A 65,110-nucleotide genomic window follows, 5' to 3' on the forward strand; every position below is an offset into this window, starting at 1 on the left:
CCACATGCAGAATCGCCCAACAACTGTGCCGACTCTCAATGCGAAACGCACAGAATTTCTGCTAAGACAAGATAAGCACAGTCTTAGCATACTCATTTCAGTTATAAAGGGGCATTTCTAATCTGCAGGCACGCCCAGCGGATGAGTGTGTAAACACATGACTTCTGCAGAAATTGTCTAGATGAGGAAGAGACGATCCCACACCACTTGTGCCACTGTCCTGCTCTATCAAGACGTATACTCACAATTTTAGGTAGACAATCCTTTAATGAATTGGACGATCTTAGTTCTGTCGAAATCAAGGATCGCCTAAAATTTTTAGAGAGATAAGGACAAGTTCCAAACGCGGCATCACAATGGCCTATGAGCTTGAGTGTGTCCCATAGTGGACAACCGCTTCAATCTTATCTAACCTAACCTTATATACTGCAGCTGTCTGGTTCCCAAGTGTGAAATATGATTGACGTATGACGCCATTTGAAAAATTATAATATCGTCCAATAAACTCCGCAATAAACTTCTACGTGGATAGCCAAGCGTTTAAAAAGCGATAAAATCGTAGTGTATATTATCCAAAAATGTCCATGAATGCAAGGAAATAATTAGCAAGCTGGATCGTAAACGCAGGCTTCGTGTATGTTGAGTTCCGGGCATAAAGATATAGAGGGAAATGAGATAGCGGACGGTATAGCTAAAGAAGGTGCGAGACTTGCAGGGGGTCAAATAAGTCAGGCAATTAAACCCATACAATTCAAAAAGAACTAGAGGAGCACATGTTAAGAAAGCCGAAAGGCAGACATCTTTATCCAATTGCAAAGTTATCATGAACACGCATATGATGATAGGTATACCAAATCGGTTATATCGTTCGATAGAAGGAACTGTAGAACTCTCCCGCCTAGTTGCAGCGCATGCTTACGAGTACCAGCTATCGAAATTGTTTTCCAATAACAGGTCTTACAGATGAATGGATTGCGCTATCGAGAGATGACTAACGATTTTTTATGGCCGGAATTGGATGGTATTAATATGGATATGATATGGAGCCTCGAAGAGGTGATCACAATTGACCACCGAGAACTTGTGATTTAACACCTTGTGACTTATTTCTTTGGGGCCACGTGAAAGAGAAGGTCTATGCCAACAGCCCAGGCTCATTTCAAGACCTCAAAGATGGAGTTCGTGAGGCTATTGAAGACATAAGACAGCCACGCTGCAATTCGGTTATTGAAAATTTCATGAAAGGGATATTGCCCTATTGCCCACTACGACGGTCATTTACCTGATGTTATTTTCCACTATTAACGGTATACCTTCCTCCTAATAATGAAATAAACATCCGATCATTTATATTAAAAAATATCATTTTTCTTTGAATATCAAAATAACACCTCTAAACCAACTAAATCTAACTCTTAACGACGCTTGCAGGAATTGTAATTAGCCGCGTATATGAGAAACCCTGAAATATCTTCTATGCGACTGTCAGGCTCTTTCGAAAACTAGATTATGCTACCTGGCTACGCTCAGTTTTGAAAGAACTGGAGCTTGAGCGACCCCTAATCGCTGAACCGGAGGTTGAGCGACTCTTGGATCTTGAGTGATCCAAGGAGTTGATCTGGGATCGCTATCAACCAAAATGGTCTCTGCTTGGCTTCAGCTAGCCAGTATAGCCTCACCTAACTTAATCGACCCTTCCTTTAAGATGGTTAATTACCAATCGCATTTCCTTTATGCTTTTACATACAACCGTTATATGAACAAAATTATAATACCCTTGTGCAAAAGTGTGCGGATATAAAAAGATGATATGCGTATGCATGAGCCCCAAAAATGTATTTTCTGCTTCCTGTGATAAAGAATGTATAAATAAAAACAATAAATAAAAATATTTTTTTGAAAATTTTCCACTCATATGCACGTCACACATATATTCTTTTTCTGTAGAATTGTTTTTCTGTGCACACTGTGAAAAATGAATGTACTAAATAAGAACTTAAAAAGGAGTAAAAAAAGTATAGAATGATCTAAGTTCAGGGCAACTAGAATATTTGTTTCGTTTTCAACGTTTTAATTCTAAGGACAGCGAACGCCAATACAGTCCACGCAAGTAACGGAAGCATCATCGGTAGGGAAAGTGTACGCGGTTTATATGCAATACCCTCGAATAACACAGTCCATACTGGGTTAGGTGGACTGCGAAATCGTTGTATTATTCTTTTTAATTTGCGAAATATCATTTCAAAAAAATGGCGCTGAAAAGACGTGTCTGCACTCAAATTTTTAGCCAAGTCAAATGTAGTTGTGAAATACATATATCGATGTCGGCTTGTAAATTTTTACCTTTCACCTCTTTGAGTAGCCTTCTTCCAAATAAAACAGTATTCTCTCGCATAAATTTTCAGATTTTTGTTTTGTGTAAACGAAAATTGTAAACAGAATTTTTAAACTTTATAGGTCCACAATTCATAATCAAAAAAAATATACAGCAATAATATAAAAAAACTATATTTTTAATCAAAAAAAACGGAGGATGAAGAGGGCTTTCTCCAGAAAGGCGGGTGAAGGTTTGGCTGCTTTACTTAACTAGAAAATAAAACAAACAAAAAAATGTTGAGTCATCATCCTACACCGCCAAAAACGCGTCTTCTTTACTTGGAGGTCTGTCAATTTGAGAAGCTAGATGACCTATCAAAAGGAAAACTGAAGACCTTGCCGCAACCCATTTTTGATGTCTCAAATGATATATAAAAATTGAAGTTAACTCATAAAGGATCGGTCTTCGGCCGGAATTACTGTAAGCTAAACGGTATATAACCGGCTTGGTTTCTGAAAATTTCTTTTAGTAGTATGTACTACGGTGTAGCCAGCCAAAATACGAGCCACACGAATAAAATCGTATTCCATAAATAAGCATTCCCGCTCTATTGAACGCACCAAGAAAATTTATTTTTGAAAATTTTTTTAAGGGGTTAGCGGTAGTCAGAGGCCCGGGAAAATGATGATTTTCAATAATTTTTTGTTTTCTAGTCAAGTGCTTTATTTTACAAAAATAAAAACATAGCATTAATACATCATTTTTCGACTTGACTTTAGCATAATTTCAAAAAAGTTAATAATTGTAAAAGTTTTCGCTGTTTGGTGGAGTCCGTTTCTCCATAAGTCGCTTGCAGTGATCTTCACAAGTCCTTGGAGATTCATCTAAAATCAATCGGACAAGAGAAATTAGTTTTATTAATTGATAATCTTGTGCCTGATTGAAGCTTTTTGCAAACTTAACAATATGGCGGCCTCAAGAAATATTTTACAGATTTTGGAGAAAAAACAGACAATTCACTGTTTCAAAAAAATCGAAATTTTGAAAAAAAATCGATATTTTGAAAAACAAAAGTTTTTTATATTTTTCAAAAGCAGTATAAATTTTATTGAAATCTTCCAAGCGGTTTTTAAGTTACAGTGATCATCAGTTCAAAACACATAGTTTTGAGAAAAACGCATTTGAAATTAGCTTTTTGCTCTCGAACGCTCCGCAGCGCCCGAGCGCCCTTTGTTAATTGTTGAATAACTCAAAAAGTATTTATCGGATTCACTTCAAATTTTCACACAATATTTCTAAGATATGACACTTTAAGAAAATTAAAAACAAATCCAATTTTTTGAAAATTCTGACTACCCCTGTTTAAAAAGAAACAATTATGTGGATGCCCCTATATACATTTACACATGGCACGCGCACCCTTTGTGTGTTTCACTGAGCTCCTTCTCCAATTTGTGGTGTACGTCTTGATGTGGTTCCACAAATGGAGGGACCTACAGTTTTCTACACTCAGAGGTTTGCCGTTGTTATCCGAGAGTCGACAAAAATTAATTAATTAAATATTTATTATTACAAGAAATTTGTCTATCATCAAGTGTGCCGGATTTCGAGCCCGAGTGGTAGTAAATGGTAATCACGCATCAACCCTTTCATTAGTATGTAAGAGCAACACAGTTAAGGGAATGAAAAAACAAAAATTTAGTAGGCCCGGCCCTAGCCATGGGTGTAGTTAAAAACATATGATTCGGATATGAAGTTTTCAAGAAGTATTTGTGTGAGTGTCTTTTACCTTTCCCACAAAAACCGACAAGAGAGGCGCATCTATGGAGGATATAGAGGGTTAAAATATTCGCCGTTATATTTTACATAGAACTTCTGAACACAGTATATATCTAACCTCTAAGAGTATCATAGTTCCCATATGCCGATTAACCTTAACAGTGTACAAAAGATATGAACTTTGAACACACCCTAAAAGAAAATTGGGAAGTGAACCTTTGAATTGCCAGTACACGTAAATTTTTTTGAACTCTTTACGAAAATCAACTCACAGAATCTTATTCTTATTCAGCAGAGTAAGCAGTTGTTGTTTTGTATTTTCTCAGTTAATCTTTTAAACCAAATGTAATTTTTTTGTGGGTATAGAGTTCCTAAGAACGGCACATCATTTTTGGAACTCTTTATGCACACTCCATGAATTATTCACAGAAAACCTCTGGAAAGTGCATTTAGTAATTATACTCGTGCTTGAAAAATACGCCACCTAATTCCTAGAAATAAATTAATGCAAAAATTTATACAAAACAAAACTTCAATCTTCCTTGTTTCACTCCTCTTGGGAGCATAAGCCATGCACAAAAATAAACCTCGCGACAAAACGACAGCACATCAACATTCTGACCAGTTTAATCTGTTAGTTTTTCATTAATTTGTTCATTGTCTAATAAAAACTTTATAAATTAAGTGTTGAAATTTTATGCAAAAATTAAGACAATTTCACAAACTTTTCTTCCATTGCAACTGTTTTTAATTCAAAGTTGTAGAAATATTTTTGGAATGCAGTTTTATAGTTTACTAAATCTTAGTGCAATAAAGGGCAAGCTTGAAGTTACAAAAAAGTCGCGTAAAAAATAAAAAATATATATTGTATAAAAAAATTTCGTACACTCATGCCGGGAATTTTTCTAATTTTTGTTTAAAGTTTGAAACTTTGATTAATATAATTTTTGTTAGACAACGAGCCTTTCGCCACTTTTAATGCATATATGGTATACAAACTAGATTTTTTCAGTGTCGCATTTCAAGTGTGAAAATTCACATATATAGGGTTATCCTATAGGTGGGCTCGAATTAAAAGCGCATACATATAGCGGTCATCTTGGTAAAACACAGCTCTTAAACTTGGCAGCCATACTTGCTCTGCCATGACAAGTAACAATCGCCACCACAAAATAGGCTTACGACACTGGTTCGTAACCACCCACTACGGGCATGAAAAGGAAGTAACGAACGGCTCGTGTCAGACAATGGCAAACCTTTGAGCGTATTTCTGCCATGAAAACTTATGAGAAACAATCTGCCATTCGGTGACGGCATAAAACTGTAGGAACTGTAACAACATTTAGACGCACGCCCCACATTGGTGGTGAAGCTCGGCCAATCACCCCGAAAGCTGTACGCAACAATTACATACATATACATATCCCAACATCTTATAGAATAAAATCCTAAAATATGCACTATATATGGATGCACGCTAATAATAATGCACAGAATACTTCACTTTGTACAGCATTTTCTTTATTTTGGAGTTAATCTCTTCTAAAAGGATTTTTTTTTTATTTTCACAAAAATTGCTTAAACTTACTAAAGAGGTTTGTCTAAACAAAATGCGTTAAAAACCATACAGTTAATACATTTTTAAATATAAAACTTCGAATTTTTTACTATCACTGCTTTAAACAAATCTATCAATTATTTCTTACTATTTACTTGTAAAATTTTAAAACCAAAATAAATATTTTTTTTCTTGTTCACTCTTCTTGTGCCAAACTCCAATACGCCGGATAAGCAAATATGTAAAATGTTTCTAGATCTACTTGTTTGCTCTTGTGTTGCTCACTACTTTTTGTATTGTATGTTTATAAGTAGATACTTTTTATAAATACTTTGTCTAACGGCAAAGCGGCACATGCAGTTTATTTGCTAGCATAAAAATCAACAAGGCATTGAAATTGTCAAAATTTGTTAGCCATTTGCCCAAATTTATTTATTGCACATAAAATCATCCAATACATATGAAAATAAAGTAAAGAACAAACAATTGCTGAAATATTATTTATTTATTGAATTAAAATTATAATAAATTATAAAATTTAATTGTTAGCTTACAGCGCTAGCTACAAAGGGCGCTATTGACTATTATTACTTTAGCTATTTGTTTCATTTAGTTTCGAAATTCGAGCGTCCCTATTGAAAACCCCTATTATATGAAGGTAAATAAATAAATTTGGATATGTAAATACCATGACTTTTCATTGCATAACGTGTGCATGACTTATTTTTGGAGAAGCTTTACTTTCGAAAATCATAAGTAAATGAATAAATTTCAAACACACACACCATTAGGTCAAAAATCTGCTGCTGCCTAATTGAAAGTGTCAGTCTCCCCTGATTTCATATGTATTTAACAGCGAAATCTTGACTTGGTTATCTTAAAATATTTTATTTGCACTAAAAATGCTAACTACACAGGTTTACAAATAACCAAAGATTTTTTATCCAAGAGTATGAAAATCCATATAATTGGTTTTCAGTCATATAGTTTTCGAGATAACACCGAATTGCAATTTTGGGTTAAAGAAAAAAATTCTACGTACCAAAAAATTGTTAAGGGATATGTCTACACGGTTCGGTACTCGAAGTGTAACTAACTTCAGGCCGCTCGCTCAGCTGAAATCACCGACGAAGAGCCAATCAAATCGCGAAAGAACTGAAAATATCTGACCGTAGCATCCGCCGCATACTGAAAAATGATCTCAAAGTCAAGCCTTACAAGATCCAAAAGGCGCATGATCTCACACTGAAGCAGCAACAAGTCAGGCTTGAGAGAGCGAAGGAGTTGCTTAGCTTGACCGAAAGCGGTCAATTTCGGAACATTGTGTTTTCTGACGAGAAAATTTAGCATATATTTGACCGACCGTATATATGACAATTTGAGTCAATTGACTGACCACCAGGAGGCAGCCACAGGTAATGGTTTAGGCCGTTGTAACCGTAGATGGGCGCTCTCCAATCGTTTTGATCGAGCCTGGCGTCAAGGTAAATGCGAAATATTATTGGGAAAGTATTCTGGAGGGTGCTTTGAATCCATGAGTAAATAAACATTTCGGTGGCAGACCATGGACGTTTCAACAGGACTCGGCACCGTCTCACAAAGCTCGAGTGAACCAACAATGGCTAAAAAACAACGTTCCGAACTTTATAACGTTCACACAATGGCTCTCAAATTCACCAGACTAGAATCCGATGGTTTATTCTCTTTGCGCCATTTTGGAGAGCAAAGTCCGAACTAAGAGATTTTCCAGTCTTGAGGCGTTGAAAAAAACCATTGTCCGTGAGTGCACCAAGTATGAATATTTTGAATTTATATTGTAAGACACGTTTAGGCGAACGTTATTCGAAAAATTCCGTTTTACTCATGTCTTTAGCCTGACATATCTAGAAAAACTTTAAGATTTAAATGCGATTATTTCTAACATAATGAGAAGGGCCGCAAAATTAATCATCCCATCGAAAGACTTAATATTTTTGTAAATGGTGTCGTCAATCTTATTTGACATTTGTAAGTGAGCAGACAAACAATGAAACGTGTTAAGGTCAAAATAAAGATTTCCGTCACTCAAAATCTTTTTTTTTTTAGTTACATAAAAAGTTATTCCAAAACAAAATTAGATGATTAATTTTGCGCCACCTTGTAAAAATGAAAAATAAATAATTCAGTTTGGCCGAGCCCCTCTTCTTATTTGTAGTGCGTTCTGATGTTGTTCCACAAATACCACCTTGTTGAAAGTGATCTGATTGGCGGCACCTTTCCAATAGATGTTTTTTTGTCAGATCATGTGTGATTACTGTCAACCTAAATACACAATTTTTTCAGTATTCATTGACATTCCACATCATGGAAAAACGTACGCCTCAACAACATTTACAAATCGTACAATTGTATTACGAAAATTGACGCTCTGTGTCGTATGGTGTTCAGCTATGAGACCCAGTTTTGACTTAATAGCTAAGTCAATAAGTAAAATTGTTGTATTTGAGCTCAAGAGCAACCTGAAGCCATTCAAGAACAGCCATTACATCTATTGGAAACGTCCGTTTGGTGCGGTCTATGGTCTGGAGGTTTTTTCTTCTCCCATATTTCTTCAAAGTCGAGATTGACGCCAATGTAACAGTGAATAGCAAACGCCATCGTGCCATGACGATGTTTTGATGCTGTACATTGAATCATGAGCTCCACAACATTTGGTTCCAACAAGGCAGCGCTACTTGTCATACCGCCCATGAAGCAATGGATTTACTGCGTCGTCGTTCGGTGAGCAATTTTTGTCTCGTCTCGGATCAGTGGATTGGCCACCGAGACCGTGTGATATCACACCTTTGGATTTTTATTTGTGCGGGTATGTAAAGCCTAAGTGCCGTGTAGATAAACCAGCTTCGATTAAGGCATTGGAAACCAACATTACTAAAGTTATTCTCGAGATACCGACCGAAGTCGCCCAGCGAGTCATTCAAAAGTGGTGTTTACGGATGGCCGAATTACGGCGCAGTTGCAGCTAACAGCTTTAAAAAATCAATGCCACGAATGGCTCTACACAAAAATAATAAAGATTGTCCAATAAATTTGAATTTTATTTATTTTATTTCAATTTAAATACATTTATATACATAAAACCTATTCGCATGAAAAGATATAATTCATTACATTTAATTTTTATTTTTTTATTTCTAATTTTTTTTATATCACTTGCTTTGGTCGGTTAGCAGATTCTCCAGATATTTGAAATTTTTATTCTTATTCCCAAACGTTATTTGGCGAGATCTCGAAAACTTTATGACAGAAAAAAATGCAAATTTGCATACTCAGCAAAAACTTTTACATAGAAATTGCTTGATCTCTTTCTTGGGGTTTTTTGTCTGCAACCTAGTGCTATTTGTATCTTATCATTTACACTCACACATACATAAATATTGCCCACAAACGAAGTTTTTCTTATAAAATAGAGTTACTTTAACTTTAAGGAACATTTGCGCGCACAGCCATCAAATGCGCTACTAACTAGTAATATTACCGCAGCTGAAGCATTTAGTAGTTACCCGCATAGATATGGTGACAAATCGAAAATTATCACTTGAGCCAAGCCAAATAAAATTCAAGGGCAAAACTATAGGATATCGGCATCTGCAATGTCTACTGATATCCTTGACATTTGGACTACTTTTCGCCATGCGCGTCAACCTCTCGGTTGCCATTGTGGCTATGATGGATAATAAGGGCGCGAATCCAAATTTTCCTGTGAGTATTTATTCACATTTATGTTATGTAGTACTATAGTATATCTGTGAGTTACGTAATTAATAAAAAAATGTTAATTAATCTTCGTGTTCTTTTCTTCCACCCACACTACAGGAGTATGCCTGGACGCAGAAAACCAAATCTCATATACTCAGCAGCTTCTTTTGCGGTTACATTTTGGTGCAAATTCCCGCTGGTGGCTGGGCGCGACGTTTAGGTGGTCACTTATTACTCCTCATGAGTATAACGATGAGCAGCATTATGGCGCTACTAACCCCGTTTAGTGTCAATTTAGGTGGTTGGCCACTGCTATGTGCATTGCGCTTTTGTCAGGGCTTATTTCAAGGCGTAACCCTTCCAACAATTGCAACATTAATGTCGAAATGGTCACCGATTGAGGAACGTAGTGCCTTGCAAACATATTGCTATTCAGGTGCACAATTGGGCATAGTGATGATGTTGGCTACCAGTGGTGTACTTTGCTCTTCCAGCTGGGGTTGGCCAAGCACATTCTATCTACCCGGTGTACTAGGCTTACTTGTGGCTATACTTTGGTTTATATTCGGTGCGAGTACGCCGCGTGACTGTAAGCACATTTCTGTCGAAGAACGTACTATGATTGAGGAGTCATTGGGGCATAGTAAGAAAAGCGATGAAATTGCACCGCAACATGCAGTGCCGTGGAAGAAAATATTCACATCGAAGCCATTTTTGGTACTCTTATTTACTCATTGCACCAACAATTGGTGCTTTTGGACGTTGCTTACCCAAATACCATCCTACATTAATAGTGTGCTCGGCAAGGATATCAAGAGCAATGCAATGCTTTCGTCGTTACCCTATATAACTATGTTGGCGCTATCGCTTGCACTCTGTCCCATGGCGAGCTGGTTAGAGAAATCAAAATTATTAAATGCCACTGTCAGTCGTAAGATTTTCAATACGATCGGTCATTGGACACCGGTCATATCACTCGTATCATTGGGCTATTTAAGGCCCGATCAAGGTGATTTGGCAGTCGCTTTGCTAACAATAACCGTTACCATCAACACATTAGCGCATTTTGGCTATGCTGTGAATCATCTCGACTTGGCACCCAACTTTGCTGGTACCTTGATGGGCATCGCCAATTGCTCATCCAATGTTATGGGTATCTTAGCGCCACTAGTGGTTGGCTTCATCGTCACAGATACGGTGAGTTGATATTCGTAGAAGTATTTATTGTGATTTTGAATGCTAAATTTTTTGCATACGACTGATTGCAGACAAACATCTATCAATGGCGCATAATCTTCTCATTAGCTGGTGCCATAAGTTTTTCAGGCAATCTTATGTTCCTGATATTCGGTACAGCTAAGGTGCAACATTGGAACGAGCCTCCTCGTATAGTTCAAGAAACAGAACCACTAAAAGGATTGGTCATTGATGTGAAGAAGACCGATGATGAAGCTGAGGAAGGCGATGTTCGAGTTTAAGTGCGATGTAATATGACAAAATATTTCTTTCGAATTAAGTTGGTTTTCCTCAGTTTCATATAGTCTATATCGTGCATGTAGCTAAACGGAGTTTTACACGCACAACCTATTCCAGTAGGCGTCGAGGGGTGATTTCTTACATATAGGGGTGTAGATAGTTTTGAAAAATCATTTCGAAATAGAGAAAACAAACATTTGGTGATAGAAAGCACTTTTTTGTTTTCTCAAAACAATCGAAGAAAAAAAAAATGTTTGACATAAGTAAAACTTATTTGGATTACAAGCTGACTGACTACGTGGAAATTTAAATGGTGCGGAACGAGTTTATTAGAATCCATTATTCGGGAAACTCCCACGGTAGATATTCAGTGTTTTTTACTATTTTAGAAGCCAGCAAATTGTGAGTTTTAATCTAATAAGAGATGCAGAATCTTACATCATTGAAGAATTGAAAGTTATATAGACTCCATGGGAATTGCGCAGTCACGCTAAGCGAATTAAGCTTTAAACGCCTGATACCATATACTGATAACTAGAAGAAGCAGATATTAATTTTACGAATGCCTAAAATTCTGACATCGACCGTTTTTTTATAAAAATATAAAGTACAATGCACTCATTATATGAAAAAAGCCTGTAAACACTTACTTATTTCCCAACTTTGTACAAAATTCACAAAAATTTAACAAATTTCAAAGAAGTAGCATCGAAATATTCAACTTTTTAATCAGAGTCTCTACTAGGTTCCACTCGACTTTGGTGTGGGTAGTTTTAAAGCGCATTCATTTCTAAAATTGCATTGGCGTAAATTTTTCTAAATATTTTAATTGTAAGTTTGAATAAAAAAAATATGTAAATTTATTTTTTTTTTATTTTATAATTTTTTATTGAAGTTAAAAATTTGAGTATAGAGTTTTAAAAAAAAATTTGTAATTTTTTCTGAAAAGATTTTTTTGCCGTTTTTGAAAACCATTTCCGCTTTTTTCTGTAAAAAACCGGCACGTGATCGTCGAGAAACCAATGCAGACTCAGAGAATGAGAGTTTGTTGCAAATTTTGCAGCGGTGGCTATTTTCCTTTTTTATGGACAGAAATTGAAAAAATGTACTTGGTTCCAGCAAGATGGAGCGCCATTTCACAATAAATGTTAGTTAATTATTAATTGGCGCCACTAGACTTTTTTCCCCAGTCAAATATCGTGCAAGTTATTCGCGTGATAGAGCTAGAAGTTGTCACCACGTTGTCTTATAAAACTTGGATAACAAAATGTGCTACTGTGGAGCCAGTCCAAGTACGAGCCACATGAATGAAATCATATTCCGTAAAAAATGGGAACGTTTATTCTCGAACAAACCAATAATACATCAAAATGACTTAATTTTTGTTCACCTTTTTGAATTTTCAAAAAGAAACCAATATATGTACCACCCTGTATATGTCATTGCCACGTACATCCTTTGTTGGGTGTTTAACGAGCTCCACCTCTAATTTGTGGTGTGCGTTTGTTTTCCCGCAAATGCAGGGAGTTTTATGTGTATAGAAGCTGCCCAGCAATGGAACTACCCGAATAGCGAGAGCAGAGAGGCCTATAAGCTCGTCTACTCGTGCGACGTTACGAGAGAATTGCACCGATGAGTGGCAAACAAGATGAAATAACTCTGCAAAAGGGCGCTTTACCAACCTAAAGCTTTGCTTAACGATGCTACATGGTGGACATGGTGAAGCGGACTTTTACCTGATCCAATTTTTGAGTGGACATGGATGCTTCACAGCATATTTATACAGGTTTAACCAGGACGACAATCCCTGTTGCGACTACTGAGACGGAAGCGTTTTAGAGGACGTGTACCACATTTTAACTTGTGAAAGTTCGCACTTGTCTTCTGCAAAGGAAAAACTTCATAGAACATAGAGATGGAGAATCTCCTATGTCGAAAACATTTATGCATGATATGCTGCGCTCAAAGGAAAAGTCGAATGTGACATGCGACTTAATGGCCGAGATTATGAAAGAGATGAGCCGTCTGGAAAGACTGCGACACAGCAATGGCGGCTAATCTTCGCGAAGTAATACTTGACAATAGTCCCGCGGCGAGAGGTGATGAGGCTAGCGCGCTAACACAACGAACATGAAAAAAGAACAGTTTTCTGTCGCCTCTGCACGGCGGATGGTTTTTATGAGGAGCTTTTTCATGACAGAAATACACTCGGAGGTTTGTCATTGCCCATTGAATGACGGTTTTTTTATGTGTAGCTTCTTCATGACAGAAATACATACGGAGGTTTATCATTGACAACCGAGTGACGGCCGTTTTTGAAAAAAAAACAACCTTTTCTGTCAGTTGGTGTTTCATGCCCATAGTGGGTTTCAAACCCGGTTCCTACTTTACTCTCTATTTAATTGAATAATACATTACTCACATCCTCTTAATATGTATCTATGCATGTGCTGTGCAGACATACACTATTCGTGTATTCTACATACAATGCACACATATACAATACGAGTAACATGTATAGGTATGTATGAAAACATAAATTTTTCTTAACGTGTTTATCTCAACATTTTAAGCGCTTAATATCTATGTGTTATCAACGAATGTGGAATTTATTTATAAATTACTCTGCGTTTATTAAATCTAATGGCAAGAGGCAGTGCGACTACAATTTTCTTTGTATAAAATTCCAGCGTTTCACAGCGCACCAAATCATTTGCGCTTGCGAGAGACAAAGGAAATGCAGGTACGAGTCTGTAGGCATCAGCATCACACACACCACTACATCAAACATTATCAGCACTCACAAAAATATATATGGCGACAAATCCAGGATATGCCATTGAACCGAATAGCAAATTCAAGGCTAAGATCATCGGCTATCGTCACCTGCAATGCCTGCTGCTTTTCCTGGGATTCTGCTTGATTTGTGCAATGCGCGTCAACCTCTCAATCGCCATTGTGGCTATGATGGATAAGCAAGCTGCAAATCCAGATTTTCCTGTAAGTAAAATTCGCGCATAATATGTTACCCAAAGTAAAAATGTTAACTCTTTTGTCACTTAGGAATACGACTGGTCAGAACAAACAAAATCGCATGTGCTCAGCAGTTTCTTCTGTGGCTATATTTTGCTGCAGATTCCCGCTGGCGCTTGGGCGCGACGGTATGGCGGTCGCTTGCTGCTATTATTGAGTATCAGCCTTACCAGCCTATTGGCGCTGCTAACACCGCTTAGTGTTAGTCTTGGTAACTGGCCTTTGCTATGCGCGTTACGATTTGGCCAAGGCCTTTTACAAGGTGTCATGCTACCAACTGTTGCAACTATAATGTCCAAATGGGCGCCTGTTGAGGAGCGTAGCGCAATGCAGACTTTTACCTATGCTGGTGCTCAGTTGGGTATAGTGCTGATGTTGGCCACAAGCGGCGGTCTGTGCTCCTCGCGTTGGGGTTGGCCAAGCACATTCTATCTACCCGGTGTACTGGGCTTACTATGGACTGCGCTTTGGTTTGTATTTGGTGCGAGTACGCCGCGTGATTGTAAGCACATTTCAGCGGAAGAACGTGCCATGATTGAGGAATCATTGGGTTGTGATAAGGATAAGCAATTGGAGAAAAGCGAAACAAGCCACCCCGTACCATGGAAATGCATTTTTACATCGAAACGGTTTTTAGTGACTTTATTAAATCATTGCGCCAACGATTGGTGCTTTTGGACATTGCTCACTCAAATACCATCCTACATCAAAAGTGTGCTTGGCAAGGATATCAATAGCAATGCATTGCTTTCATCACTGCCATACCTGTCAATGTTCGGTCTATCGCTTGTGCTTTGCCCCATAGCGAGTTGGTTAGAAAAGTCTAAACTTTTGAATACAACAGTTAGTCGAAAGCTATTCAATACGTTCGGTCTATGGATACAGGCCGTAACACTTGTGACTTTGGGTTATTTGCGCCAAGATCAAGGTGATTTAGCAATTGCTTTATTAATAACAACTGTTGCTAGTAGCACTAGCGTGCACTTTGGCTATGCAGTAAATCATCTGGACTTAGCGCCGAATCTAGCTGGCACTATACTGGGCATTGCCAACTGTGGCGCCAGCATGATGGGAATCATAGCGCCACTAGTTGTGGGTTATGTTGTCACAGATGCGGTTAGTAAAATATTATTATATGGAAAAATTTTAAGTCTTTCACTAATTTTCACCAACAGGAAAACGTCCACCAATGGCGCATAATTTTCTCTCTCGCTGGGGGCATCAGTTTTGTTGGTAATCTGTTTTTTTTGATTTTTGGTACAGCTAAGGTGCAACATTGGAACGAACGACCTCGCGCACTTAATGAAGCTGAACAATTAGAGGAGCTGGTTGGCGAAATCAGCCAGCCGACTAAGTCTGTTGAAGAGGATAGCGGTATTGATGCTGAGAAAACACATGTTGACCAAAGTGTGTGACTTGTTTAGTTTTATGAAGTAATTATGTACATACATATATGTTTTTGCTAAGACTTGAAAGTAGTTATGGAAACAGCAAAAAATGAATGTTTTTTCAAACTCTCAAAGTGGCGAACGAGCGTCCAGGTTGGCGTAATTTAACGGAAAACATGGAATTTTTCATTTCATTGCAATCAAATTTAAGGCGAGTGTTGCTGAATGAACTAGTTTAAGCGGATAAGGCATAGCGGATAAGCCGTAGTAGAAATTGGTATTTTTTCAGCTTAAAAATGTAATAAATGAAAATTCTAAAAAAGATGCTTTATTTCAGATGTCATAAGCAGTATAATTTTTATTAATATTTTTGTTTAAGCTTTGAGTATTTTTTTAATACTTTTTTTTGGTTTTTTTTTTTTTTTTTTGGTTTTGTTTATACAATTTATTTCTTTATCAGATCTACTTTTAATAGTCTAATGACTAATTTGAACTAGATTTGACTCAACCCCTACTGTTGAGCCCCACATTCTCCAGTGGCTCTTCAGAAGAATTGTAAATACTTCCTTCGCATACAGCAACGATTTATTGTACTAAATCAACCGATTGCAATTGGGCTTTGTGGTGGTTTGCAGTTTTATTAAGTACTTTCATCTACTATTTTTCACTTTAGTCTTAAGCGCAGGTGTTTCAAACTAACGGAGAAGGTACTGCTAAATTAGTTAATAGGACTATGAATAAGTTCGTGCGGTTTTTTTTCGAAATTTGAAACTTTATTGACGTAAAATGGTTACAAATTTAATATTCAAAATATTGTCCATCGCTTACTACTACTTTTTCCCATCTTTCTGGCAATTCACGGATTCCCTTTGTGAAAAATTCGGTCGGTTTTGCCGCAATCCACGAATCGATCCATTTTTTGACTTCATCGTAATTACGGAAGTGCTGGTCAGCCAGGCCATGTTGCATCGATTGGAAGAGATAGTAATCGGATGGCGCAAGGTCTGGACTATACGGCGGGTGGGGTAGGACATCCCATTTGAGCGTTTCTAAGTATGTTTTGACCACTTGTGCAACATGTGGCCGAGCATTGTCATGTTGCAAAATAACTTTGTCGTGTCTATCGGCGTATTGCGGCCGTTTTTCTCGCAGTGCTCGGCTCAAACGCATCAATTGTCGTCGGTAGACATCCCCCGTAATCGTTTCATTCGGTTTCAGTAGCTCATAATACACAACACCCAGCTGGTCCCACCAGATACACAGCATAACCTTCAGGCCATGAATATTCTGCGCCGACGTCGATGTTGAAGCATGGCCAGGGTATCCATACGTTGCCCGACGTTTTGGATTGTCGTAATGGACCCACTTTTCATCGCCAGTCACAATTCGATGCAAAAAACCCTTTCTTTTGTGCCGTTGAAGCAGTTGTTCGCATGCCATAAAACGCCGTTCAACGTCTCTTGGCTTCAATTCATACGGCACCCAATGGCCTACCTTTCGGATCATTCCCATGGCTTTTAAACGTTTGGAAATGGTTGATTGATCAACTCCCAAAGTTTTTGCAACCTCTTCTTGCGTTTGAGCCGGATCTTGATCGAGCAATTCCTCCAATTCGGTATCCATGAACTTTGGCGGCGCACCCTCGCGTTCTTCGTCTTCCAAGCCAAAATCACCACTTTTAAAGCGTGCAAACCACTTCTGGCACGTTCGCTCAGATAGAGCATGCTCACCATAAACTTCCACCAAGATACGATGACTTTCGGCTGCTTTTTTCTTCATATTAAAATAATGAAGAAGAATTCCCCGCAAAAACACATTATTTGGCACGAAATTCGACATTTTCAAGTGTGGTAAAAATATTGTTGTTTACGCTTCAAATAAAAAACTTATACTGACGTTTGTGCCTTACGACAGTAGCTCTCCAATGAATGTTTGGAAATGTGGATCGATGGAATAATAATCAAGTTACGCCATCTGTTGTAAAACCGCACGAACTTAAAAATAGTCCTATTAATATCAGGGGATAGCCAATACAGGTGGTGCACAATTCAATAAAGTACTTTATTGCTGTGTAAATTTTCAAATTTTTTTAAATATTTTTTAAGCAATGTTTTTGTCGAAGCCTTATTTACTTATTTTTTTTTTTAAGGCTGGCTAACACGAACCAACTGCACATGCAATTTTTAATTTCTGGGGCCCAAAAAAAAAAACTGTTTCGATTATACTTAGAAGTACAGCAAATTTTGTTGATATATCGACTTTTATTGTATAAAAACGTTGCGTTTAACAAACAAAATAATTCACAATTTAATAAAACATGATTCGAAAATGTTTTCTTAAAAATTGCTTTCGTATATTCAAAACAATTATAATCAACCATACTTCCAAGCATAATAACTTGTCGAACGGAATGCAATTATGGGTGCTCGGAAATTTTCCTAGCACTCAGCCAATATTGACAATTGTAATTAAGGCCTAGCGGGAGATACATGTTGGGATAGCAGTTCATTGCCCCTCTGCAAATTTTCCAGATTTCTTGAGGAATCTTAATAGTTTTTCGAAGGAAATAGAGTGCAGCTGGTCCCTTCTCAATACATCTAACCAAAAAACTTACAATCTAAGTCTGGTGAAAGCCATACAGCGGCTGAGAAAATCATCCGTGCTTTCTTCATCCTCCCAAAAAAATATTAAGTTGGGGAATAGGTTTTGCGTTTTTGCGAAGACTTTTATTTAAACAAGAAACAATAATTATATCAACAAGTTAATCAATTATGTATTCGCCGTTGCTGTTTACAACCTCTTCCCACCACTTGACCAATTTGTCGATGCCATTCCACGAAAAATCACCTGGACTGGTGTCAGAGAAGTTGTATAGCCAGTTTTGAAGGAGCTCTTTGATATCGAAAGTAAAGCCTTCATATCGCACTTGTTACGTTAAAGCGTAACAACTCAAAATTTCCAAATTTAAGTTTTTTGCAAGAAAACAATGTACAGTGGTCATCTCTACCCACTGTAAAAATCGTTCAGTGGTTTGTCTAGTCTTTCATTAAAAAAACTGTTATGACTCTCTCTTTGTTTTCAGAATTGCTTCTTTTGTCTCAACTAAAGAGTTACATTTTTAGTTGTCTCCAAGTGTTTGAACAAATTTGCGTTACATAAAGTGTAACATTTTGAATTGTGCCTGTTTACAACCAAACGGTTTGTTTAAAATATACCACTAAGTGTATAAAAAAATTTCAGGAAAAGAGTAACAACTCAAAAATTTTTTATTTTAGTGCAACTACTAAAAAAATAAGAATGAAACAACCGATATATTGTTTTTAATGATATTTTCGTGCAGATACATATTTTTTTCCTTGTAATATATTATTAATATTTACCGAAACAGTTTTTCGTCTCTACTGAAAATGTTCAGATTTTGAGTTGTTACACTTTAACGTAACAAGTGCGATATGGTTCACAGGGAGCGGAGAAGATAGTAATCGATCGGTGTGAAGTCCGGATGCTGAAGGACCTCCCATTTGAGATCTTGGAGTGCGGCTTGGACGACTTGTGCAGGGTCTGGCGTTGTCATGAAAGAGTATGGTTTGACCATGTCGATTAGGCCTTTTCAGTCGAATAGCCTTATTCACACGGTGTAGCTGGGCAATGTCGAACTCCTTATTGGCCGTGGTATCCGAGCATTTCCCAGTGCACCATGCCCTCCCAGTCTCACCAAACACATATCATGATCTTCTTTGGAAGAAGACTCGGCTTTACTCTCGGCTACGGGTATCTCCTAGGGCCACCCACTCCTTTCTTTGCTTCATATAGCCATCACTTCTTATCTCCCGTAACGATTGTTTATGACCGCGTGTTGCACGATGGCGGGCGAGATGCTGAGAAGCAATTTGAAGGCGACTTCCGTTTTTTTCGTCCTCGTGAGGCACCCATTTTTCGAAAAATCCCATTGAATGAAGGTAACTGAGAATCGTTTTATGATCGCAGTTAATTTTTTCCACCAATTCACGACTGGTTTGGCGACCATTCTCCTTCAAAAGTGATTTGAGACGTTCTTCAACGAATACAGCAGGTCTACCGCTGCGGGACGTGTCATGGACGTCAAAGCCGCCATTTTTGAACTTTTCAAACCATTTCCGTGCTGTTGACTTGCCTATGACACTTTCTCCATGCACGTGGCAAATATCCCGGGCTACTTCAGCAGCTTTTGACGTGATAACGTCTTATAATTCGATTTAGCCGGTTGCACGCACGAAAAAATGTGTCGTTACCTTGCTCATTTGTCGTTACCTTGCTCATTGCCGTTACCTTCAATGAACTGGAAGCGAAAGCGCGGAACGAACAAAGCAAACGAACGGCAACGTTCGACATCTTGCTCTCTCCTACTTAAGTGAGCGTATATGTGTATGTATATGCGCATAGGTACATATATAAATTCACGTATTTGTATTTGCATATGCCTTCTTATTGATTATTATTAATTTGATTTACTTGAAGAATTTAATATAAAACCAAGTTTGTTAATAATACCTGTTGTTTTAATGTTATTATTATTAATTTTGTTATTATATATGAAAGCAAAAATGTATGGTAATATTTACCATATACCTTATAAGATATGTTGTATACTAATACATGTATATAAACATGCATATACATATACAATTTCGCGCAATTTTCAAAAAGAACAAATCTATATGTAAAGATGCATACAAGTCATATGGACATATCAAATATACGAATCTATTCCGTACGCAAGCAAATGTAAGCTAATGTGCTTGAACTGCAAGCGAGAGCGCGGAACGAACGACAAAGAGCACAATCGGCCCCCGCGTTCGGCAACGTTCGACATCTGGCTCTGTCCTACTTGAGTGAGCATATATATGTATGTATATGTATGTATATGCGCATTTGTATATAAATTCTCATACTTGTATTTTCATATGCCTTCTTCCTGTGTGCATGGTAATGAACCAATTCTCTGTTGAGAATAAACGATGATAGAAAAAGTAGGGAATGAAAGGGAGTGTTTCGAGTGTAAAGTGTCTTGAAAAAGGCAAATCGATGATAATGCCTCTAAATGTTGTTGACTTATTAACGTCTGATGCACAATCGAAATTGAAGATATCTTTCATGAATTTGATAAATGTTTCGTCATTTTTCACGTTTGTGTAAATGTAACTTGACCTATTCCAATGCGATTCCATTTACCTCCTCCTCTATATCCATACAAAAATCTATCAATCAAATAAAATTAAAATTTTGTTTTGAAAATTGCAACCATTACATCAGTATTTTCTTATGACGTTGTCACGTTAAACTATCGTCAGTAAACCGACTTTACAGGCAACCTCTTTTTGACATTGATGAAAAACAAAGAAGAGCTGGTGTCGAAAATGCTGATTTTTACCTCCTGGGTATTCAATTTCGAAGCCATCAAACTAATAAAAAATTTAATATGTCAAAAATGCTATTAACAAAATTTGGTAGAGCAGAAAGAGTTATATCGAATGAATACTTACCCTTTGCCAAACAGCAAACATTATGCATATGGCGGTTATATGTCATCCTCATGTATTATTCCACTCAATTAGTACTTTCTCTGGCTGAGCAGGAATTTCGCTACCACCCGGTCTCAATTTTTCAGGAAGCATTTGTTTTTCTTGCAGCTGTCAGTACTGCACAGACGGCTGTGATGAGTTTTGTTAATGAAAACCTAATTATGTACCTAACTGTATCCGCTATGCTAGGCTCTGAAATTAGGTAAAAACTGCACAGAACTAAATTTTGTGATATCATAGAAGCGAAGGAGACGAGGAGAATTGAAAGAATATTTTAAGAATGTTTTTTACCTAGCAATGTTTGGTGACTCAATAAAAGTAAATATATTTCATATGAGTAAAATTGGTTAATTAACCTTCAAGATATTACCGGCTAAGCAAATTAACTAAGATGAAAACATCAGCTGTGAAGAAAATCAATTGTATTTCCTGCAGCGATTAAGTTCCTATTCAGACGACGTTTTCAGGCATTATTCCAAAATTACGAAAGACTTCTTCGGGAATGTTCACCATGTGCTTCCAAAGATGGTATCTTAACCAAGTATGCATAAGTCGGAAGGAAACCGATAAGTGTTCTTATTCACTGTTGGTTGAGCTCAAGGATTTATCCAAGCATGAAAGAATTAGTTATGAATCTTTTTAATGCACCTTTCCTCCTCGACTTACGCCAGTTTATAGTAAACTGAGATTTCTCCAAGCTTCTAATTAGTGCGCCAGTGTAATAGATACTTTGCTGCTCCACAAAATGGCTCTAGTCTGAGAAGATGCTATTTAAACTTATATTTTAGACTCAGGTTTTTCTCGCTTTTAAAATTTTCATGCGCCAAACGTTACCTTGTAATGGGTTTTCAGTAGGGTTAGAAGCTTGAGACGTCCACAAGCCTGAGTTCAAACTATTACTATGACTTATGACTTAGTATTTTTATGACTTACTATTATCGGCGGCCGCCGTAGCCGAATGGGTTTGTACGTGATTACCATTCGGAATTCACAGAGAGAACGTTGGTTCGAATCTCCGTGAAACACCAAATTAAGAAAAACATTTTTCTAATAGCGGTCACCTCTAGGCAGGCAATGGCAAACCTTCGAGTGTATTTCTGCCTTGAAAAAGCTCCTCATAAAAATATCTACAGTTCGGAGTCGGCTTGAAACAGTAGGTCCCTCCATTTATGGAACAACATCAAGACTCACATCACAAATAGGAGGAGGAGCTCGGCCAAACACCCAAAAATGGTGTACGCGCCAATTATATATATACATATATTATCTCATGCCTCCGAATACTGTCAGCAAAATTATGTTTCTTCAGAGGATTTAGCAGACTCATAAGCACAACAGTTGCCCTCCTTTCGCTTAATCGACGCGAAGGACTCATTCGCATGACGTACGGTTCAGTTTTGTTTCGGCAGAACTTTTTTAATCCTAAAATGTGCGCCTATGGAAAAAATCATTGGATATTAACTTTTATTTATCGAGAAAGGATAGTATCGTTCTCTTGATGGTAAAAAGTTAAGGAGAGTTAAAATTTTGGCATAAGGATGAAAGAGGTTCATTAAAATTTCTTTGATACTCACAAAGTAACATGGAAGATAGCTTCAAAAACTATTGATATCAAGCTTCCTAAAAATCCAGCAGTTTTTTGTACATGTCCGCCATATTTGGATTCGCCATTTTAAATTTGTAAAATCTCTTTTCATATTTGTAATCAGTGGTTCAAGGAATTGTTGATGAAGCTATGGTCCACCACGGATTGTGAAGCTAAGAAGAAGAAGAAGGTTCAAAGAATTTCGAGTAAAAAATGTTCAGAAAATCCCCAGAAAACTTTCACATTCATACAGAGATATCCTCCATGTGAAATTCTCCATATTTTCTGATTTAAAACCAAAACTGTGCCGTATAGACACAAAACTTACCTCAGATGTAGTTTCAGTAAACCCAAAAACGTACAGTGTGCCTAGTTTAGTCAGGGTGATCTCTTCGATTTCTTGGTTTTTGCAGTCCTGTGTAAACAATTCCACCAGCTAAGCTGTATTTTCTTTCACCCAGACAAGATAAATACAGTATACCTCTCAAAATGAATCCATGAGAAGATATGTGCTCGACTGCCATCTCAACAGTTCAGTTTGTCTTCAGTAAGAGTCGAATAGAGAAAGCCAAAGTTATAACAAAACACTATTTTTCGTGTGACTTCCTTCATAGTGTAAAGTTTAGATGTACTTATACATAGAAATATAAATACTGTGCGTTCTATATACTAGTCACTACGATTTTTATCATTCCAAAAACCAGTAGCAGCTACCGCTTATTACTAGTTCAATTACTGATTATGTAAGTCTCGAGCGAACCTTCCTCTAAAAAAAGTAATTAAAATATGTACTATAGTTTCATTATCAAATGAGTTGTCAACACAACAAAATTTACTCTCCATAGCAGTTGGTGTGAATCGCATGGCAGCTACATACAATTGTTGTTGACCCTTCACATGGGGAATTTATGAGGTATTCTTTGTTTATAAAACGTCATATGCACACGTATTTTATGATACTCGAGAGATTAGCTAATTGTATTTATACAGATGAATAGATGTACGTGTATAAATATGTAACTATAACTTTTTTTATCTCCTATGAGAAGAGGCGCCGTACACATTGCTCTACAAATGCTACCATCTTTTAGACAGAGTACTGCAGTCTGATTGTTTGTCTACTAAAATGTTTAGATGTTGACACCAACCGATAAAGGGACTGATATATGTACATATAAGGTTTCAGTGTGATGAATTCAGAACATGCTTTCTTTGTCATACTTTACATGTGCTTTAGCGTCAAGAGTGTGAAATTCTGCTAAGGTCGGTGTATAAGAATTACTTTGAAATCAACAAAACCAAATATGAATTCCGGGCTCATTACTCTTCACCACCGTTATTGAAGATATATTTTATTGTAAATTTAAAATTTACATTAATTTCATTAAAACTTGAATTCAAATTTCTAAATCAATTTCAATATTTATGATGCAATTAAGCTCTAGTCAGATCTCAATAACGTCGCGGCATGGTGTGATAAAATCGCCTTCTTCTAGGATATATTTTCACATATCGTTTTCTAAGTCTCCACAGTTATTCGCTACCACATATTTCGTTAAGGAATCACGTCTCACCGCTGTGTATGAAGCTTCTGTTCTGGATGTAATTTTTGATTCAAAGTTTCTCTTTCTGAGTAATTTAAATTATAAATTAAATATCTGCGATATATTCTGCACTAGCCTTTATCCGACGCTTTGGTTCAGACTTTACTGGTCCACATGCGCTAAAGTTACTATTTATCTCACGATCTAAGTTGGAATATGCCGTATTTCTCACATTTGCCTCATTAGTAAGTTAGCTTAGGATAAGTGGGTGCCTGTGATGGATAATGCCATCAGAGGAAAAACAGAGAGGGGAAATTAAAACAAAAACCGAAAGGGGGGGAAGAAGGAGGGCGATGACCAAATGGTGACTAACTAAATACATTGCGTTAACCACTTCAGACTGCTGGCGAAATTCACTGTGTGCGTAATGCTTTTACCCGCCATATCCGCAGGTTTAGCAAAAAATTGAAATCGCAGATATGTGAATTTTAGCCCGGCGAAAGCAAGACAGCTGAGAAGAATATGCTGAGATGATTCCACCTTGTTCTCCAAACAGATTTTGCAGAAAGGACTTGAGGTAATCCCAAGTCTCACCTCATGGACACCTAACTGACAATGCCCGGTAAGAATACCCACCAAATTTGAAAGCTGTGGCTTTGTTAACATCAGAAGCTCCCTTGAGTAACCCCGATCTAAGCGTAGGCAGAAGGATCTCGGATCTTGTACGTCTGCGCACTAACCCAGCCCGTACTAAGTTGCTGCATCTTTCCAGCAGCGGATCACAAGTTCTGAGGGCTCCTGAGAACTCTCATTTTGCGGTGGAATCAGCTCAAGGTCTCCTCTTTGGTCTGCCCATCAGCCCAGCAGTTTTCCGCTATGCCACTATGACCGCGGACCCAAATAAGGCTATTATCGAAGTACTCGGATGCAGTTGCGAGAGAGGTCAGGCATTCCCTTCAATAATATACTGGAATGAATTCTCAAGAAATTTCTTCGTTTCACTCTCAGATCGCTTAATTTTGCTGATTCGATGCCCTCATGTGATGCAAGCTGTGTCTTTATTAACTTGAAGTCTTTACAAAAAAGTTGTTTCACTCTGCTTTATCTGTCCTCTTCGTTTAGAGCGCTTTTATTTTTACGTTCCATAAATGCAGCTGAGGTCCTATATTTCATACAGGAGTAAAAGGATCAAATATATACAAACACATGTGCGGAGTAATGATTGCTTTCTAAAACGAGGTTGAGTGGTCTCTTATGTCTCTTACGCTCCGATAGAATATTGACGGAATTTAATAGATCCTAAAATTCATAGAATTCTGACACATCGTCCTATAAGCAACTTTCTAATTTATCACTAAATAAATAAGTTTGATAAATATGTGGAAGTCTGTATGAGATAATTTATGTATTTCTGGATATACTAAAAATAAATATGTAATTAAACTTGTAAATAAATAACATTGAGTTGGTCTTAGGTTATTTCAACCTAGAGCAAATGACCCAAATCGGTCAATAACTACGCTTAAGGGTAATTTTCGAAATTAAAAAAGAAAAAAAAGCTCGATATCGATACAAGTAAATGAGACACAATTATTCAAAGTTGCTAAAGGTGATAAGCCAAAAAACAAAAACGAAGCAAAAAAAAAATACCATGAAGGTGTGAAGGAAATTTTTTTAATAATAGCGGGGTTACACTCAATATTGGAACAATTCGTGTAACCAAACAATGATGTAATAAAATTCGTTCTTCCTCAGTTAGATCGGACTTCATCTTCTTCTCTATGGGCGCGATAATCACTTAAAAGATTTTGGCCAAGTTTAACAATGCGCGCCAGTCATTTCTATTTCATGCTATCCGGCCCTATTTGGAAACTCCAAGTGAAGCCAAGTGTTTCTCCACCTAATCTTTCCAACGCCGAGGAGGCCTTCCTCTTTCAGAGCCACAGCGTTTGTTTCCATTCAGATGATATGACCCAGCCAACGTAGCCACTATGTCATAGTAAAACTCATGCTGCTCCTCGTTCCATCTCTTGCTATATTTGCCCTCTCCAAACTACAGAGGCTCAAAAATCTTTCGCAGAGTCTTACTCTCTAACACTTCAAGAAATACTCCATCGGATATTGTCGTCGTTCATACAATAGGAACAGGCATGATGAGTGTCTTATATTATAAAGTGTTAGTTTTCTTCTTCGAGAGAGGACTTTACTACTCAGTTGCCTACTTAGTCCAATGTACCATTTGTTTTTTCAACATGAAAACACCCTTTCAAATCGAAGCTTTCTGTGCATAGTTATTGACGTGCATACATACGAGTATTTTGGGACTTTATCTTAGAAGATGTAGATATTGTGTTTGCATTTGAATTGTTTAAAATTCATAAAAAAAAGCATTTTTATGTATGATAAAAGTTTTTAGCTAATCTTTTTAGTCTGACGATAAATTGTTTGGCTATTTTTAGCCACCTTTACAATGCGATCTGTCTACCACTCAGCAAGCATCCTGCGGAAAAATTTTAATGAAAAATGTATGCACACAGGTTTGTAGGTGATACGCGTCAAAACAAATGTTAACCTAGGCAATTTCCATTTAAATTTGTTTTAATTTTAAATATACCGACACTGCTACTGTTATTTACGCATAAAATTATTTATTTAACAAACGCAATAACAATTATACAGTTATTACGCATATTTGCTCTCAGATTATTACGCTCTGCTAAGATATAATACGTAGAGTTTGCTCTTACATACTTTTTTTAAATTGTTGCATTCATAGTTTTATCATTTTCGTACTAACGTCATCGAGTGATTTAGTGTTTACATGAATTTGCGTCTTAATTTCTACATCCTTCATTATTCCCATTTTCTTTTCATGAGTTACTCACGCATGGCCAGATTTGAAATAATCTTAAAAAAACCCCAGTTCTATACCGTTTCAGGATAAAGTTAGGGCCCTCCACATAAAAATTACTTGACTTGAAAATCTATTGAAATTTGGATTTGGCGGACTGTATGTCTCAAAAGTTCGCACGAAAACACGTCTAGAGCTCTAAGTGTGCGTCGAGATAAAAGCTCTGACCACTTTGAGCTTGATGGCTTCAATGAGCTACATATATCCCAGGATGTATGTATATATCAAGTCGGGTTGTACTATATGGTTGTGTAAAGGTAAAATTATGGAAAAAGTTCGTTGGCAGTTTTGTGATGGCTGGAACCGGTTGTGTTATAGCATGCCAAGCTCATCGTAAAAGAAGAGAGAATTCGATACATTCTATGTATGTAAAGTCCAACTACGACGAAGGTGATAAGGTGATCCATATTTGAAGCATATGGCAGGTAGCTATGAAAAACAGATCGAACGATAACAACAGTCTAACACGATTATGGTCAAGTCGTGGTGTGCTGACCGAAACGATCAGCAAACCTTAAAGAGTGATGAAAAAACTTTTAGAAGGGAATCTTCCAGCAGGAAATAGAGCTTCTATGGAGGCCAAAACTCAATGCGGACATCTACAGCCAACAACTGAACGGATCAGATTGAAGCAGAGGATCGATTATAAGCGGAATAAATTGACAAATAAAAAGAGTGTTGTATTCTAGGACGCCCACACCTTTAACAACATGCCAAAACCTATATCTTTCGTTACATCAGAGTTTGAGTCGCATTCGAGGAATGGCCCAGATCTCACACCAAAGGGTGATATTTTCAAGTATATGCAAATTCTTCGCGACGGGACAAAGTTGGCCTCTAGTGAGGCCTCTGATGAAGTCTTTTGTACATAGGGAAGAGAACCTTTCAATCTTCAGTCGTTGAAATATGTATGTATGTACCTTTAAAATGAACAGAAATTATCGATCAAAGCGGCGAATATTTGATCTAAGCCAATCCATATTTATTTCAATATCGAAAGAAATAAAAAAAAACTTAATTTAGAACTTTTTACATGATTAATATCTACGAGGAGTTGCTATTAAATAACGAGAATGGCGCTATAAAAAATTTTGTTTTGATTTCATATATATTACCACCTTCATTAGACATTTCTCCTTCATTCCTATCCTCTATCCCTATACAATTATTTCCTTCTTCGAAACAAGGCCGGAAGTCTTCAGATATTTTTCGCTGATTCACTGTGTTTGAATATAACTCGAAAAGTTAAGGGAATCCCACTACGAAACTTTCAGAGATTACTAAGCATAGTCTCCGCTATTAATGAAAATAATGAAAACAAATCTGAAGAGGAGTGTTTTTCAAAGCTGATAATATTTTTTTTTTAACTTTCTAGAAACATTTTAGAATTTTTTTTGCAATAAATTTTTTTTCACAATTCTATTCACAAACCTTTTCACCAATTTTTTTCACAAAAACTTCTTACAATACATCCCAAAACCTCAAGAGGATTTTTCTTTTCAAAGATGACTCAAGAATTATGAATCATGCAAATAATGAGAAAAAATATGAAGATGAATGTTTTTCAAAGATGGCAAAAACAGATTTTTATTTCCCAAATTGTCGAGAAAAAAAACTTAAGAGGCGTGTTTTTCAAGATTGACAAACAAATTTTTTTTTTCACAAATAAATTTTTTTCCCAATTTTTTTTTTACAAACTTTTTCGCCAATTTTTTTTTCAAAAATATTTTTTGCAACACATCTTAAAAGGAGATTTTTTCAAAGATGACAAAAAACATTTTTATTCTACAATTTTTTTTTTAAATTTTTTTGTCATATTTTCAAAAATTTTGATTTATGTAATTTTTTATCCCTCAAAAATTTTGTAGAAAACATTTACAATTATGATTTTTTGTGTTTAAAAAAAGGAGTTATTTCTTTTTGGAAAACTATAAATCAAATTTTTTAATATTGCATAAATTTCAAGTAGTTAAATTTTTTTTTTTTAATTATTTAAACATTGAATTAATTTTTTCTAAATTTTTTTCAGTTTGCTTCTTATCATATTCAAGCGCAAAAACAAACCAGTGTTTCAGAAAAATCACATTCCATAGCATGGAATCGCTCATTATCTGCATAGAAAGTAAAAAAGAATCGCAGTGATAAAACGTAAAAACTTTCTAGAAGCTTTGATAATATACTTTTTTGGACTGAGCCTTGGTTCATATGCTGCCTTTGTACATCAAATTATTTTTTATGAGAATCCTCTTCATGGCTCTTCACAATACAGGAACTTTGCCATTACCACTATTATAAAAAAAATGCATTTTATGTTTCCGCTTCTAAGAGGTCAAGTTTGGAGAGAGAAATAAATGCAAAACACGGTCATATACTTTTTATTTTATTTATTTTATTTTCCGAAACCATTTCATCGAATTTCACACTTTTATCTTATTAATTATAACGTAATGAGCTAATTTTGGCTCAAGTGAAAAAAAACTGGGAGAATGGAGTAATTATCTTTAAATTTCGTGATTTGTCCGAAAGATAAAACAGATATAGTAGTTCACCATCGTGCTCTTCTTTTTAAATAAATTTACTATGCATATTGCTCTTATTTCCTTTACATGTGTGTTTGTGCAGATATATAATACATACGCACGTACATACTTACATATATATATAATTGGCACGTTTTTTACCTATCACATTGTTGTATGTATAACCGCGTTCACAACAATAGCAGCACGACATATTGCAAAGTTTTATATATTTATTTAATTTTTATTAAAATTCTTTTTTTTTAATTCCTTTTTTTAATCTTTTTTTTAATTTTATTTTTATAAAAATGTAGTTCCTACCACAAAAAACACCTATAGCTTAAATTTTTACCTCTAGTGCAAGCACAAAAAATTTAAATATTAAATATTATTATTATTATTATTATTAAATTTGTATAATAACAAGTTATACAAATATAAGAAGGCAGCAGCACTAGCAGCATGGGCCATCGGCTTACAATATATTAAATAAAAAATAAACAAATAGTTAAAACTTTACAATATATCACGCTGCTATTATTACGAGCACCAGTGTACATATGTATGTAGCGCTTACCATATGGGTTTATCTAAGGACTTAATCCGATTTGCCTGTTCATTAAGCATTTATCACTAGAAGATGAGTGTGTATATAAAAGTCATACCTGTTGGATTGTTATCATTTTAGGCTTCGAGTTAAGCGCTAATCATTTCAATTAGCGTTCAGAAGTTTAATAAGCACAGAGCTGTTAGGAAGTGTCCACGCTCGTGCCATACGAACGTTGACTAGGTACTACGCATTTGCAATTTGAATTTAAGTTACTTCTTTTTGCCAACCATTATTTAGCGTATCAATATGGTGACAAGTAGACGCACCTCCAGTGTGTCAAAGTGTAAGTATAGTAAATTTATATGGCCGCCAGTTTAAATGACTAATTTATATGTACTTACAAACATATCTACAGTGCTACCACCCACCTTTGGTCGGCGACATTTGCAGTGCCTTCTAATGTTTTTGGGCTTCTCAGCAGCATTTGCCATGCGTGTTAATCTTTCGGTAGCCATTGTGGCAATGATGGATAGCAAAGCAGCAAACCCTGATTTTCCAGTGAGTATTGAAATAAAATCTTTAGCACGCTTATGACTCATTTCGCACATTTCCAGGAGTACCACTGGTCGGAGCAGATCAAATCGCGCATACTCAGCAGTTTCTTTTGCGGCTATATATGCACACAAATTCCTGGCGGTTTGTTAGCGAGTCGCTTTGGTGGCAAGGTGATGTTGCTCAGCAGTATCTCTATCAGCAGTGTAATGGCGCTGCTTACACCGATCGGCGTTGACTTTGGTGGCTGGAAGTTACTCTGTTTCATGCGTTTTCTACAAGGAATCGGACAAGGTGTAACGGTGCCGACGATGCATACTTTGCTCGCCAAATGGTCACCGGTGAATGAGCGTGGCTCATTGGCCACTTATAGCTATTCGGGCTCACAATTCGGTACTGTGGCTATGTTGGCTACGAGCGGTTTACTCGCTTCATCATCCATGGGTTGGCCGAGCATTTTCTACATACCCGGCGGTTTGGGTCTATTATGGGTAGTAGCTTGGATTTTATGGGGTGCAAATTCGCCAAGCGAATGTACAAAGATTGGTGATGCAGAGCGGGAACTAATCGAAACATCTTTGCGTGATAGCGTTAAACAGAGTGATCGCAAATCGAACTTGCCCGTACCTTGGAAGAAAATATTAACATCGCGTCCATTCTTCGTATTACTTGTAACACATTGTGCATCGACTTGGTGCTTCTGGACGTTGCTCACACAAATTCCTACATATATGAAAAGTGTACTTGGCATGGATATCAAAAGTAATGCCCTACTATCGGCGCTGCCTTACTTCACTATGCTCGTTTTGGGATTGATGTTATGCCCGCTTAGTGATTACTTGGAGAAGGGCAATCGTTTGAGTGCAACAACTAGTCGAAAACTTTTCAACTCCATTGGCCAATGGGTGCCGATGATAACTCTAATTTGCTTGGGTTATGTTACACGTGAACAGGCAAATATGGCTGTAGCCTTGCTAACGTTCACAGTGGGTATTAGTTCAACTTTACATCTGGGCTTCCAAGTGAATCACATCGATTTGGCGCCGAACTTTGCTGGCACTTTGGTTAGCCTAACCAATTGTGCGGCCAATGTGTCCAGCATCATAGCGCCTTTAGTGGTGGGATTTATTGTCACCGATACGGTATGTTTCACGAAGAGTGCTAAATTTGTATACAAACATATAACTGTTATAAATATATATATATTAGGGCGGGTCGATTTAAAAATCGCTCATTGCTCTGTGAAAATCGTATTCTAGGGATCAAAATAAGAAACTTTGCCGAAGGAACCATACCTCTAAAACGAATTCTGATGTCCCCCAATTTGGGTCGAACGAAAAATCCCACTTTGACCCATTTAGAGTGCTCCAATCGAGTCCAAATGTATGACCGACCCGCACTAACTTTGGACGACCATCCACCCATGCCAGTGGCACACCCTTTTTAACTCCCCTGGGGGGTTCCCCATACAATCATTTCAAAATATCACCATTTTTGGCCTTTACATGAGAAAAGAAACTAAAAAGTTCGACCCAAATTGGGGGACATCAGAATTCGTTTTAGAGGTATGGTTCCTTCGGCAAAGTTTCTTATTTGGATCCCTAGAATATGATTTTCACAGAGCAATGGGCAATTTTTTTGCCTCCCCTCAAATCGACCCGGCCTAATATATATATCCTCAAATTAGATTCTTTTAAACATTTTATAATTTTTTCAACTTACATTCTTTTCTCCCTCCAGAGTAATCCCTTTCAGTGGCGTATAATCTTCTTTATTGCTGGTGGTATTAGCTTTTTTGGCAATCTACTATTCGTTTTATTCGGCACTGCTAAAAAACAACCATGGAATGATGAGCAAAGCGCAAAGAGTCATGAAATTAAACCACTTAATGAAGAATTGGACGATGCTCCAATCACCAAAGCGGAATCTCAGTTAGCGGTTTAATTAGATTTGACCCATGTCCTTTTAGTTTCTAGCAGAGCTTATGAAATTATAACATTTAGATGCTTGCACACCTATGTATATACATGTATAAATTAGTATTTAACACAAGTCGTTGTTGTAATCTTACCAAATAGTTGTAATTCATATTAAGTTACCATTTAAGGACGCAAAATCTAGTTAAGCTTCAAGTTTCATTTGTAAAAAGTACGGAAGATGAGTTTGGCGATAGGTGTATAAAAAAACAAAGAACATTACGCTTTATTGCAAATAATTGAATAAATAAATTTTTATTAAAGCATTTTAATATTTGATACCGATAACACCGTGCGACAAAAATTTAATTTCTTTGTTATGCAGGAAAAAATTGCATATGCTTGTGGGAGCTGTAGATCAATGCTGGGTATTATTATTATTGTTCATTTTCTCATCAATTTAATTTTTAAAAGGCTTTAAAGCTTCAAAGAGGAAAACGTATCAAGAGGTATCCACTGCGTATACTTTATTTCATAGGGTAAAAGTACAACTATCTCTTTCACATGTTTATAAAATAGCATGAACAACGAAATTGAATTGTGTCTGACTACAAGTACTATATAGCTTCAATATACATACTTATATATACAAATTTGTGCGGAATATTGCATCAGCAAATTTCCCGATTATTTAAGAGTACTTTCAAGTACACACAAAAGGCATTATTAATTTATTATATTCTTTTACTTATTCATTCATTCATCAAGTAAAGCACATATCAAATAGATTACTATTATAATATTAAAGCTTACATATAGGCTATAGAAAACAATATGGAGGCAGTTGTACTAAGATCAAAGGTCGTTCAGTACTGCCACGCAGCTCTTAATCGTACTAACACCGTCTTCAAGGCCAGTCTTATATGGGTTCCTGGACATAGAGATATTGAAGGAAAGTCCAAGCCTAAATGTGTACTAATCTTCCACTGCTTGAAAAAAGCCGCAATATTGGAATTCCTATAGCAACTTCAGGCCGCGGTAGCCGAATGGCTTCGTGCGTGACTACCATTCGGAATTCAGAGAGAAAGTAGGTTCGAACCTTGGTGAAAGATCAAAATAAAGAAAAAATTTTTTTCTAATAGCGGTCGCCCCTCGGCTGGCAATGGCAAACCTCCGAGTATATTGTCAGGCGCCATCTGACGTTTCGATTGGAGAATTTGACATAATTTTCCATAAACGCCTTGAGGAAGTGTTGATGTGTATGCCATATTAGAGTTGTTTACAATGACTTCAAAAATTATTCTCAGCAAAAACATGGAATTCAAGCGTAAGCATTTTCGTGATGACTGCCAACCGCTTCACGAACTTCACCAAGTGACTAATATAAAGGCCCGCTATATCAGGCGTAGCTAAGAAATCAAAGTCGAAATGCCTAAATCCTAGCCCGACAAAAGCAGGACAGCTAAGAAAAGGTCACCTGATCCTCACTACAGCTGATGCAAAACTGACTCAAATCATACATTCCTCACGGACGGTGTCCTTTAAAGGTGAAATTCGATAGCTAAAGCTTTGCTAATCTTGGAAGTTCGCCTCCGATCCACACGTGACCAGAAAGATCTCGCGACTTTACTAGTTTGTGTACTTGCCCAGCGCTCGCTGGGTAGCCGTGAAGCCCACCTTTAGCCGATCTCTAGTATGATACTTAAGGTGGGATCTCCTCTCATTTTGCGTGAGAGCTAACTCAACTGCCTCCTGTCCAGCCAGCTCATCTATCTCGCAGTTTCCTGCAATACCACTGTGGCCAGGTACCCAGTTGGGTCTTATATCAAAGAATTCGGATGTGATCGAAGGTGACAAATTTCAAGGGTAACATCATCGAGCCTAGAACTAAAATTGCCGCTTGGCTGTCGGAGTATGCATTTATGCCCCTAGTAAACAACTAATTGACTGCTTCTTTGAGTGCGGCTTCCTCCGCTTGAAATACTCGACTCTTTATTTTAACTAAGCAAAAAAACTTTCCATGCTCGAAATACGTCAAAAGTGCGACACGATATCAGTGAGTATTTGCTTAGAATTAAGCAGGTAGCAAAAAGCTCATACAGCTAAATTAACTGAATCAAAAAATTCTGGAGATTTGCTTGTTTTGGCATGGATAAGATACATAAACATTGTACGTGTAAATATATGCTAACTACAGGGCCGTCGAGGTAAATCCGGAATGTTGAACTTAAAAACAAAACTATTGGATATTTACTCAAAAATAATTTTATTTGCACTTAACTTTGTATAATGTGAGTACACATATCATAGTTGAAAATTATTCAATGTAACCTCCATCTCGTGCAATTACCTGCTCCAGCCGGGACCTGAAGCGCCCACATGCGCGAGCTACCTCCTCTTTGTCCATTGTGGTCATCACTTCCTCGATGGTTGTCTTCAGAGCGTCCTTAGTGTTATGAGGCTTCGCATTAACTTTTGCTTCAACTTTGCCCCACACGGAATAATCAAGAGGATTGCAGTTTGGGCTTGAAGGTGGCCAAAAATCTGGTGACCAGTGGTAGGATAGGTTGTCAAACTCTCCAATGGTCAGATGGTGTCTGACAACAGTGTCTAACTGTCCAAATACCCAAGATTATAAGTGTAAGTAGCAACCCTCGTTTACGAGTTTTGACTGTACTTATGTTTTTGGCTGTACATATGTAAATTGCTTGAATACGAGGTGTGTTCAAAAACTATAGCGAATTTTGAATTTTCGAAGGTTAACTTCACCTAACAGAAACAAATTATTTTATAGCGGTCATAAGTGAGACGATTACCTTGTTTATTTTCAACTTTTATTGGAGGTTGAATTAGTTTTAAAGGTTTTTTTCGAAGATTTGGGGCTTTATTGTGAGAAAACGGTACAAAATATTTTATTCTAAGTATTGGCCATCGCTAGCTACAGCTTTCGCCCATCTTTCGGGCAATTTCCGAATGCCGTTTCTCCAAAATTCTGGCCGCTGCTTGGCTATCCATGACTCAACCCATATTTTGGTAGCCTCGTACGAGGAGAACCGCTTGTCCGCCAAATCGAGACTCATATGCCGGAACAAATGATAATCGGAGGGAGCTATGTCTGGACTATACGGCGGGTGGGGTAACACTTCCCAGCCAAGCGTTCCAAGGTATTTTTTGACAGGTTGAGCAACATGCGGCCAAGCGTTGTCATGTTGCAAAATAACCTTGTCGTGCCTTTTTACCGTTTCCGGCCGTTTTTCTTTCAATGCTCGGCTTAAACGCATCAATTGCAGTCGGTAACGATCCCCCGTGATTGTTTCGCCCGGTTGGAGCAGCTCAAAATATACGACGCCGACCTGATCCCACCAAATGCAGAGCATGATTTTCTTGCCGTAAATATTCTGCTTGGCCGTCGACGTTGATGCGTGGCCGGGCAAACCCCATGATTTTTTGCGTTTTGGGTTATCGTAGTGGATCCATTTTTCGTCGCCAGTCACCACCCGATGCAAAAAACCCTTCCGATTTTGTCGCTCGATCAGCAATTCGCACGTAAAAAATCGCCGTTCGACGTCGCGCAGCTTCAACTCGTACGGGACCCAATGTCCTTGCTTTTGGATCATTCCCATCGCTTTTAGACGCTTGCAAACGGTTGATTTATCAACGCCCAATGATTCAGCAAGCTCTTCTTGGGTTTGGCACGAGTCCTCGTTTACCAATTCCCCCAATTCCGCGTCCTCGAACTTGTTGGGCTGGCCAAGACGCTCCTTGTCTTCGGTGTGAAAATCACCACTTTTGAATCGTCGAAACCAGTACTCACATGTTGAAATCGACGGAGTATGGTCTGGGTAGGCCTCCTGCAGCAATTCACGGGCTTGGGCTGTATTTTTTTTCAAATTGAAGCAGAAAAGCAAAGCTTCCCGCAAATTGCGTTTCGACGGCACGAAAGTTGACATACTCGGAGCACGAAAACACTGCGTTGTTTATACTTCAGCGAAATGACAGATACTGATAAACAAAGCCTAGGGATGAGGCTTTGTCATGAATATATATTCAGTATTGCCAACGCGATAAAGTGATAAATAGCGCCATCTGTGTGTCACCTTTAAAACTAATTCAACCTCCATGGTTGTTTTTTTATACGAATTTGTTCCGAAAACAAGATACTCCAATCAGTGCCAGGCTTCAAATATAGTCGGTAAATTTTGCATTGCTTACAATTATTGGTTTTCTTGTCAGGCACTGTCTCAACAATAAATTTCCAGAGACAAGAAAATTCAGCAAAAACTCGGTGTTTTCGACACAATTCCATAGCTGTCAAATAGATGCTTCCACCTTCAAGGCTTTATTACGAGTCTGGTCGCACTCTGTGAGTCGCATTGTCAGTGCAGCTGTTGTTGGTGTACAATTCCGTGACGTCGGCCCGCTCATTTCTTGCTACCGTCACTATAACATAAACAAATAGCACCTTGTTATTTCTCATGGTGGAAAGAATAATGAGGTGGCGCCTATCGTGGTCCCGTTACTTTGCGCTCAGCGAATTTGACAACCAGTTACGTGATTTTAGCTCCAGTATGGCCAGATTACCATTTTCGTAACTTGATTTATCATTTTCTTTTTTTTGGTATTTTTATTATTTTGTGTCTCGGAGTTTTAGTTCTTTCTTCATGACATTTTTTAGTTGTTCTAATTAAAATGTCATGTTTATAATTTTGTAAAATATACATTTTTTAATAATTATTTAAACAATTCACTCAGTTTTATTTAGCTTTACTTGTTTTTAACATCTGGTGGCATTGCCCGCGAGTGCAGGTGTTGTTGGTGTTCTTCTGCTTTCGGCAGTCAAATCTCTCTCTCGCTACTGCAGTGTTGCCTAGCTTTGGATATAAAAACGCATTAAAATGCCCATTCAAAGAAAATAACCCAACAAATTTTTATTGAATCACTTAAAGAACTTTGTATGCGTGACAAATTGTCTTTAAAATGTGCGTTTTTTTAAATAAATGTATCATGCTTATGTACAATTTAATTTATGAGGTTTTTTTTAAGCGAGACTCTTTTGTTAAGGGAACGACTTTTTTGCTATATTTGAAGTTATGTGACTAGATAAGGTACTCTTTTTGTAAAAATGGCAATATGGTTTCTTAAGTATTTTCTGGTAGTTTGTGGCTTATTTTTACAATGAATGCACCTCTTGATGCCCTATGTCCCACTAAGGATTGATGGCCGGAAGAAACGATTACACCTCTATGGTTTTAATCCGCATTCAGTAAGTTCAAAGGCTTTTTAAAATGTGTAAACAGGTTTTCAATCTTAAGAAGAGTTGAAAGAGGGGCATTTAATATTTTTGCATAACCTTAAATGAAGCCAAAAATTAAATTTGCACTTTCAAATTATCAAATTTTATAAGAGTAAAAAAATTTTCATTAGCACTAAAATCTTCTCTGAGTGACCTTTTATAACATTCTTTCTTTAATAATACAGTTTTTTTTTAACTTACAGTTTCGGTTGCTTTAAATTAAACGCAAAAAGAAACAAACACGAAACTTCAAAATTTTCGCATTTTCGGTATAAAAAAGTACTAAATTTATTGCGAAGAGCAAATGGTTGGCAATACTGCACAACTCAGCAAACGTGACGTCACGTACGCTCTGATGGGCGCAATCTCGTTTCTATCATTCTTGGTTATTTCTATTATAGATAGCGAGAAGAGAAAATGCTGCCAATTACTGAGTGGCGACAGGCCCCTAAAACAAGGCGATTAAAGGTAAAATAAAATATTTCAAACAATCTTGAAGTGATAACTGAGAATGCTCCTGATATCGCTAACTATGATATAACATTTGACTTACCGCCGGTTATATTCAGTTTGGTTCACTTCCGTTTTTTTATCATTTCACTTGTATTTATCTTAACAAATAATCATTTCACAAATTTTGTGCTGATTTGGTAATCCTTAAATTTATACAGTCGAAAGTTATTATCGCTCGGCATTCAATTTGCTCTCAGAAGCCTAACAGCCACAGAGCTATTAGGACGTTTTGTATCACTTACTAATAAATTTAATAAAGTTTTCTCAAAATGGTATTAAATGGGCGTACTTCCAGCCTATCAGCGTGTAAGTATTGTGGGAATATATTTCCCTTAATAGAGATAACCTGCGGACGTGGTACACTGAGACAGTCTAATAGCACTTAGACAATCTAATGAATTCGTTATCAAATTTGCGGATATGTGGCTTATGCGGTTGTTGAAAAGCTGCACTATTTAGTAAAAAGTTATTTGAGTATGAGTTAAGTTGTGCTGTCCCAGATGTGGCGTCTAGTTTTCGTTTTGAATATTTCGATATAAAAGACAAACATCGATACAAATCGGACAATCGTGAAAAAATTATGAACTAATACTAGTATAGAAATTCTGAAGGAAGGACATATAAGTAGCTATGACATTACTAGAGAACCAACCATCGAAGACTAAACAGTTTTTAACCATTGGAAAAGACTGAATTTATTGAGCTGAATTTCCAGCTATAAAATTCTGCATCATTTTTTATATTATATTTCAAAATTTTTTTACATAAAAGTACGTACAAAACTACGAGTCGCCATTACCCAATAAGCTGGCTGTGCAGTCTCCATCGTTGTCGAGTATAGCCTGACATCTTCTCGGGATGTTTTGAAGCTTTTCTGCGTAGCTCGTCGACAAAGAGGACCAGATTTTGCGAACTTGACGCACGAGTTGCTTTAAATCGTGGACTATATTTTCGACAAGTTGCGTTTTTATTATTCCTCACACATTTATAATGGGGTTGGTGTCTGGGGACTGGGTAGGCCAGTCCATTACTGTGACGCCATTTTCTTATTTTGTTGTTTCTCAATGCGTTTTTCTGAGTGTAGTGGTTTTGACGATGTGGGACGGTAGGATGTGTTCGCCTCCTTCAGTCGTCTTTCGGCGGTGTTGATACTCACATCTATTCCCTTTTTAGCAAGCATTGTGCGTGCTTGGCGTAGTCGCAAAGAAGGATACCGCTTAAAAAGTTGGACAATCACTTTATTCTGCTTTTTTGTCGGCACTTGCTTCAAGCCGCCTTCGGAAAAGTCATCAACATTTTTGTACACTTTGTACCGCTGATTCCACATCGCAAGAAACCTTTTAAATTTTTTAATCACTCTTGCAGTCACAGCGTAAGATAATTTCGACCCATGATTCATTTATTAATGGTTTGCTCACTAGTGACATTCGATTTTTGACACTCCCTTACAAAAGGTTGTATTTAAGAAGGTGAATAAAGTGGAAAATATTAAATCTTTTTTGGTGAGAATGGTACCAAAAAAGTATTTTCTTACTTAAATGGAAACAAACTGCGAATGATTTAAAAAATTTATTTTAATTAATATTTGAATGTAATGAATTTATTAGCAGAAATGGCCAAGTCTAATATTAAAACAAAAAATTATTTCACTTACATAATCCAAGATTTTATTTTGTGAATAAATTTTTAAATTTAAAATCGATCGCAAAGTTGCGCAGTTTCGCCAATATGAAACTATTTTGTTAAAAATAAATAAATAATTGCCACGTACAATTCTGTTAGGTATTTGGCCGAGATCCTCCTCCTATTTGTAGCGCGTGTTCTACAAATGGAACGACCTACAGTTTTAAGCCGATTCCGGATCATGCAGGTACTGTGCTTTGCTAAGCCTCCCCTGGACACTTCATCCATCCATGGGAAGGTGGGCTCATTGGAAATAAGTTCCGTCAATCCCAACTTTTTTGTAATAAGGTATGCAATGTTATCGATCGCGTCGGGACTACCCTGTCGTAACTCTTTGGGAAAAGCTAGCTCTTTGCAAAACATGAATTTCGTCTAAGTCATCACATCATAAGAAATAAAGCTTTGTAAATTCACCACTCATCGATCTCGGTTAAGCCGGATGTATTCCATGTTATACTACCATATGGTAGCCCTGAACATACCGATGAAAACTCTTTAACGAGTTGTTGCTTGTAAGCAGACCATTTTGAAAATTAAATGTTTTTCCTACAAATTTTACATTTCTTCCACTTTTACTAAAAATTTCTAGAGCTAGCAACCCAGTATCTTGCTAAGGGAGCCGATTTGTCAAGAGAGAACGAGAAAGCTGCTTACTGAGCAAACCTTTTATCATTGAATCATGATTTCGACCCTTTCGAATGCGTGCATAAAAATACCACCTCGAAACGTTTCGCGTCCGTCTCCCTCATTTTTGTTTGGTTGCATTTACGGGAAAGTTTCGAACGACACTAACCTGATTTAGCACTGGCATCGTAGCCCTTGAGTGGGACTACTATGCAGCAAAAAGCAGAACGAAATATATCTTAAAATTACAAGAAGAATACCGGTTTGTTTTTCTTCTGGCACAGACTGTAAAACTCATAATGAAATGTCTTTGATACTTTCATTTATTAATTTTTATTTGGTTTTCCAACTCACCCAAGCCGAAAAGAAAAAACGTTTTTCGATAATTTAATATTTTATTTTAATAATATTTAACATATTTTAATTCATAGCAAAACATTTTTGCAACTTTCCGTTATTAGTTTTTATTTACTTTCCAACTCATTTAAAACTAGTGATTTTCGGCACAAATCGGACTAGTATTCGTTTGTCTATTATGAAATAATTCAACAAAAAACTTTTCTAGATAATATTTTAATTCATAAAAGAATATTTTTGAAACTTACATTTAGTAATTTTTATTTACTTTTAATCATCCAAAATTAGGGGGTTTGGCACAAATTAGACGAGACGGCGAATTATTTCAGGCGGAAACTTGGGTTGTTAGGTTTCACCTGCCCCTTTGAGTGTCCTACTATCAATTGAAAAAAAATCGTAATTTTCATAAAATCTTCATTTCATGTAAACAACTCTATTATGACGATTTTTTTCAAATTTTCAAATTAACTTAGAGCCGTTTAGAGATATTCTCTCAAACGTGACTTTTTCTGGGCATACTAAAGTGGAAAAAGATAAGCATAAATTTGGCGTGACATAACTGTAATTGAAGTGTATTAGACACAAAGTAGAGAAGTGAAATATTTTAAGCAGCTCTTGGTTTCCTGAAGACATTTTCATGGTAGATATGTCAACGCCCACTATCAGGAAAAAATGTTTTTTATCATTTTTATATTTGCTGTAGGTTTTACAACCCGAATCAAGCGGGTGATATTCCCGCACGAGCCCACCCGGCTACCGCATGTACGGTATGGTGGATTTTATAGTTAGCATACGTCGAATAGTACCCACGGCCAAGCCCACCCGGGTGCAGCGTGGTCTTTATAAGTAGAGCTACTAACTACATGACTGATATTATTTATCTTATTTTTTTAAGCGAATACTTAAGGCACACGTAAAAGTTTGTGTTTAGATAAGTTAATCCAGGCAGGTGTTATCACTGAATGTATTCCTTTAGATTTTATAAAACATTTTTGTTTTTTTTTTTGGCGGGACAACTAGCAAGTGCAGTACTCAGATATGAATTAAGTCTATTGTACTACACTTGGATTCCCTTTTAACTTTCTTTAAATCAACCCGATCTTCGAAGAAATCTGAGTAAATTTTGTGGTGCCAAGGAGCCAAAATGGTCGCTTCTTAACACATCAGAACCAAAGACCTCAAACCTGATTCGAGCGAAGGTGGGACAGACGCACAGGAAGTGGTCCGCCGTCTCATCCTCCTCTTCACAAGCTGGAAAATGGCCCGCCATCAGTCCAACCAGCCGTCTGCACTCCCCTCTGCTTAATGACAGAAGGGTTTGCGACAGTCGATCGGACATGACAGGTAACATCAGTTTTGTCCATCTGCAGCCTCTCTCAGCCTGCCAAGCTCGCTTGTGGGTGGTAGTTACCCATTTTCTAACCGTGACTGTGATGGCCGAAGAAGGGAGTGTCAAAACGGACTCTGGGTCAAAGAAGTTGGCCTCAGAGCCCATCTTAGCTAAGGAGTCAGAGGTCTCGTTAGCCGCGATGCCCACGTGTCCCGGGACCCATGTTAGCATCAGCCTATTATGTCTACCGACATAGTTCAGCCTGGATTTACAGGACTTGACTACCCCTGATGTGGTTGAGAAGCTGTTTAAGGCCATAAGCGCAGCTTGGCTGTCGCTGCAGACACATATAGATCTGCCTCTCAATCGGTTTTCCACAACAAAGTTAATTGCTTCTTGAACTGCATACACCTCCGCTTGAAACACAGATGCATGCATTCCAAGAGCAAAGTGCAGTTTTGTCCCGCTGGATTCCACGTAGACCCCAGAGCCGGAGCCATGCTCGGTCCTGGAGCCATCCGTAAAAATGCGAAAACAGTGTTTGCAGGGCTCATTTTCTAAGTTTGACCACAACTGAGCCTCTGGCAGCACTACACTGTATCTCTTTTCAAGTACGACGCTTGATGGCATGGAGTCAAGGGGCATGGAGAGAATCGTTGGATCGACGTCCATGCATTCTCTGTTTTCCAATGCCAGACAGAGGCCGTACCAGTTCCCATTGTGTTTCAGCCTGCAGATGGCCCTCAAGGGCTATCCTTGGATGAAAGCATCAAGTGGTGGCAACCCAATCAGAGCATCTAATGCCGGGCCTGAAGTAGTCGGAAAAGCTCCGGTGCAACAGATGGCCACAGTGCGTTGTAGTCTTGATAAGGTCCTCCTGACTCCCAGGAGAGAGAGTCTACTCATCCAGACCGCTGATGCATAGATGATAATAGGTCTTATCATAGCCGTGTAGATCCGTAGGACCTTGCTAGGAGAAAGATTCCACGTTTTCCGAAAGACACCTTTGCACTGCCAGAAAGCTGTCAGTGCTTTGGATGTCTTTGTTTCAACGTGTGATTTCCATAGGAGCTTACTATCGAGGATTACTCCAAGATATTTAATTTGATTGGATAGCTGGATTGTAACTCCTTTTAGCTTAGGCAGAACGAGTAACGAGTTTGTAAAACATACAAATCAAACTAAATAGCACAAATAATGCACAGATTTAACACAGTAATACGGTACATATTTTCCAATACACCAATTTTTTTTTAAATTGTCAGTGTTAATAATTTATATGACATTGAGAATTTTACTAGTGAAAAAATAATAATTTACGGTGGGGAAATCTGGGCCAACCAAGTAGTAAACCATACGATTTTTAAACTAATCATCAATAATACATAAATTTTGTTTATATTTCACTTAAAAAAATTATATGACCACACCTCCAAAAAACACTCCCTTCACTAACACCCATTAACATTGATATCATCTGCAGTAAAGGCGCCCACGTTTGGCTGGCGACATTTGCAGTGTTTCATGATATGCATTGGCCTCACTGCAGCATTTGCGATGCGCGTCAATATGTCTGTGGCAGTTGTGGCGATGATGGATAATAAAGCGGCAAATCCTAATTTTCCTGTAAGTTTCTCGCATATTTGTATGTATGTAGAAAAAAATGCAAGCAACTAATTAATTTGAAACCCTTTAATTTCCAACATAGGAGTACCACTGGTCGGAGAAGACAAAAGCGCGTGTACTCAGCAGCTTCTTTAGTGGTTATGTATTCACTCAAGTACCCGGTGGCATACTTGCACGTCGTTTTGGTGGCAAGGTGCCGTTACTTTGCAGTTTCACCATTAGCAGCATTTTGGCAATACTCACGCCATTGGGTGTTAGTGTTGGTGGCTGGAAGCTGCTTTGCTTCATGCGTTTCCTGCAAGGTTTCGGTCAGGGTGTGACGACGCCCTCAATACATACCCTAATCGCTAAATGGTCGCCGGTTAAGGAACGTAGCTCACTAGGTACTTACTGTTATTCAGGCATACAACTGGGCACCGTCACTATATTGGCATCGAGTGGTGTACTAGCTTCCTCCAGCCTGGGCTGGCCCAGTCTTTTTTACATACCCGGTGGTGTGGGTCTTCTATGGGCGGTGGCATGGATAATTTGGGGTGCAAATTCACCCAGCGAATGTAGGAAAGTGAGTGCGGCGGAAAGAACACTTATCGAAGAGTCTTTAAAAAGTAGTGTGGAGCAAGAGGAGAGAAAGAGTAGATTGTCTACACCCTGGCGAAAGATATTCACATCAGCTCCATTCTTAGTGATTTTATTATCACATTGTGCAAATTCTTGGTGTTTTTGGACGCTGCTCACTCAAATTCCTTCGTACATGAAGAGCGTTCTGGGAAAGGATATAAAAAGTAATGCTTTGCTCTCAGCTTTGCCCTATTTGATAATGTTCCTTTTGGGATTGGCATTGTGTCCCATCGCCAAGTACCTGGAAAAGAACAATTACATTAGCGCAACTATGAGTCGCAAACTTTTCAACACCATAGGGCTGTGGGTACCGGCGGTAACGCTAATCGCGCTGGGTTATATCACACGTGAACAGGCCGATCTGGCTGTGATTTTGTTGACATTAACAGTTGGTATTAACTCTGCCGTGCATTTCGGTTTCCAGGTGAATCATATTGACTTGACACCCAACTTTGCTGGTACTCTGGTTGGCTTGACTAATGGCATCTCTCATGTGGTCAGCACTATGGCGCCGTTGTTGGTGGGATATGTTGTTACCGATACGGTACGTAAAATGGAATGAGCTTTCCTACGCATAATTTACTCTTTTTTTATTACAGAAAAATCCTGAGCAGTGGCGTATAATATTTTTCATAGCAGCCTTCATTAGCTTTGCCGGCAATCTGTTATTTATACTCTTCGGTACGGCAAAAGTGCAACCCTGGAATGATGAGCAAGTCGTGCAAACTCACGAAATGAAGCCACTCAGGGAAACCGACGTTGAACCAAATCATGCAAAAAATCAATCAGTTCTTTAGGGTTTAATCAACTTAGTTTTAAAATTATTATAAAGTTTATTAAAAGTATTCCAAAATTTAGCCTCCGAATAATAACTTTTGTATCGCTTAATGGTCGAAACCCAATGGTAATGAAAACAAAGTTGGTAAATAGAATTAATTTTCCGGAAAGAATATCAAAATTCACTATGTTAACGAACAAATGTGTGAATGAGGTTAAGAAATCGAATTGTAAATAATGTAGTGTAGAGAAACTTTAATCCTAACGTGCTCACAGTGCCTTCCTTTTCCTTTGTATTGCAAGCTAATTGTACATCATTTTATAAGAACCAGGGGTTGGAACAATGGGGGCAGTAACCTAATTGCTATTATGAGCAAAATGTATTTGTTATTTCCTCCGCCTATAAGTAAAGGGTTATTTAATAAGAGGATTGATATTCAAAGAAAAATGATATTTTTAATATAAATGATCGGATGTTTATTTCATTATAAAGAGGAAGGTATGGCGTTGATAGTGGAAAATAATATCAGGCAAGTGACTACCACGACTACGCTTGAAGGAAAATATCCTTTTCATTAAATTTTCCATAACCGAATTGCAAAGTGGCTGCCTTATGCCTTCGATAACCTCACAAATTCCATCTTTGAGGTCTTGAATCGACTCTGAGCTGTTGGCATAGACCTTCTCTTTCAAGTGGCCCCAAAAAAAAAAGTTACAAGGTGTTAAATCACAAGATTTCGGTGGTCAATTGAGATCACCTCTTCGAGAGATAACACGGTCCGGAAACTTTTCCCGTAAAAGATCAATGGTTTCGTTGCTTGTGTGGCACGTAGCGCCGTCTTGTTGAAAATAAACCTTGTTCAGATCAATACCATCCATTCCGGTCATAAAAAATCGTTAATCATCTCTCCTGTTTAACAGCTAGCACCTGTTATTGGAAAATCCTTTATATACCAGATCACGCTAATTTACTGGCTTGAGACGTGACATATTGAAGGTAAGGCGAATTCATTTAAGGTGATGGCACTGGAGCAGCTGATATAGCGATTTTGTATCTTGATTGTCAAAGTGACCTGCTTCTTTTTGGCTGCTTTGTTTGTTTATTTATACTCTCATAGAAATTTTATATACTTGTATTAACCCAATATATTAATCCTTGAGTTCTTCTTCTTCTTGATTGGCGCGATAACCGCTTACGCGATTTTGGTCGAGTTTAACAAAGCGCACCAGTCGTTTCTTTCTCGTGCTAACCGGCGTCAATTGGGCACACCAAGTGAAGCCAAGTCCTTCTCCATCTGATCTTGCCAACGCAGAGGAGGCCTTCCTCTTCCACTGCTGCCACCAGCTGGTACCGCACTGAATAATTTCAAAGCTGGAGCGTTTGTATCCATTCGGACGACATGACCCAGCCAACGTAGCCGCTGTATCTTTATTCGCAGCGCTATGACTATATCGTCGTAAAGCTCATGTTGTCATCGTCCAAGCTTCTGCGCCATACGTTAGGAAAGGCATGGTGAGAGTCTTGTATAGTGTTAGTTTTGTTCGTCGAGAGAGGACTTTACTGCTCAGTTGCCTCCTTAGTCCAAAGTAGCACTTGTTGGCAAGAGAGATTCTACGTTAGATTTCAAGGCTGACATTGTTATCGCTGTTAATGCTGGTTCCTAAATAAAAGGCTTTTACAACCTCGGAATTATAACTGTCTACAGTGACGTGGGTGCCGACACGCGAGTGCGCCGACTGTTTGTTTGAAGACAGGAGGTACTTCGTTTTGTCCTCGTTCACCATCAAACCCATTTGCTTTGCCTCTTTATCCAGTTTGGAGAAGGCAGAACTAACAGCGCGGTTGTTAAGGCCGATGATATCGGTAGGTATCATCGACATACGCCAACAATTGTACGCTCTTATAAAATATTGTGCCTGAGCGATTAAGTTCTGCGGCTCGTACGATGCTCTCCAACATCAGGTTAAAGAAGTCACACGACAGGGAGTCACCCTGTCTGAAACCTAGGTTTGGTATCAAACGGCTTGGTGAGGTTCTTCCCAATTCTGACAGCGCTGCTGGTGTTGAGCATAGCCATATTAGTTTTGTGGGAATACCAAATTAGACATCGCGGCGTACAGGAAACTCCTTTTCGTTCTGTAAGCCGCCGAACTTTCTGGTAGAATTTTCGAGCGTTGCTCCTATTGGCCAGCATCTCAAGCTCATCACACTCACGTATTTCGGCCTCTCGTTGAATACCTAATAGAAAAATATAAAAATAAAAATTTTTAACTTGCCATTCTTGCAAAAATTTTGAATTCGAAGCTGCATGCTATGTACATATGTCCGAGTTCTGTATTGAGCCACTGTATGTATTTATTACATTATTTCTTCTTTTTCTTATAACTTACAAAGCAAATTCGTTAAAACCACTGTTTGTATAATCCTCATAATAAAAAATTCTCCAAAAGTGCAGATTTAAGGCAATAAAAAGAATCAAAAGAAACAATTGAAAAATTGGAATTGAATCAAATTGCACTGACATTTATTTTGTCCCTGACTGTATTAATAACATATGTATATTTTTCGCGCCAAAAGATATGCAACACTTTTTAGGCTTCTTATCTCCTCACACAGATCGCACAGTTGCCCGCATACAATGAAAACCCAATCAAATTAACTAATTTATGTATGAGACAATACCTCAGTTCCAATAGTAAATAAAAAGCGCAATTAAAAATGCGAAAATTATTTGAAAATAAGAATATATGTATATATAGTAAAGGGTGATCCATTTAGAGGTATCGGGTTTCAATTTTAAATAAAACAACGAAAATTGAAATTGATTTGGCCATCTTTATTATTTTTGTGGAGAACCATTTATTGACGTAGCCATTAAGCCAAAAATGGAACTCATCGCTGAACAAAACACTTGAACGAACTGACTACAAAGCACTCTGTCAAAAAACGCCTATTGAAAAAGTACCTCCAATCTGATCTCCCTTCATGACGCTCCCCCCATGGCGCTTACACCCTTTTTCTTTGTTAGCCAAGTACACTTTCCAGCCGACTCCGAACGGCAAATAGATTTTTATGAAAAGCTTTATCATCGCATAGGTCACCACACACGTGGTAGCCGAAAACACTCGCTCAATATAGTTTTTCACCGTAACTGATGGCCAAACCTGGTAATATACCATCCTTATGCCCGAATTCTGTAAGCAGTCTCAAGTCACTAATGAGACTTTTCGTGGTGAAATTTGATTTTGAGACTAGTTGCAATTCAGTAAGCAATCTCACGTCATTAGTCTCAAAAAAAGTCACTAATTAGTGATCTACTTCTGAGCAGCTCACAAAACGAAAAATATGGAAGAGGAATTAATTATTTTATATATTGTATATTGCAAAAAAAAGCGCGAAAATGAAGCGAAGTAATATGTTTTGGATAAAAATTTCTTAAGAACACGAATAATTGTGTATTTATTGATGTGAAATAAAATAGATAGAAATATGCGTAGACGGATTCCGGCAACTTTACGCAGCACGGAAGACCCATTGCTTCTGGAAGAAGACGTTTTCAGGAGGTTTTTTAGATTCCCGAAATCCTTCTGCTGGGAACTTATTCAAGATCTCAAACCACTTGACATGTTTGAGTGGAATTCCCAGCTCGTTCATTTCAACGGCATGTATATAGAGATGCAATTCAACATTTATCGATTATTAATTTTGTTTGTCTCAATTGAATTGTTGATAAACCGATTCAGGTAAAAGGTTTATAAAACAGAAATTAAAAACGTTATTTTGTATGAGCTTAGTAATATAATATTCACATTCTTTATGTTTTTGATGAAGAATTTCGCTTGATAAATGAGTTTAAAATATTCCATTACATATGGAATCGATAAGTGAATTTTTGCTCAACTTTTTGACTATCTCTAGCCGATGCGTGCCATCAGCTGACTGTCTCTATTTATTTTCACCATGATATTTGGTGAAATTCTTGTGACTTTCCCTTACTGAATAGCAAAATCGTCTCAAGTCACAAAAAGAGTCACTAATTTATAATCTCAAATTTAGTGACTTGAGATGAGATTCGCTTACAGAATTCGGGCATTAGACTGATTTGACGGGTGTGTGAATAGGTGTGAAATGAGTGAGCAGAATTCTGCTGACGAGTCCCCGATGATGTAGTAGCGGAAGTTACTCTTGCAATAGCGTTTTTCACCATAGCTGGTGGCCAAACTTGTTAATCTACCATTCTTGGACAGAATCAAAGTTTTGGATGTATGCAACGCACTACTCGCATAAAAATTTCATTAAATTGGGGTGCATTTCAGCTACGTTCGCTTTGTAGTTATCCAACCCTGAGTATTTTGCGGCTGAGTGGCATACAGTGACTTAGATGAGTATCCCTTTTGATTCAGAACAGCTTTTAATCGGGAATTCATAGATTCTACAAGTTTTGCTGTATAATCGGAACTAATTTTGTCCCATTCTTCATGTGGTGCCCGTTTCAGATCAGAAGCATTAGAAATATTGTGGTGTCTTATTTTATTCTCCAGCAATGACCACAAATTCTCAATAACGTTGAGATCTGGACTCTATGCAAGTGTCTGCACTACATGTGGGCAGTTCCAGATAAGCCAAGTTTTTACAATACCAGACGTATGCTTAGGATCGTTATCTTCGTAGAACCTAAACGAATCCCTAATGCCCATTTTATCCGCACTTTGTACTTAATTATCTTTTAGCAGATCCAGATACATCTCTTTATTCATGTTTCCTTCGATAAATGTTAAATTTCCGACGCCTGAATAGGATATGCAACCCCATACCATCACCTTACCTCCGCCGTGTTTAACTGTAGAGCACGAATTACATGGTTGAAGTGGCGTGTTTGGTTTTCTCCAAACGCAGAACTTCCCATCAGACCTGAAAAGGTTAAATTTGCTTTCATTCGCAAAAACAACGGACCTCCAGAATGAGATGGCTTTGTTCAAATGCTGTCTGCAAAACTCTATTTTTTGTTTTCTATTACGAGCATTAATAAGCCGTTAATTATATCGGGCAGTCCATCCATGCAAATTTTCTTCGCGCAGAACTCCACGAACCATATCAGGGTTACTGATCAGATTTTTCGGCTTCGTTCGTTAATTTTGGAGCGCTTAAATCGGGTTTTTCTTTAACTTTGCGAACAACCCACCTCTTATCTGCATCATTAAATAATTTATTTGACGCAGATCTGCCTTTATCTTCTATCCTCTTTTCGTAGCGAAACTTTTCTATAATGTAATGGACAGATGGATGGAACTAATATAATAATGGCGAATAACGTCTCTTCATAATGACGAATAACGTCTTCTCTTTTTTCTAGTGAGGTCCGTTTTCACATTTTAGAAAATTTAGATTTTTTCAACTTTTCTATACAAACATTTTTTAAGAATGGCATAAGACGTTAAGCTACACAGAAAAAATACATTTCATTCTCAGAAAAAATATAAAATACACTGCATCATTTAAGCTGCGAGCATATTGAGAAGAGAAATCTATTTGTTTCTATATTTTTTCAGCAAGCTTTGTTTTTCTTATTGTTCTTTCTGCAGTGGTAAACAGTACATTATTAGTTTTAGTTTTATTAAATTTAATAAACATCGAGTCACTTTCTATTTTCTAAAAAACTTGTTTCCAAAAAATTTATTACCTGCATCAAATAAGCTGTGAGTCACTGTATATTCGCACCGCAACCCCATTTTACCACCTATTAGCAAATTGCAAAACGAATTTTAATTTCCTCTGCCGGCTTAGAAATGGCATATCTGTGCGGTATAGCTACTTTCAGCATTAATTAGGATGAATTTGAGGGAAGAGTTGTTTCACTATTTACTAGGATCAATAATTATAGATTTACAAGGTTTGCTTTTAAACTATGGGGAAAAAGAAAAGTGTGAGGGGAACTTTGGCTGTCATATTACAAAGAGATTCGGCAACCGAATTGTACACGATTATGTCACATATACTCACACACTCGCCCAATCAGGTGTTGTTTAGATGTTCAGTTCAGAGCGAAGGCTATGTTGATCATATGTCACAAACACAATCTTATCGCCAGCCGAAGTTTGCACGATAATTTGACATATATTCACACAATCGTCCAAACAGTCGTTTTTCAGATGGCAACGAAACAACATGAGCGGAGACGGTTTTTTCGTAGTTAAAGGTGATACAATCTCAGTTGTTTTGAAAACACATCCCCAATGACGTCAGCCCATCAGCTGATTTTGTCAACTTCGCTCAGAGCCGAATGGTTTAGAATAGATGGTAGATGATACCACAGCCACTATGCTGATGCCAGGATGATGCTGAAGAAGACTACTCACTAAAATTCTTGAAGATGTGGATAAATAGCTCTGAATACAGGGTTGCCAATATTCGACGGACCCATTTGGCAGCCCTGTACCTTTTGACAGAGACGTCAGATCGTTTAATGACATACCGCGTTGGAAGCGTCAGTCCAAGCAGTTTTATACCATGGAACAGTACATGCCACGCGGCCGCTCCCAAATTGTTGAAATTTACATTCAACAAAAGAAGTCAATTGTGAAAACTCAACGTGCGTATAAAAAACTAAATAATGTGAAAAGTGCGCCTTCTAAGAACACCATTAAACATTTGTACGAAAGGTTTTCGACTGGTGATGCTCTTTCTAATCCAAAGAGCCCAAATCAAAACCGGCCAAGGCGTCGCCAAGGACATCCCAAAATCGCCTTTCTTACCACTTTACAACGAATTATCCGCATTGATTTGCATTTATTCCCGTATAAGATTCAATTCACGCAACGATTGTTGCCTGCGGACAAGCCTCGTCGATTGGAATGGACCCAAAGATTCATCGAAATCCGTCGGGTCCGTCGAATATGGGCAACCCTGTAGTAGTAAGTAAGCCTTTTAAATTTAATTATTTATCTATTATCATTACTTAAACATTTTTTTATTGCAATTAGTGTGTATGTCCATATACAGCAACGTGGCATCACTAAACATTTTGAAAGATGAAATGAACGATCGCTACACGTGACATCCATATGTATGTACGTCATGTAAATAGTATAAAAACAAAATTTCTGAATCTCCAGCATACTTTACATATACAAACATATGTATGTATAAACACACACATACATATGCATAGTACGTGCCTAGCAACAGGTACAAACACGCTAATATTCATACCACAGTAATCGAACTACTTAATTAAGCGTTGGTCTCCAAATACTAATTTGCATACTTGTAAAATATACATTCATATGCTCTTACATTAATATAGTTTATTTCCACACTATACAGGGTCCGACACTGGAAGTGTAACCAATTGAAAAGGCCGTAAACTTAGTTTGGAAAACTACTTTAATTCAATTCAAAGTAAAAAATGTGTGAAAATAATGCAAAATTAAGCACTAATTTAAACTTTTGTTTTGACTATGGCCTTAAGACAGTCCAGAAACGAATCGCAAGCTGCCCGAATGTGACTTGCAGGTATTTTGGCCCACTCGCGGACAATGGTTTTTTTCAACGCCTCAAGACTGGAAAATCTCTTAGTTCGGACTTTGCTCTACAAAATGGCCCAAAAGAGAACAATCCACCGGATTCGCATCCGCTGAATCTGAGAGCCATTGTGTGGCCGTTATAAAGTTCGGAACGTTGTTTTTTAGCCATTCTTGGTTCGCTCGAGCTTTGTGAGACGGTGCCGAGTGCTATTGAAACGTTCATGGTCTGCCACCGAAATGTTTGTCTGCCCATGGCTTCAAAGAAACCTCCAAAATTCGCATTTACCTTGACGTCAGGCTCGATGAAAATGATTGGAGAGCGCCCATCTGCGATTACAGCGGCCTAAACCATTAACTGTGGCGGGTGATGCCTCCTGGTGGCTAATCGATGACACAAATTATCTTATGAATGGTTGGTCAAATAAACCCTATCGTTTTGGCAGTTTACGCATTGCTCGATTTGAAAATTTTTCTCGTCATAAAACACAATGTTCGGAAATTTATCGCTTTCGGCCTAGAGAAGCCACTCCTACGTTCTCTCAAGCCTGACTTGATGCTGCTTTGGTGTAAGATCATGCGCCTTTTGGATCTTGTAAGGCTTGTCTTTGAGATCATTTTTCAGTATGAGGCGGATGATGCGGTCTGATATTTTCAGTTCTTTCGCCATTTGATTGTAACTTCGTCGGGGTTTCGCTCAAGTCACTTTTTGAACCATTTCTCGTACCATGCTCCACCTCCATGAAGTTTCGCAATGCTAGCAGTATCATTGTAACGAGTAATGTTGTGACAAACAAAACCTTTATTTACTTTAAGGTGCTCGAGCTCACGAACAATCGCTGGATTTTGATTTGAAATCCATTACCGATTTTCTTTTTTTCGCCTTTACTCTCGGCACAATACTTCCGCGCGCTTGTAAACAATACTCCGGATTGCCATTTAGCCAACTAATCGATTGCCGGACCCTGTAATATTGTGCCTTATACCTACATACATATGCACACAAATAGTTGACTTCGCTCAACGAATTTGGCTGATAACTGACTGAGCTCGGTTTACCATAGAGACGTAGATTATTAAAAAACATTATACTCAGGATATACATATGTACATATTTGTGTACTGACGTTGGTTTAGGTAGGGAGCGTTCATCCATTGGGCCTGTTTCGCCGAGATCCTCCTCGTATTTGTGGTGCGCATCTTGATGTTGTTCTACGCTCTCGAACGGTTTATGGTTTTTATGATAAGTTGTTTCATGACAGAAATACTTTCAGATATAGAAAAGCCATTTTCTGTCTTTCTTGCGCACAGTTGATTTCGAGCTTGGAGCAACCGAATGATGGTCATACGCAAACTCATTCGACTACAACGGCCGTCTTCAGGCACATACACGTATTTTGACATGCAAGTCTAATGGCATTTCAAAAAGCGAAAGTTTCAGAAATCTTGAAAGAGGCCAGGGCGCAATTTCCATTTCTTTAAAAATTTTGATGAGCAAGCCAAAATAAGTGCTCAACTGTGAGTTGTTCTCAAAAAGCAAGAAGACTGATTATAAAACTCTATTGGGGCAACTTCTTAAACAAAGCCAAGATATTTACAACCCAGTAATGAAGTTCACTCTACGAACTCTTGAACATTAAAAATATTCCAATATAGTTTTCTTGCAGACCTGGTAACTACTTACAGAGCATAAAAAATATGTGATTCAATGGATATACAGTCTTGGAAACTGGGAAACTGAATTTGGAAACTATTTGACCAATTCGATTCCTACAAACTTCATTCTATTGGCTTATAATAATGTTTAAAACGCCATATACTCAGTAAAATGTATTGTTATCGCCACAAGCTATGGAAGTAATCGGCTCTAAATTAGCTGAATTTGCTTTGATAACTTTTTGGTCGTCCATATTTATTTTCCTTTGAGTTTTCGCTTAACTAATACCCAAATATTTTCGATAGGGTTTACATTTGGCGACTGTAAAAGCCAATCCAACATTTCAATCCCATTTTGCTGTATCAACTCCACATACCTTCGGCTTCGATGCTTGTGGTGGTTGTCCTTTTGTAAAACCTAAGGTTGTCTATTTCTTCTTAACATCCTTGCAGCTGACAATATTCAAGTATTTGGTAAATTTTATATATCAAAACTGCATTCAAATTGGCAGTAAACACAAGCAAACGGCCAAATATCTTTTCGTAAAAGCAGCCCCAAACATGGACTTTAACTGGATGCTTAATAGTTTGCCTTAGGCCCCACATAAGTCTTTTTTCAATGTGTGATAATGGGAGCAGCGGGTTTTTGAATGTTTCTCGGGATTGAAGGTCCTCTGCATGTAAACGTCAACGAATCGAGTTTTTAGATATGTATGTTACATTAACACCACTTTTCCTTAAATCTGCTCCAGCTTCGAAGCAACCGTTATCGTTTCGCCTCATTATCATTGTGAAAAGAGTTTGGAAGGTGTGACCAACATCCTACCGTTAACCGGCTCTAAGCGATTTTGCAGAGATCAGCTAATTTGCTGACGAAATTAGGGAAGTAACAGTGGTTTATTTATAAAATCATTGAGGTTGTGTTGGTAAATACAAATAAAACAACACTGTCATTACTCCAAGGGTGATAGATCACCAGGTTTGTCCAATAACTATGGGGAAAAACAAAATTGTGAGAGGAACTTCGGCTGGCACGCCGCGGGACTATTCCCAGCCGAAATCTGCACGATAATTTCACATATATTCACGCACTCGTCTAATCAGTCGTTGTTCAGATGGCAACGAAGTTTTTTTTTTCGTATATCACTAACACATTCGAAGTTTTTTCGTAAGCAACCCAATTCATAACTCCTGCTAAGTCAACCCAATCGCTGATTCTGTCAAATTCGCTGAGAGCCGGCTAACGGTCTGATAATGGCCACACTATTAAACATCTTTTCACATTGCACATATTACTTCGTTACCAATGACTGATTGGACGAGGATGATGGATTACCAATAATGATAGAACACAAGATTGCGCCTTCTGAATTCGCTGCGACGTCATGTCTCGAGAATATACAAACAAATGGAAGGGAAATTACTTGTTTGTGAAGAGAAAGAGTAAGCTGAAGCAATAGAAACGGACAGGCGCAAGAAATTATACACACACGCACATACTTTCTTGCCGCGACATCATCCGCATAAAAACGCAAAAAACTGTATTTAGAGGCTTTATATTAATTTTGTGCTTTCATAATTTAACACGCGGTACTTCATTTTCATTACTTTGTTTAATTTAAATCTTCAAATTGCAATATTAACAAGCCATTCACTGAATATTAACAAACAAGTAATTTCTTTTCCTTTCGTTTGTTTTGTATTATGGTTCATGACGTGAGTCGGTTGTGAAAATCGCGAAAAATAAAGTAGCGGTTTTCGGAAGACGCCAACTTTAGCTTTTGTACACCGTAATAGATTACCATGTTTGGCCATCCGAAGCAGGAAGAAAGAATAAGAGGAAGGAAAAGTTCCTCATCTCCTGTCTAAGTCTTCAGAAAAAAACAATTTGTGCTTCTAGTTACATCCCGCCGACTTGACATACCTGAAAAGATTCATTATTCATTCAAATAATCTAACTACGGTATGGCAATCGGCATTTATGTATTTATATTTGGCCCAAGCGTGTCAAATCTACCCACCTACCTAAACATTTTTTTTACTATTAACAAAAGAGTTGGCTATAGACACAAATTGTATGCGGAACGTTTTGCTTATTCATTAATTAGCACTGCAAAAGCTAAAATCATCAAAAATTACGCGCACAAGTCACATCAAGTTCCAGTCAAACAACTTACGAAATGGACGTTGGACTAAAGAAGTAGCCAGTAGTATTCATTGTGCGGTGTGGCGGTGGGAAGCGGTAAGTGCCGAAAGCGTCGCTGGCAGTGTGGCTTGTCTACATATTCCACAAATTTCTACTTTATTTGGGCTGATTTTTTATTTTTTTCTCGTTTAAGTTGTGTATAAACTCATGGCAAATTGCCTAGCGCTCATCGCACAAATTAAAATTCAATGCGATTGACAGCGCAAGTATTTATGTGTGATCTGTTTTAGGTGATTTTATGGAAATGATGATTTTGTCATTTTGTCTGCAAAATATTCACGAAGAGTAAATATTTCATTCAGAAAATCATGCTGCAAAATTATTTTTTTTATATATATTCTTGTAGGTTAGGTTAGGCTAGGTTATGGTGGTCTGCACGACCAACTCACTTAGATCTTACAGGTCCATTGTGATACCACTGTGCTGCACGGGAACCCCATTTACCTTTCTTCGTGGAACCATTTTGTGGCTCTTATGAAACGCAGAATTGATCCCAACCCCACGCCAGACAGCTCTGTAAGAGAGTTAAAAAAGTATTTACCTAGGCAACCTGCTGATTTTAGCTAGGGCTGGACAATTGCAGAGGAAGTGCTCAACTGTATTTTCCTCTTCCTCATCTCTACAACGTCTGCAATATTCATGTGAGAGAACTCCTAGTATTGAGGAATGCCTGCCATATAGCCAATGACCGGTTAGATAAGCCACGACCTTTGATATATTGTCTCTTGAGAGACTAAGCAATTCCGTTGTCCTTTTCTTGTTTATTTGCGGTCATAGTAGCCTAGCTGTTACACATGTATCTTTATCTCTCCATGACCTATTGGCATCTTGGGTAATGTTGTTTTTTTATTATTAGTTTACTTGTGGCCATGGGTATTCCAATGGTATTTTTATGGCTGAGCAGGTGAAGGGCAGTACCTTTTCTGGCTAACTCATCAGCTTTACAGTTTCCCTCAATATCTCTGTGCCTGGAACCCAAATGTGGCTGACCTTGAATACGACACTAATATCATTTAGGGCTGCCCGGCATTCCTGTGCTACCTTCGATCTGAGTATAACCGCATTCATTCATTTGATGACCGCTTGACTATCCGAGAATATATTTATTGCCGTTTTGGCCGTGGCATGCGTATTTAGATATGTAGCCACTTCTTTTATAGCTAGAACCTCTGCCTGATAAGTAAAAATGCTACCCTATAAATTTGTTTTATGGTAAAGAAAATGGGACTCATTTTTTCTACTCTTATTTAATATTTACCCATGACACCAACGTTTTGTAAATTTTCATTGAATTTCCATGGCACTTCCCGTAAATTTTGTAAAAAATATCTCCCTCTTTTAATTTCTCTTCATTTATGGGGTTAGGGGTAGTCAGAATTTTCAAAAAATTGTATTTTCATTTTCATTTTCTTAAAGTATAATATCGTAAAAATATTGTGTGAAAATTTGAAGTGAATCCGACAAATACTTTTCGAGTTATTCAACAATTAACAAAGAGCGCTCGGGCAAAAACAAAACCTTAAAATGGGTTTTCCTCAAAATTATGTTTTTTGAACTGGTGATCACTGTAACTTCAAAACCGCTTGAAATTTTGCTCAAATCAACTCGAAACATGATGTATTAATGCTATGTTTTTATTTTTGTAAAATAAAGCAATTGACTAGCAAAAAAAAATTATTGAAAATCATCCTTTTTTCGGGCCTATGACTACGCCTAACCCTTTATACGACGGCTCTGAGTTTCACAAGCATTTGCTTACTTTTCCTCGCCAGTTCAATTCCTAGGAAAGCGTTTAAATACACCAAGAAACAAAAGCACTTTGGTGTTTGTGACCACAAGTTTACCCTCTATCACACATCTTTTTTATCTTTTATTTTGCCGGGTTTAAACTTATTCCCTATTCTATTTTATGAGGACACCATTTTTTCCAAAAAAAAAATTTTATTTTTCAACATAGTCGCCTTTTAGAAAGATACACTTCTTCCAAAGCTCTGGCAATTTTTTCACCCCTCTAAAAAACAGAATTTGTGGAACTCTCAAAAATACGCCTCTGTCTCGGCGATGACTTGCTCGTTTGAACTAAATTTTTTCAGCGCGAGCCATTTTTTCATGTTAGGGAACAAGAAAAAGTCCCAGGGAGCTAGATCGGGTGAATACGGGGGGTGCGGCAGCAATTCATAACGCAATTCATGCAGTTCTGCGGCAATAACTCCGGATGAATGTGCTGGTAGGTTATCGTGGGGAAACAGCACCTTCTTTTTCGCCAAATGCAGTCTCTTTCAATTTTTCGTGATAGCGATCCAATAATTCACTGTAGGCTTGTCTAGTGATCGTTCTTACTTTTCCTTAAAAAATCCATGAGAGTGACGCCCTTCGCAGCCATGACCTTTTCGATCGATGGGACGGTTTTTACCTTCTTTGGAGCATATTCACCGGGAGAAATCCATTGTTTTGATTGTTGCTTAGTTTCTGATGTGTAATGATAAATCCAGGTTTCCTCCACGGTGACAACTCAATGAAAAAATTCCTTTGAATCTCGCTTAAATTACTCCAAACTCTGCTTCGAAGTTAACAGCCGCATCTGCTTATTGTTGCTTGGGAACAATCGCGGCACCCATCAAGGCAACAATTTTTTCATCGCCAACTTATCATGTTAAATATTAATTGCTGTTCCGGTCGACACACTTATTCGTCGATCAGCGCGAGTCATGTCGTGGACTTTTTGCAAGGCGTTCTGGTCGCTCCTCATCAAAAACGGATGTTCGCAAGCGTTTAAATTCGTTGAACCAATATCTAGCTATGGTCATAGATGGCGAAGCGTCCCCACAGACAGCATCCAACTTTGCTTTTATCTCCACGCATTTTTTACATCCAAAAACAAAAAACGAATTGCCGAACGATCCTGCTCTTTTTCCATCTTAACGCAAATTACGTAAAACGTCTTACTCGAATGGCTGCCAAATCCAAACTAACCTATTTGTTTCGCCGTCGTTTGATAGATGGCAGCACCCGATGCTAACACCAACTTCCCTTAAGAACGCCTCCTGTCATCAAACAGGGTACTTATTGAACCGCCCTCGTAGGTCTATAAATTTGTCAGATAATTTATTCACCTGCCAGTTTTTACCATCAAATTAAACCTACTCTTGCCAGAGATTGTCGAGTTTAAACATACAAATTGACATAAAAAACATCATCCAAATTTTTTTTATAATAATTCCATTCTACGAACAAAATGGTAGTCCAGTTTTATTTATTAATTTTTTTATTATGTATAAATTATAATGAAATCATGGGTTTTCGATTGCAACGAAAAATCATATAAATCATATTTCAAAATCGCCGAGAGACATTTTAATTTTGTTTATACGCTTACGAATACGTATGTATGGATATTAGTTCCAATTAAACGAATTGTAAACTAATAATGTCAATGAAATAATGTGTCTATGTATGTATGTATATAAAACCATTTAAGAAAAATAATAATATATAAATATGTACATAAATACATAAATCCTACGACTCCATTTCTAATTGAAATGATTGCTGCACCAGTCGCATAAACATTTTTCAATCTCCCCGGCTGGGCAATAAATGTGGGTGGGCATGTGTGTGCCAAATACCCGACAACTATAGACTCGCTAAAATTCGCAAATTCTTTTTTGTTTAGGGGGCCAACTGGAAGAGGCTCGCACACACACTAAAATAAACAAAAAATGTTGCCGCAACGCACTCACAAAACCACAGATAGCGTAATCGGCGTGGTTGGGAGAGGCAAAAACGAGTGTGTATACAAACAATTCAATGCCATTCATATGGCTATCACGTGAAGTGAGTATCTGGAACGTGTAAGAAACGTGATAAAAGTTTTAATGGAGAATATGTGTACTAAGAAAGAGCGTAAGCAGCATGTGAGAGTGTGTAGTGTAAACGCGAGCGTGTGAAGAGAGTGTGAAGAAGGTCGCGGTGACTGCGACTTCGATAGCGACAATAAATGAGAAATAAACGAATTTATTTATTTGCAAGTACATACATATGTATGTATGTATGTATGTATGTATATACTCTTTTTATAGTGAACGTTAAGGTGTTGATGTGAGGCAACACAGTGCTGCAAGGGGGACACGTTTACTTCGGAAGCAATTAAAAATCAACCACAGACTGCGAGCGGTTTTTCAACTCACTCCTGGAAGAAGGTTATCACGGCACTCGATTAATATACTCGTACAATTCTTATTTATAATTTTTTTTTTTTTTTTTTTTGTATTTTCAATTATTTGTTCCGTTCATTTACTCCCCGTTTAAATTTTGCACATGTATGCCCCCATACAGATGTAATTGCTTAAAAATGAATATTATGAAAAAAAATATAATATAGTATTTGATTGGGATTTTTAATTCGACAAATACGTACATATTCATATTTACGTCAAAGGTTTTGTTTTTCTTGTTTAATGTACCTAAAAAGCGGCACTGATTATAATAATAAGTGGCATACAAAGGTGATTGTGAAACTTTCAAAGGAAATGGGTGTTCACGTGCTAGAAATTTTTTTTCGTTTTAATTAATAAGAATTTCCAAATATTAATGTACGTATTTATATATTTCCACTTTATCCCAGCAAATGCTCAGAGTCTTAAATGAGTCATTGAGAAGAAGTAAATCGGAGCATTTATCCTCATAATGAGCTGATTTAAGAAGGTGATTCCCTTCTCATGAAGGAGCAATTGTAAAAGCTCGAACATGAGTCATATGTAATTCTTATTGACCTCCTTTCAGATTTCCATGGGATTTTTCTTTAATTTCAAAAAACTATTTTTACAAATTGGTCTCGGAAGTTACCATATACTTACAGCTTTTTTTTTTTAGAAAATAAATATTTTGTTTTTCTTATTAAACAAACTGAAAACAAATTTCTTCCTATAAATTCTTTCATTGATTTTATATATGTATATATAAAGTTGTCTAACAAAGATGAATCGCTGCTGATGGGCTGTGGCGGCCATTTTGTTTTGGCGACGTCGGTCAAATCTGTTGTGTGTCATTCAATCACTGATGTTAAATAGCACTGAGCAGCAAATGCAAATCATACTCCTATAAATTTATTTGGAAATATTGTATGGGTTGGAATCTCTCGCGGCGGTTACTTGAATTGGTCACCAATATCTTGCGATGTGATCTCGCTAAACTTTTTCTAGAGTGATTATTCTTAAGCATGGGGAAAAGATTTTTAGAAGTTTGGCCAAGATAGGACCGTTCACCGGCTCTCAGCGAATTAGCAGGAATCAGCTGATTGGTTGACCTAACAGGACAGGTGAAGACAGAGGTCGTTGTTTACGAAAAAACTGAGATTGTGTTGGTGGCATATGAAAAAAATCAACACAACGCTCTACCACGTCGCTTCGTTACCGTCTGAACAACGACTAATTTGGCATGGCAGCCGAGGTTACTCGCTCAATGTCGTTTTTCATTATAGCTGAATGCCAAACCTGAAATGGTAAAACAATTCAGAGAGTGTGGCTAATATCTGACTCTTAACCGGCTCTTAGTGAATTTGGAAGAATAAGTTGATTGGCTGACGTCACGGGGATGATGACAGCGGTTTGTTTACGATAAAACTAAGAGTTGTGTTGGTGAAATACGAAAAAAATCAACACAGCTATTGACTTCGTTGCCGACTGAGCAACGACTGATTGTCCGAGTGTGTGAATACGTGTGAAATGAGCGGGCAGAATACTGCTGCCGACGGCCCTGTGACGTAGTAGCCGAAGTTAGTCGCAGAATTTTGGTTTTCACCCTAGCTAATTTCCAAACCTGGTAATCTATCATCCTTGATTTTTAAGTCGAGGAGCTATGCCATTACCTCAAAATCAATATAACTCCGTCATCATTAAAGAGATCAAAACTGCTATGGATGACGTATTCAAAGAATGATTGAATTCAAATTTCACATCTCCACTGGTTTCCTGCAGGCCAAACTATTAGTGATGAACTCCATGAAAGAATACAGAAAAATTCTCTACCGTGGGGAAAGGATGAGTAATACTTGTGTGTTCTCAACCAAGTCAATATCCTATCTCAGCACGTATTGCCTCTGAAACTTCTACATCTTTCACAGAGGTTATGAAAAGAAGAATTTAAAGCGAACACTACGCGCATAGTGCAACCATCCACAAGATATCACGCTCTACGCCCTCAAGAGCTTTTCTCCGAGTCCACGAACCCAAATGTTCAACATTTCTGTATAAATAGTGGTTAGCCACCTGAGTTATCAAGCTCAAATAAATACTTTTGTAATAAACGTACAGAAAATCACAAAACATTCACCTAATGTTCATTATAGATGGCGTGCCGCGAGCATACGGATTTGCAGATTCTTTACGATAGTTTCAGTTACATTTTAATTTGTTTTAAATTTTACTTTTATTTTGATTTATTTCATTTGTTTTGATTTAATTTAATTTCATATGTTTATTTCTACTATATTTTATTTTAATTTATTTAATTTTTTTTATAATTTTTCATTTATTTTCGTTTCGTTTTATTTTACCATATTTATATTCTTTTTCTTTAATTCCTATTTAAATTTTTTTTTTTTCTTATTTTTTTACTAGAATTTTTTGACGTGATAACGTCTTACAATTCGATTTAACAGGCTGCACGCACGAAAAAATGTGTCGTTACCTTGCTCATTAGTGTTACCTTGCTCTTTAGTGTAACCTTGCTCATTAGTGTTACCTTGCTCATATGTAGTTACCTTGCTCATTGCGCATATGTACATATATAAATTCACGTATTTGTATTTGCATATGCCTTCTTATTGATTATTATTAATTTGATTCACTTGAAGAATTTAAAATAAAACCAAGTTTGTTAATAATACCTGTTGTTTTAATGTTATAATTATTAATTTTTTTATTATATATGAAGGAAAAAATGTATTTTAATATTTACCATATACCTTATAAGATATGTTGTCTATACTAATATTATAAAGAGGAAAACTTTGTTTGTTTGTAATGAATAGGCTCAAAACTACTGGACCGATTTTAAAAATTCTTTCACCATTCGGAAGCTACATCATCTACGAGTAACATGGATTATATTTTATTTTGGAAATAGGGCTCGAGATATAGGTCAAAACGTGGACCCCGGTAACCTTTGGATGTGTATGTACAATATGGGTATCAAATGGAAGCTGTTGGTGAATGCTTTAGTCCAGAGTATTTTTCATGCCGCTCCGTGACTAGGGTCTCGAGATAGAGACCAAAACGTGGACCCTAGAATGTGTTTGTACAATATGGATATCAAATTGAAGCTGTTGGTGAATGCTTTCGTACAGAGTATTTTTCATGCCGCTCCGTGACTGGGGTCTCGAGATATAGAACAAAACGTGGACCAGGGCAACCTTTGGTTGTGTATGTACAATATGGGTATCAAATGAAAGCTGTTGATAAGTGCTTTAATACGGGGTAATTTTCATACCTATTGATGACTAGGGTCTGGAAATATATGCCAAAACGTGGACCCGCCGTGTCTTTGCACCGAATTAAACCAAACTTACACACATTGTTAAGGAGGTATTGAAGATGGTTTCCGTATAGTTTGGATACCTATTGGTAGATAGAGTCTCGAGATATAGGTCAAAACGTGGACCCGGGTAACCTTCGGATGTGTATGTACAATATGGGTATCAGATGAAAGCTGTTGGTGAATGCTTTATGTTATGTTATGTTATGTTATGTTATGTTATGTTATGTTATGTTATGTTATGTTATGTTATGTTATGTTATGTTATGTTATGTTATGTTATGTTATGTTATGTTATGTTATGTTATGTTATGTTATGTTATGTTATGTTATGTTATGTTATGTTATGTTATGTTATGTTATGTTATGTTATGTTGTGTTGTGTTGTGTTGTGTTGTGTTGTGTTGTGTTGTGTTGTGTTGTATTGTATTGTGTTGTGTTGTGTTGTGTTGTGTTGTGTTGTGTTGTGTTGTGTTGTGTTGTGTTGTGTTGTGTTGTGTTGTGTTGTGTTGTGTTGTGTTGTGTTGTGTTGTGTTGTGTTGTGTTGTGTTGTGTTGTGTTGTGTTGTGTTGTGTTGTGTTGTGTTGTGTTGTGTTGTGTTGTGTTGTGTTGTGTTGTGTTGTGTTGTGTTGTGTTGTGTTGTGTTGTGTTATGTTATGTTATATTATGTTATGTTATTTTAACTCATTCTCTATATCCATACAAAATATCTATCAAACAAATAAAATTAAAATTTTCTTTTGTAAAATGTAACCATTCAATCAGTATTTTCTTATGACGTTATCACGTTAAACTATCGTCAGTAAACCGACTTTACAGACAACCTCTTTTTTATTATGTTTTATTTTATTATATTTTTTTGCTTTTTTTTAAATTTAGTTTTATATAATTTCACTTAATTTAATTTTAATTTAGTTTCAACTTTGTTTTATTTTATTTAATTCCA

General features: G+C 37.3%; 4 protein-coding genes across 4 annotated transcripts; all 4 read left to right on the forward strand.

The window, feature by feature from the left end:
- Window positions 1-9,140: 9,140 nt before the first annotated feature.
- LOC128866138 (putative inorganic phosphate cotransporter) lies at window positions 9,141-11,710 on the forward strand. The gene is made up of 3 exons (XM_054106647.1): window positions 9,141-9,395; window positions 9,510-10,589; window positions 10,661-11,710. The coding sequence occupies exons 1-3, from the start codon at window positions 9,207-9,209 to the stop codon at window positions 10,868-10,870; spliced, it is 1,479 nt and encodes a 492-aa protein (XP_053962622.1). The 5' UTR covers window positions 9,141-9,206; the 3' UTR covers window positions 10,871-11,710.
- Window positions 11,711-13,428: 1,718 nt separating this feature from the next.
- LOC128866261 (putative inorganic phosphate cotransporter) lies at window positions 13,429-15,620 on the forward strand. Its single transcript, XM_054106848.1, has 3 exons — window positions 13,429-13,868; window positions 13,932-15,017; window positions 15,077-15,620. Exons 1-3 carry the CDS (start codon window positions 13,683-13,685, stop codon window positions 15,314-15,316), a joined length of 1,512 nt encoding a protein of 503 aa, XP_053962823.1. The 5' UTR covers window positions 13,429-13,682; the 3' UTR covers window positions 15,317-15,620.
- Window positions 15,621-30,104: 14,484 nt separating this feature from the next.
- On the forward strand, window positions 30,105-32,778 carry LOC128866115 (putative inorganic phosphate cotransporter). The gene is made up of 4 exons (XM_054106616.1): window positions 30,105-30,302; window positions 30,375-30,517; window positions 30,574-31,653; window positions 32,252-32,778. Exons 1-4 carry the CDS (start codon window positions 30,266-30,268, stop codon window positions 32,453-32,455), a joined length of 1,464 nt encoding a protein of 487 aa, XP_053962591.1. The 5' UTR covers window positions 30,105-30,265; the 3' UTR covers window positions 32,456-32,778.
- Window positions 32,779-38,452: 5,674 nt separating this feature from the next.
- Window positions 38,453-45,670, forward strand: LOC128866931 (putative inorganic phosphate cotransporter). Its single transcript, XM_054107984.1, has 4 exons — window positions 38,453-38,539; window positions 43,711-43,853; window positions 43,936-45,015; window positions 45,071-45,670. The coding sequence occupies exons 1-4, from the start codon at window positions 38,503-38,505 to the stop codon at window positions 45,266-45,268; spliced, it is 1,458 nt and encodes a 485-aa protein (XP_053963959.1). The 5' UTR covers window positions 38,453-38,502; the 3' UTR covers window positions 45,269-45,670.
- Window positions 45,671-65,110: the final 19,440 nt, after the last annotated feature.

This window comes from Anastrepha ludens, chromosome 6 (genome assembly GCF_028408465.1).
Source record: "Anastrepha ludens isolate Willacy chromosome 6, idAnaLude1.1, whole genome shotgun sequence".
Classification (NCBI taxonomy): Eukaryota; Metazoa; Arthropoda; class Insecta; order Diptera; family Tephritidae; genus Anastrepha; species Anastrepha ludens.

What these genes read in the sequence shown, in the direction of transcription:
- LOC128866261 (XM_054106848.1), top strand. Translation starts at nt 13,683, where the DNA reads ATGGCGACAAATCCAGGATATGCCATTGAACCGAATAGCAAATTCAAG. An exon ending in CTGCAAATCCAGATTTTCCT is followed by an intron (nt 13,869 to 13,931) that starts GTAAGTAAAATT and finishes TTTGTCACTTAG; the next exon opens with GAATACGACTGGTCAGAACA. An exon ending in GTTATGTTGTCACAGATGCG is followed by an intron (nt 15,018 to 15,076) that starts GTTAGTAAAATA and finishes TTTCACCAACAG; the next exon opens with GAAAACGTCCACCAATGGCG.
- LOC128866115 (XM_054106616.1), top strand. Translation starts at nt 30,266, where the DNA reads ATGGTGACAAGTAGACGCACCTCCAGTGTGTCAAAGT. An exon ending in CAGCAAACCCTGATTTTCCA is followed by an intron (nt 30,518 to 30,573) that starts GTGAGTATTGAA and finishes GCACATTTCCAG; the next exon opens with GAGTACCACTGGTCGGAGCA. An exon ending in GATTTATTGTCACCGATACG is followed by an intron (nt 31,654 to 32,251) that starts GTATGTTTCACG and finishes TTCTCCCTCCAG; the next exon opens with AGTAATCCCTTTCAGTGGCG.
- LOC128866931 (XM_054107984.1), top strand. Translation starts at nt 38,503, where the DNA reads ATGGTATTAAATGGGCGTACTTCCAGCCTATCAGCGT. An exon ending in TACTTCCAGCCTATCAGCGT is followed by an intron (nt 38,540 to 43,710) that starts GTAAGTATTGTG and finishes TATCATCTGCAG; the next exon opens with TAAAGGCGCCCACGTTTGGC. An exon ending in GATATGTTGTTACCGATACG is followed by an intron (nt 45,016 to 45,070) that starts GTACGTAAAATG and finishes TTTTTATTACAG; the next exon opens with AAAAATCCTGAGCAGTGGCG.
- LOC128866138 (XM_054106647.1), top strand. Translation starts at nt 9,207, where the DNA reads ATGGTGACAAATCGAAAATTATCACTTGAGCCAAGCCAAATAAAATTC. An exon ending in GCGCGAATCCAAATTTTCCT is followed by an intron (nt 9,396 to 9,509) that starts GTGAGTATTTAT and finishes CCCACACTACAG; the next exon opens with GAGTATGCCTGGACGCAGAA. An exon ending in GCTTCATCGTCACAGATACG is followed by an intron (nt 10,590 to 10,660) that starts GTGAGTTGATAT and finishes GACTGATTGCAG; the next exon opens with ACAAACATCTATCAATGGCG.